Here is a 72,089-nt window from a genome sequence, read left to right as displayed (position 1 = left end):
AAAAAGACATACCAGCGTAGCATCTCCTTAGTAATTTCACGGACTACGGAAGTGACTAATGAAACCAAACATGAGGTTTCAAGGTTGCATGACCTCTGTGCAGTGGCAAACGTATTAAGCGCCTCGAAGTTTACTCTGACGCTTACAGTGCACTGCAAACCTGTGACTTTTGAGGTCGACTCCGGTGCAGCATGCACCATGGTTCGCAGACACATTCAAACCATATGGCATCCACACCCACCCTCTCTGAGGCAGAACGACATACATCGGCGCATCTGGTCAGGTCAGGAACTGCAGGTTGTCGGAACGGCGATAGTAATGGTTCGCCACAAGAACACAGCTTGGAAGCTTCCACTTCTCGGTGTCGAGGGCACTGGATGTAGCTTGTTGGGACGCAATTGCTTTGACACTCTGGGCATCGAGCTTCACGGCATTCACCAGACAACGGAGGAAGGCTGTTTGACCGCGTTGCTACAGATGCATGAAGACATTTTTCGTGAAGACAGCACAGGACACGCGGGTGCCCCAGGAAATCTGGAACTGAAGGAGGGGGCAAGCCTGTGGTGACTACCGCTGTACATTGAATGAGGTTGCGAAAAAGGCTTCATACCTCCTGCCCACAACAGAGGAAGTGTTTAGCACTTTTAAAGGTGGCCGGTTTCAGCACGTTGGACTTGGCTCAAGCTTACACTCACCTTCATGTGACTCCAGCGACAGCTCAGATTCTCACAGTAAACACTGCAAAAGGGCTGTACAAGGTAAACAGGCTTCCATTTGGTGTTCCAGCCGCCCCAGCAATTTTCCTGCGGTTTATAGAGACCACTTAGAGCGGCTTGCCGGGAGTTTGTGTTTACCTGGACGATACCATCATGAGTGGAGCAACAGCAAATGAGCACAAGGACTGCCTAGCGTCAGTTTTCCAGCGGCAGGCTCAGGCAAACCTACGATTGTGTAAATCAAAGTGTCAGTTTGTTGTGGCGGAGGCTAAATTCCTGAGTCACAAGATTGATGCAGCAGGAATTCACACATCTGAGGAAAAAGTGGAAGCTATCGTGAAGGCACCAGCGCCCACAATTAAGGAGACACTGCGGTCATTTTAGGCATGTTGGCCTTCTATGACAGCTTTCTGGGGCGCCGGGCTACAGTGTCAGCAACCCTGCATAAACTTCTGGCAAAGTACAAGACTTGGAAGTGGGAACAGCATCAAAAAGTGTTTGATGAGCTCAAACAGTGCTTGTTGTCGAGGACTGTCCTGTCACACTATGATGAAAACAAGCCCCTCTTGATTTCATGTGATGCTTCACCTTATGGTGTAGGTGACGCGCTTGCTAAGCTGGACAGCGAGGCAGAGAGGCACCGATTGCGTTTGCATCCCGGACATTGGGTGCTGCCGAACGTAACTATGCACAACTTGACCGTGAAGGACTCGCTGTAGTTTTTGCAGCCACCCACTTCCACAAGTACATTGTGGGTCGAGAAGTCACGTTCGTGTCTGGCCACGAGCCGCCACTGGGGATTCTCGGACCACGGAAGCCGGTACCAGAAATGCGTTCGCCCCGACTGAAAAGGTGGTGCCTTAAACTGTCGGCATACAACTACGACCTCCACTATCGTGCCGGTAGTCGTCATCAGAATGCAGATGCGCTGAGTAGATTGCCTCTGCCAGACCTTATGGAAGAGCCTAACCCACCTGGAGACATGCTCATGTTCGAGGCGTTAACATGACCGCCGTTGACAGCTGAGGTCTTGGCCACGCTAACGCAAGAGGATCCAATTCTAGCAGAGGTCTTTTCAGCAGTACAGAATGGCACCGTGGAGCGTCTGCAAGGAGACAGTTTCACCCCATACCGCAGAAGAGCCACCGAACTTGCTATCCATCGAAGATGCATCAGCTGGGGCTCAAGGATTGTCATACCGGCAGGATCACGAGAACAGGCCATTTCATCGGTTCACGCAGGCCATTGTGGCATTGTAGCCATGAAAGCTTGCGCGTAGTTATCTTTGGTGGCCTGGCTTGGACGCCGAGATCGAAACAACTGTCTAGTCATGCGACCCGTGCCAGCGCACCGAGAGCGATCCAAAAAAAGACTCCAGTTCCAAATTGGACGCAGCCAATGACACCATGCCACACATTGCACGGGGACTTCGCACGTCCGGTAGAAGGACATACCTTTTTGGTTGTTGTCGGTGCTTTCACCAAGTGGGTGGAGGTGCGACCCTGCTACAAATGGGAAAGCAGAACGTTATGTTGGAGAAATGAAGAAGGCACTGGCCAGAGAACCGTCCGGTTCGCTCAATGTTCGCTTGTCACGTTTTCTGTTTCAGCAGCATACCACTGTACATCAGTCAACCGGGCTAACACCGGCTAAAGCCATGTTTGGGCGGGAGCTGCCCAACCAGTTGGACCTCATCATTGCATCGGAAGAACAGGAGGCTGCACAACCTAACCTACCCAAGAGTGGTCAACTCAAGCAAGGAGAAGCCGTATGGTTAAAACAATTCGGCAAGGGGCCAGACTGGAGAGAAGGAACTCTGGTTAAGAGGATGGGTCACAGATCTTGGCTTGTGAAATGTGCAGGAAGAATTGTGAGATGCCATCTAAACCCGCTCAGGAAGCGCACCGGCGAAGCTAAGTTGGACAGACAATCCTCAGCAACGCTCACGTGGGGCATGGACAGTCATCCAGCGGGAAGCACACCAGCTATGCCTTCTTCACGTCCACTCAAATCCGAATCGAGCATACCGAAACGACCAGCACGGATCAGACGGCAGCATAGTTGGTACAAGGCATCCTTTTAAGTGGGGAAGTGTTGTGTACGTGATTAGTTCGGGTTTCGGTCCTTGGATGCGGACGGGTGCAGCCGCGTAGTGGGAGTGTCCGGAACTATGTGAGAACGTTCCACACAGTGCCGATGGGTGGCGCCACATCCCTGGCAAGCCCTGCTGTGGGACAGTCACGTGGACAGTGTGTTCGCGCGAATTGGTGTTCTGTGGTCGTGATCTCTCCGGCAAGGCTACGTTCTTTATGTGTAGTATGTGCAGAATCAGTTAATTCCCAGTACATAACACTTAGCACGTGGTTTGGCATAAAAGAACGTGCCCGCACTACCAAAGCTGCATGTGCATGCTTTTCTAGTGGTTTAACAGAAGACCACGCGAGCGCGCTGCCAAGTGCAGCATAGGCATGCTTAGCACGTGGTTTCGCAGAAGTCCACGTGCGCGCACTGCCAAAAGCAGCATGCGCGTGCTGAGCACTTAAGCTCGGTGGAAAACCACGTGCGAAGCCAAAAGCAGTATCTGCGTGCCTAAAGCGTAATTTGGCGGAATACCACGTGCGCGCGCTGCCAAGAGCAGCATGTGCATGCTTAGCACTTGGTTTGGCAGAAAACAACACGCGCTTCATGTGGATGCTTACGAATGGTTGGGCAGAAAACCAAGAGAACGCGTTGCCAACAGAAGCATGGGCCTGCTTAGCACGTGGTTTGGCATAAGTCCACGTGCGCGCGCTGCTAAAAGTAGCATGCGCGTGCTTATCACTTGGGCTTGATAGAAAACCACGTGCGCAGCCAAAATCACCATGCGCGTGCTTATCACAAGGTTTTGGAAGAAAGGCCACGTGCTCGGGCTGCCAAAAGCTGCATAAGCATGCTTAGCACATGGTTTGGCAGAAAACAACGTGCGCGTGCTACCAAAAGCTGCATGTGCATACTTACCAAGTGGTTTGCCAGAAAACAACGCGCGCGCGCTGAAAAGAGCAGCATGAGCGTGCGTAGCAAGTGGTCTGGGAAAATCCATGTGCGCGCGCTGCCAAAAGCAGCGTGCGCATTCTTAGCACTTGGGCTTGGTAGAAAACCGCGCGCCTGGCCAAAAGAAGCATGCGCTTGCGTACAAGTGGTTTGGCAGATAGGCCACGTGCGAGGTCTGCCAAAAGCGCCATGCGTAAGCTTAGCAAGTCGTCTGGCAGAAGACAACGTGTGCACGCTACCAAAAGCTGCATGTGCATGCTAACCAAGTGGTTTGGCAGAAAACCACGTGCTCGCGCAGGTAAGAGCTGCATGTGCATGCTTAGCACGTGGTTTGGATGAAAACAACGTCCGCGCCCTGCCAAAAGCAGCGTGCGCGTGCTTTGCACTTGGCATTGGTAGAAAGGCCACGTGCGCGCACTGCCAAAAGCTGAATGAGCATGTGCACCTAGTGGTTAGACAGAAAACCATGTGCACGCACTGACAATAGCAGCATGCTGGGGCTTTGGACATTATTTGGCTGAAAACAACGTGCGTAAGCTCCCAAGAGGAGCATTTGCGTGCACAGCACTTGGGCTTGGTAGAAAATGCCACGCACAGACAAAAGCAGCATGCGCGTGCTTAGCACATGGTTTTGGGAAAAGGACCCCGTGCGCGCATGTGTATGCTTAGCGCGTGCTTTGGCAGAAAACAACGTGCGCGTGCTAACAAAATTTGCTTGTCTATGCTTACCAAGCGGTTTGGCAGAAAAGCACGCGCGCGCGCTGCCAAGAGCAGCATGCGCGTGCTTAGCACTTTGGCTTGGCAGAAAGCCACGTGCGGAGCCAAAAGCAGCATGTGCATGCTTAAAACGTGGTTTGCCGGAATACCACTTGCGCGGGATGCAAAGAGGAGCATGTGCATGCTTAGCGCATGGTTTGGCAGAAAACAACGAGCGCGCACTACAAAAGCTGCATGTTCATGCTTACCAAGTGCTTTGGCAGAGAACCACGCGCGCGCATTGCCAATAGCAGCACGGGCGTGCTTAGCACGTGCTTTACCAGAAGTCCACGTGCGCGCGCTGCCAAAAGCAGCACGCAGCGTGCTTAGCATTTGGGCTTGCTAGAAAAGCACGTGCGCAGCCAAAAGCGGCATGCGAGTGCTTAGAACATGGTTTTTGCCGGAAAGTCACGTGCAAGCGCTGCCAAAAGCTGCATGTGCATACTTTTTAAGTGGCTTGGCAGAAAACCACGAGCGCTCATTGCCAACAATACCATGTGCGTGCGTAGCACGTGGTTTGGCAGAAATTCATGTACGCGCTGCCAAAAGCAGCAAGCGCGTGTTTAGAAGTGGTTTGGCAGAAAACAACGTGTGCGCACTACCAAAAGCTGCATGTGCATGCTTACTAATTGTTAGCCAGAAAACCACGCGCGCGCTCAAAAGAGCAGCATGGGCGTGCTTAGCACTTGGTTTGGCAGAAAATCATGTGCGCGCGCTGCCAAAAGCAGCATACGCGTGCTAAGCACTTGGGCTTGGTAGAAAACCACGTACGCCGCCAAAAGCACCATGCACGTTCTAACACGTGGATTGGAAGAAAGGCCACGTGGGCGCGCTGCCAAACGCTGCATGTGCATGCTTACCAAGTGGTTTGGCAGAAAACCACGTGGGCGCGTTGAATATAGCAGCATGCGCGTGCTTAGCACTTACGTTGGAAGAAAACCACGTGCACGCGGTGCCAAGAGCAGCATGTGCATGCTTAGCCCGTGGTTTGGCATAAAACTACCTGCGCGCATTGCGAAGAGCTACATGTGCATGCTTAGCACATGGTTTGGCAGAAAACAACGTGCGCGTGCTAAGCTCCTTGTGCATGCTTACCAAGTGGCAGAAAACCACGCGCACGCGCTGCCCAGAGCATCATGCGCGTGCCTTAAGTTGATGTTTAAGTTTGTTCTTTTCGGACAATCATGTACAGATTTTCCGTGTACGCTGTCGACATGGCAAATAAATCCTTGGCAGAGCGCCAGCTACCTATACAAACACTCAGCGAGAATAATACAAAAAAAGAGAGCAGTCAAAAAACAGGAATTCATAGTTGAAGAGAGTCAACAAAGTTGTGGATACCACATATACCACATATATATACCACATATACCACATATAGTGGGCTTGGCAGCACTCCGACAATGTGGTTCACTGACGCCGGACGCCTTTTCGCATTACAGGTGCTCACAGGCTTCTGCTTCACTGTTGGCACCTGCTGTTCTCCTGGTGCCGCCACGGGGCCTGCGGGCACGCCCGGCTTACGGTGTGTTGGCTTGCGGGATACACTCACCTGGCGGAGCATCCTCTATCGTCTGCCCGGGAATGCCAATGCCGACCGACGCTCAGCGCCGCCTCACGTCTACAGTCAGCTGTATGCCTTCGTGCGTGGTGTAGGCTCGCCCTACCCTCAGCGCGCTGGTGTTACAGACGGTCCAACCTCGTCTACCCTCAAGTGCTCCGAAAACGATGCAAGCGCCGTTGACTACTGCGCCGCACCGCCCCTGAACGGAAATTCATCGCATCTATCGTCTTCATACAACTTTGCCTCAGCCGACGCATCGAAACAGACATCAACCTTCAGGCATAAAACACGTCACCCCCTCGCTCTCATCAGTGGGCTTGGCAGCACTCCGACAATGCGGTTCACTGACGCCGGACGCCTTTTCGCATTACAGGTAACAACCAATTACGCTATTTATGCGCGTCGTTCCCGCTATGCCGCTTTGCTAGTGCTGCCAAGCCCAGGCTGCTGCATTACCATTGTTCGCGACTGCACGTCTGTCATCTTACAACTTCTTGCTCTCTCTGGCGACATAGAATTAAATCCCGGCCCTAACACCGGTTCCACTTCAACTCAGGCATCCTGTGACATAATGGCTGCATTGGAGGAAATAAACTCAGGTCAGGCATCTCTTCTAAGTGAAATGAAATCAATTCGAAATAAACTATATCAGAACGACAAAATTTTTGACGACTTTAAAAGGCGACTAACAAAAATTGAAGGTGATGTTTCCGCCATAACTGCACTTAAAACCGAAGTTAATTGCATCAGGACAGTGGTCGATACAAACACTAAAGCCGTTTCCGACATTTCATCAAGACTAAACGATTCAGAAGATAGAGCTCGTCGTTCTAACCTTGTGTTTTTTGGGGTATCTGATACTGAGCGCGAAACGTGGCAAGAATCGGAGAAGAAAATTGTGGAACTTTGTGCTTCTAACCTTAATATCAAGTTGGATCCCTTCGATATTGAGCGCGCTCATAGAATTGGCAGATACAGCTCTAATAGAAACAGACCCATAATTATCAAATTAGCTCATTTCAAAGTAAAACAACACATTCTTTCAAATGCTAAACAACTTAGAGGGTCCAGCTACAGCATATCGGAAGACTACTCAGCTAACACTCGGCATGCACGTAAACAACTAATCGAGTTCGGCAAGTCGCAACAGAAACCGTTCAAACTCCGGTACGACAAACTAATCGTGGATAACAGAAGTTACAAGTATGATAACACTACAAACAGAGTTATATCAACTTCATAGCTACCATCACGCACTATCGCAAAACCATATAGCATCCCTGTATCATTCGTTTATACTAACATTAGAAGCTTATTGCCCAAACGCGAAGCACTCTGTAGCCTTATCGATTCTGCTGATTGTAAGCTTCTTGTACTAACAGAAACGTGGCTGAATTCTACCGTCGATAACACAGAGCTTACTTCTTTCCTTCCTGATTTTGACATATTTAGGCGGGATCGTGTAGGCAAACGCGGAGGAGGTGTTCTGATAGCTGCCCATCGCAGCCTTTGTTGCTCCATTATCAATATCACTTCACCTCTAGAAATCTTATTCGTATTGTGCAGTTCTTCATACCTACAAACTATTATCGGTGTATGCTATCGACCCCCCGATGCAGATGCTTCCTTCACTATTCACTTCCACGAGGCACTGCAAACTGTTACGAAGTCATTTAATCATGCGCAACTACTCCTCTTAGGTGACTTTAACTTTCCTGATATAACATGGTCCGAACCAGCCATAACACTGTCTAAAAATAACCTTGAATGTAATTTTCTTAACACATGCCTCACCTTTGGTTTGACGCAGCTAGTGTCTACCCCAACGCGGAAAAACCAACAGTGCTCTAACATACTCGACCTTATCTTAACATCCCATCCCGACAGTGTTTCTTCTATAACACATCTACCAGAACTAAGTGATCACTCGGTACTACATGCAGAATTATCCTGGCAGCTACCTCATTGCAAAAAATCAAAAAAGAAAATAACACTCTACGATAAAGGTGATTACATCAGCATCAACAATGCACTAGCCGAGTTTTACAACTGGTTCATTATATATTTCCCGAAGCGCACAGTAGACGCCAACTGGACGCTTTTTAAAAATAAAATGATCGAACTCACTACGACTTACATACCAACCATCATTTCAACAGAGCGACCTTCGTCCCCATGGTTCAACAACACATTAAAACGACTAAACAATAAAAAGAAAAGATTGTTTCGTAAAGCCAAGCGTTCCAATACCGCTCCGGCATGGGAAAAATATTACGTCACTGAAAAGGAGTTTGATTCCTTAGCCGCAACAGCTAAACGAACCTTCTACTCAACTACACTCCCTAACATGCTGCAAAACAATCCCAAACAATTCTGGAAATACATTAACCCAAATAACCGTAAACCATTACTATTATATGATAACGATAATAACCGTGTTCCAGACCATAAAGTATCTGAAGTACTAAACTCTGTCTCCTCTTCCGTGGTCACTTCTGAACCTAACACTGACCTCCCAGACTGTCCTTACCTCAACAACCCAACGATGCCTGCATAACAATCGAAGCACATGGTATCACCAAGCTAATTGAGTCCCTCAAATTAACATCTTCAGCCGGCATCGACGGCATCAATTCCAAAATGCTTAAGAACACCGCGCACATCTCTAGTGTATTTTTGTGTCATATCTTTCAGCAATCATTATCATCTGGAGCGGTGCCGCAAGACTGGAAAATAGGTAAGATAATTCCAGTACGAAAAAAAGGATCATCATCATCGTGCCACAATTACCGTCCAATTTCCCTCATCAGTGTTTGTTCTAAACTAATGGAGCATATAATTTATTCTCATATTGTAAACTTCCTAACATCCGCTAATTTCTTTAATCCAAACCAACACGGTTTTCAGAAAGGCATGTCCTGCGAGACTCAACTAGCCCTATTCGTTAATGACATCAGCTCGCATCTTGATCAAAACATACCCATAGACGCCCTCTTCCTAGATTTCCAAAAAGCCTTCGACAAGTTTCCTCATGAACTGCTCTTTTTAAAACTATCATGTCTTAATCTTAACCCTCGTGTTCTCCAATGGATACGCAACTTTCTCACTAACCGTCAACAGTTCGTTTACGCTAACCAATGCTCGTCTACCTTATCACCCGTTATCTCTGGCGTGCCACAAGGCACAGTCCTGGGACCACTACTCTTCTTAATATACATTAACGACTTACCTATAGGCTGTTCTTCCAAAATTCGTTTATTTGCCGATGACTGTGTAATCTATCGTCCTATTACTAACGACGCTGATTCTCGCGCCCTCCAGTCCGACCTTAACGTCATTGAAACTTGGTGTAACAATTGGCTAATGTCCCTCAACGTCAAAAAAACATCACTACTTACTTTCCATCGTCGCCAATCATTTATGTCAGCTAATTACACTATCGCCGGTTCGGAAATATGTGCTGTGACTTCATATAAATACCTAGGCGTTAACTTGTCCAATAACCTCAGTTGGTCCTCACACATTTGCAACATTAGCAATGATGCCAATCGTGTACTAAGCTACCTGCGCCGTAATCTACGTCTTGTCCCGCACTCAGTAAAACTACTCGCATACTTAACAATCGTTCGACCCAAACTAGAATACGCATGCTCAGTATGGGACCCACACCAATCTAACCTGGCAACAGCACTAGAATCCATACAGAATCGTGCAGCAAGGTTCATTCATTCTGACTACTCTTACCACACTAGCGTTACTAAACTTAAATCATCTCTGAAACTTCCAACCCTCGAGCAGCGCCGCAAAACAGCAAGACTGTGCCTCTTTTACAAATTTTATCACTCACTACTTCATCAGACCGACATCACGCCTGCGCATCGCACTTCATCCCGTCATGGCCATTCAAAGGCTGTTTATCCCCCTCCAGCTCGCACCTCCTCTCATCTTAACTCTTTCTTCATTCAAACAGCGAAAGACTGGAATTATCTACCTTCTGAAGCGGTGCACCACTCCAGTCATTCATCGTTCAAGGCATTTATTGAAAATATTATGTAAATATGCCCACCCCTCATGTAAAACCCCAAATGGGGTATTTGAGGTACCAATAAATAAATAAATATAACTGCAAGAACACGCAATGCGTCAAATATGATGACTTCAAGAGTAAATATACAAATACGAGACGATGTAATGAAAAACATTGAATACATGTCAAAAACAAATCCGTAAAACGAAGGTAATAATTTCCCTACATAGTCCGTCCCTAATGAAATGATAATAGGTACGTATGCATAGTTTTTCTCAGGGCGTGGACAGAAGTGCTTCTTCGCATAATGGACAATGCATTGGGGTGTTTGTGTAAGAAATCTGGCATTAGATATTAGAACTTGTGGGCGCCGTAGTTTGTGCGTAGCTTTTCCTTTTTATAAAACGTAAGTTGCATGCCGTGCCAGTGTTCTATCCGAAGGTATTTATTTACAAACCAGATGGCATAGATATTGTTTGGTTCTATATTAGAGTAGCTATTTTCCTATTGAATATATTACCAATAGTGAGGATTTGTTGCTTTTTAAATATTGGAGCTGTGTGACAATGGTATGGAACACCTTCGATAATTCGCAATACTCTCTTTTGGAGGGCAATTATACTTTCCATGTAAGTTTTTGTCGTTTTACGCCACACCAGTAGAAATTATTAATGTGCGAGTGTATCAAATTGTAGTACAGGTGTTTCTTTAACCATACTGAAATGAAGCTTCTCAATCTGCATATAATACCAATCCCTCACGACACATTTTAACGGCCAATATTTGTATGCATATACCAATCTAGGTATTCGTTAGAAAGTATACCAGCAAATTTGCATGATGTAACTCGGTCAACTACTTGATTACGAAAATGAAGAAAGTTCTCGTGAGGAGCTTGCTTATTACGAGGTCTAAACATAACAAACTTTCCTTTTTATGTTTAATTCTAAACTGTTAATTTTAAGCCATTCTGGCAGTTCCTGCAGCGAATTGTTACCCTGATCATGTATTGATTTGAACGCAAAAGAAAGCGCTGGTGTCTTAAGCATATAATGTTAAATGTGGCGGGTGTGGCACATTTACGATATCATTTAGATAAATTAGATAAAGAAGCAGCCCAATAATTGACCCCTGAGGAACGCCGCATGTTATATGCCCCTTCCCAGATTTGAAGTCATTCATGGCACTGTATTGAACGCGATCTTTAAGGTAGCTTTCAACCAGATCGAAAGCTACTGCTCTAATACCATGTTTACACAGTTTGTCTAATAAGATGTGATGAGATGAGATAAGATAAGATAAGATGTGATGAGATGAGATAAGATGAGACTAAAGTGAAGAGTTTTTGCTCGAAGTTGGCAATTATTTTATATTTTTTGTGTCCAATACGGGCGGTTCAGTAGATTTTTGCTTTTTAAAGCCATACTGCTGCTTAGTAATTATGTTCTTTTGTTGAAAAAACTAAGAAAACCGAGAATAAATGGCCTCTTCAAGAACTTTTGAGAATATCGGCAAGATCGAGATCGGACGGTAATTGCCAAGGTCGCCTTTGTCACCTTCTTTGAAAATTGCTGTCGCCCTTTAGATTTTTAGTTTATCAGTAAACGTTCCGGTACAAAGAATTAAGTTGATTATGTGAGAGATTGACCGAACAATGATATGAGAAATGGCTTTTATAGGCTGACGCTTCATTTCGTCAATGCCACATGCTCTACCATTTTTTATTTTCCGCAGGTGATCATGAACCTCTAATTCAGTAGCGGGAGCGGGGAATATCGACGACACAGCACAACGCTTAATGTATGACCTGCAATCAGTGTTGCTTGTGTCGGGGTTCTCAGACATTCCGGTTTTTAAAAAATGTTCATTAAATTTGTCGACAAATGCTGTACCTGAGTAATGCGTACCCTGTATCATGAGTTCTGAAATATCATTGGTCGTTTCTGTTGACGTGAGGCTTTTGACACATCTCCAAATTTTTCTAGAAATATTGCAAACATTCTTGAACTTGTTTTCATGGTAGATGGCTCGAGGTCGCATTAAATTGGAATTTAAGTGGTTCCTGAGCTGTTTATGTTGCTGTAGATAAGGAATATCTTTTGTATTTATGAACAAGGCAAACAGCTAATCACGTTCTCTTATGCGCTTCATGAGGGAGGCATGTCGATCCACGGATTTCTGGACTTCTTATGCTTCTTAAATTCAACAAGAGGAAATACTTAATCATAAAATCCTTTGACATTTTCTATACAGGTGTCATAAACCACGACAGGGTTAGTCTCTTGTAGTACAGTGCTGCAGTTCGCTTCCTCAACAAGCTGCCAAAAAATACAATTTTGTCTCCTGTTATTTGTCTACACAAGATAGGATAATGGTCCTTGAAGCGGTTATGATGGGAAGAGTGCGGCGTGAAAAACACAAAAATGGGCAAATGACCACTTATTCCTGATGTTAATACACCAACATCTGATTGAGAAACAGGGTAATTTGTAAAGCACAGGTAAAGCAAAGTTTCAGATTTATTCGCCACCCTAGTAGGTAAATCAATGGCACTTTGGCAACCAAAAGAATAAAATGTGTCAATAAGACGTTGCTTATTTCTGTCCTCTGAGAGTAAGTTGATGTTAGCGTCGCCGGTAACAACGACGGGAAGGCCAATACATAGCAGGTAATACAATATCTGTTCAAGGTATGCAAGGAACTCATTAAGATTACCAGAAGGGGGTCTGTAAAGTACAGGTAACATTGGATTGGTGCATTTTATCAGTAAGCTTTCATACTGACGATCTACAATCGAGTATTTTGATATTTAAAGTGACAATTATTTTGCGCATATATTGCAACGCCCCCTCCTCTCTTGCCACTTCGTGACACAGAAGCACGCGTCTAGTGAGGAAAATATACAATAGCAGATTTATTAAAGATCCACGTTTCAGTGAAACACAAAAATTCAGACTGTTGATTCAGGTTATCCAGCAGTGTATCAATCTACTCAGTTTTATTCGTTAAACTGCGCACATTGCGATGAAGCAAGGAAAGCTGCCTTGCATATTGCGAAAGCTTTAGGTGTCGGAAAGAATTTGCATCATAATAGTCACATGTTTGATGACATGTCGCCATGGATTAGTTCGTCATAACAGCGATAGACAAAGAAAAGACCGTCAAATACGTTATCGTCTCGTTTCCAGATCTTGCACTGTTATTATTTTTATAACCCGATCTTTAGAGCTACGCTGCACGAACATTTTGCCGTCTTTGATCCACGCGAACTGAAAATTCATTTCACGTGCCTTTGATTTCATTTCCCAAAACAGTTTTTTGTTGTGGACAGTCAGACTTTCGTTGAAGTAAACCTTTGATTATAGCTTCCTCAGGTCTCTCTCCCTATTCAGCTAAGTATCTCGAGTTAGGCGGTATGAAAAGCGCACCAATACGGTGGGGAGGGGGGGAGGTTTATTAGAATCTTCATTAGCAGGAAGTCGGTGAACGGCTTGGGTACCTGCTGGCGACAGCTGTGGCAGCTCGAGGTGTTTAGCCAGTTCGTTTCGCTTCTCTAAAAGGTTTTCGTTCTTTTGCTTATGAATTCCATGTACTTCCATGTTTAATCTTTGCCTATACTGATCGAATTCATTACCGTAGTGTCTAAGTTTGCTTATCTTTTGTTCTTTGGCTTCCACCTCAAGTTTTTCAAACCGCTTCCTGAGGCCCGATATGTCATGTGGTCGCTGCTTCATCTGGCTTAGTACTTTATCATATTTTTCTGACATTTCATTCACTGATTTTTAATGTCGTTCACAACGTCGAAAACTCGCTCAAGAGCGTTAACTTTGGCTTCGATCTTCAGTAGCTCGGAAAGCTTGCAATTCATGTCCGTTATATCTTTTGCAAAATATCCTTTAGGCTCTGAGCCTTCTATTGCAGCGTTTTGGTTGATGCGACCTTTTTCGGTTGTACATGTTGCACCTTTCTATAGGCTTTTTGCTTGCTCACTTTTCATTTGCAATTGATTTCTGTTACTCCAGAGCACGCGCCGGCATGGTAGTTGTAATTGCAGTCGCAGCAAATCATATAAGGTGTATCCCTAGAGATACACTCGTGACAAGTAATACATGCATCAGCCATTAGTGGGGCTAAGCAGCAGTGGCCACCGTACAATATGCTGTATTTAAAACAAGGACAATACAGCACAAACCTGCAAAGGTGGAATACGCTTTTTCTTTTAGATGGTCGCCGACGAAACCAAGCGGTGCCACTGCTGCTGAGCGTGTGCCAGCACGGGGTTTGGCAGAAAACCACGTGCGCGCGGAGCCAAGAGCTCCATGCGCATGCTTAGCACGTGGTTTGGCAGAAAACAACGTGCCCGCACTACCAAAGCTGCATGTGCATGCTTTTCAAGTGGTTTGGCAGAAAACCACGCGCGCGCCGAAAAGAGCAGCACGGGCGGGCTTAGCACGTGGTTTGGGCGAAGTGCACGTGGGCGCGCTGCCAAAAGCAGCATGCCCGTGCTTAGCACTTGAGCTTGGTAGAAAACCACTTGCGCGGCCAAAAGCACTATGCGCGTACATATCAGCAGGTTTTGGCAGAACGGCCACGTGTGTGAGTTGACAAAAGCTGCATGCGCATGCTTAGCACCTAGTTTGGCAGAAAACAACGTGCGCGCGCTACAAAAAGCTGCATGTTTGTCGAGCAGCAAGTTTTGTTCGATGCTATGTGGAAAAGTTATTTTTCTACTAAATTCAAAGTCTTGAACGTGAAATCTCGCAGCTTACGTCAGACACAAGAATATGTGGTACCTCGTGTGTACACAAACTACGGCAAGAGAACTCGTGCTTTCTACGTGCCGGCTAATTTCAATAAATTGAATGAGAATGATATCGCGGGAACATTTAAAAAAATAAAATCACATTTCAGGTCATGGGTGACACCTAATGCCCTTATTCTTCGAAGTTTTCTTCGGGATCTGAAGCATGCGAACCTGATTGCGAAGTCATCTCTAATGTCAATGTGTATTTTTTTTCCTGTTTATGCAATAATATCTTTTGTTCAAATATTATCAGTTGTTCACTTTTGCAATACCATTCTTTCCTATATTCTTTTTAATAATTTATTTATTTGTACACATATCAGTACTACCAGCTGACTGCCCAGCCTCGCACACAAGCAATGTTGCTTATGCGGGCTGGATCTGTAACCATGACATGACTGGACGTAATAAAGATTATTATGCTTACCAAGTGGCTGAAAATCACGCGCACGCGCTGCCCAGAGCAGCATGCGCGTGCTTGGGACGTGGTTTGGCAGAAAACCACGTGCGCGCGCTGCTAAAAGCAGCATGTGCGTGCTTAGCGCTTGGTTTTCGCAGAAAAGACACGAGCGCGCGCGGCCGAAAGCTGCAAGTGCACGCTTAGCACGTGGTTTGGCATAAAACAACATGCCCGCACTACCAAAGCTGCATGCGCACGCTTTTCAAGTGGTTTGGCAGAAAACAACGTGCGCGCGCGCTGCGAACAGCTGCATGGGCGTACTTATCACGTGGTTTGGCAGAAGTCCACGTGCGCGCGCTGCCAAAAGCAGCATGCGCGTTCTTACCACTTGGACTTCGTAGAAAAGCACGTTCGCAGCCAAAAGCAGCAAGCACGTGCTTATAATATAATATTGACACAATGTTGTGGGGCTCCCGCGCCGCGGGACGGCGCGCGCGACGGCCGGCGCCATGGAAGACGACGAAGCGCGTACGCTTCACGCTCTTCTTCTGGCCCGCCATTAAAGAGAAGCGTATATTTTGTAAGACTCGTCTTCAATCTACGTCACATTTTTCTGGTGGAGGTGCTGGGTACATGCTACCACGCCCAGATCGAACGCCGTGTAGAAGCCCAGTACGAAGTCCGGTCGAGCTGACTCCTGTTCACGTACGGACAAGCCGTCGACTTCAGGGACTTCCACCTGAGCACGAGCCTCTACCCAATCGAGTGGCAAAGATGAGTACATCAGTTTCATCTTCTTCCTCAACGGCACCGACCGAGGTCGTCCTTAACCAGCCGGGAATCCCCACATCCTTCCATGGGGACACTTTCGAGGTTTGGCAGCAGTGCTCGCAGGATTCACGTCAATAATAAGCATTCTCTGTACGCAGCTCATCACATTGCTGGGATCTTTATTGCCGCGCGCTGCCACGGATACCACCGACTGGAGCACTGAACGGACAGCCTAAGCGATACAGATCGTGTGGACACGCGGCGCAGACCTACCCAATCGACAAGTGGCTTTGTGCTGTGGAATGGGAGCGCTTGCGCAGAGGACGGCATTCTAGGCCACGGACAATGTATAAGCCAGGATCTTTCTGCTCTGACCACAGTTTGGCAGCAGTGCTCGCAGGAGTCCCGTCAATAACAAGCATACACTGTACGCAGGTGAGGATTCATTGCTTCATCTTAATTATACCGTTGCTAGACTTGCTGCCAAACACCATCAACCCCTTTCGTGTCTCGTTATTCTTGTTTTGTTGAAAGATGACTAAGGAGCTGGAAGTCTTTCAGCGAGAAATACGGAAGGAACTTAGTGACTTTAAGAAAAGTGCGGACTATTGTAGTTCAGTCTGTGATGACATTAAGCAGCTTACGGAAGAGATAAAGTCGTTGCGAAAAGAACTGGCAGAAGCACAGAAAGCTAACGATATTCTCTCGATGGAAACAATGAAATTACGCATGAAAGTTGAAGACTTGAAGGCGTATACCAGAGCAAACAACCTTGAAATCAACGGTGTGCCTAATCAATGTGATCCTTCTGAAGTAGCCCAGAAAATTTGCGAAGCACTTGGGGAACCCATCACTTCCACAGATATTGATATTTGTCACAGCATAGGAACTAAGCACCCAGAGGTGAAGAATATCATTGTACGCTTTGTTCGCCGAGAAAAGCGAAATGCTATATTCACTAAAGCCAAGAGAGCGCGTCTTTCTGCTAACCAAATTGGCTTCTAGTCCACCGATCCTATATTTGTTAATGAAAGCCTAACTCAGCTTGGGAAACACCTTCTGGGTGCTGCTATAGCTAAGAAGCGTGATGTTGGATGGATGTACGTATGGACAAATAATGGCAAAGTTCTTGCCAGGAAACAGAATCATCGTAGGTGCTGCGAATCGCTGAGCGCAATGATTTGGACCAAATGTGTCACTAAGTATCCAAGTGACACTTTTCAATGGCTCAATCTGCTACGAAATGGCTCTATTTGACAGTTGTCATTACTATGACGCGGACAGTTTTAACAGAGCGGCGGAATATATTGGAAAGCATTTCAGTGCTTTTCACCTAAATGTGCGCAGTATTAAAAACAAAACTTCTGATTTCAGCACGTTCCTTGAATCCTTAGCTAGAAAATTTGATGTTATACTGCTTTTCGAAACATGGCTCACTCCGAATGACACTCCTTCACAACTAGACTATTACACATACAATGGTGTTACCAGGACTAACAATCGTGGGGGAGGATTAGCCTTGTATGTGAAAGCTTGTCTTACGCATGATGTCATCGATGGGCTGATGTTCGTGACCACTAGCCTCGAATGTATTACAATACGATTACCAAATATTGCAGTTACTGCAGTGTATCGGCCACCCGCGAGCAGAAGGTCTGAATTTCTTGATATCTTTGAAAGCCTTATATGTAAGTTAAACTTATTGCACGTGCCTTTATTTCTGATGGGTGCCATAAATGTGAACATGATAAGCGATGACGCAGCCACCGTGCAGTTTGAAACTATTCTGTCCACATATAATTATTCGAACACCATTACGCTGCCCAGCCGAATCACTGATCATAGCGGCACAATGCTGGATGTTTGCATCACAAACGCGCCAAAAAATAAGATTGCTTCGGGCCTATTTTCACTCGACCTTAGTGACCACTTACCAGTCTTCGCTCTTTTCTCTACTACACCTTACAAACCTAACTACACCGACAAAACAACGTATCGATTCATAAATGAGCTCACACTTGAGAAATTACGCTCGGAACTAGCGATTGCGAACTGGTCTTTCGTATACGCAGAACATGATTTTGATCGCGCATATAGCGTTTTCTTCCGCTATCTCAAAACATATTACAACAGCAATTTTCCCTTCGTATCGCACACATTAAACAAAAAGAAAATTCGAAAGCCATGGATTAGCACGAACCTTCACAAAAGAATGGTACTTACTTACAAACAAACTTATGGTACTAAATGTACCATAAGTTTGTTCAAAAACGTGACCTAGCCGCTCTAAAATAATTCAAAACGCATCGCAACAAACTAAATGCCGACATACGAAAAGCTAATAAGATATGCTATGAATACCTATTCGCAAAGATTTGTAATGATCCTTGCAAACTATAGAATGCAGTTAATAATCCGGCACAAATTTTGGAAAACAAAACGCGCTTCAACGTCAAAGCCCTCTCCCAAGACATGAGTGATGATGCAGCTATTATGGTTTTGAATGAATATTTTGCCCGCTCCCGCGACTATTGGCCACCTTCTGAACAGAGTACGCGGGAAAGAATCTGCCGTAGAGTAAGAGGGCCTAACACAATTAGTTTAGCCCCAGTGACACCGTTTGAGGTATTAAGCTCGATAAATATACTACGTAACAATGTCGCAACAGGTCCTGATGAATGAGTGCGGCGCCTATGAAGTATGTTGCGGATCTCATCTCAGAGCCCCTGGCTCATATCATTATTGTGTGTTCGTTTCTGGACTTTTCCCTTCCGATCTGATGCTTGCGCGTGCATGCCCTGTGCATAAAGGCGGTGCTCTAAATGACATTTCGAATTACAGGCCAATCTCTGTTTTGCCTGTTCTGCCGAAGGTGTTTGAATCTGCCATAAATTGCAGTCTAAGGAACTTTCTTAGTAAGTATAACATAACAAACAATGCTCAGTACGGATTCCACTGAATTATCCCTGTTAAACGTAAAAGAAGAGATACTAAACAATTTCGAAAAAAAGACTGTGTACAGTTGGATTGTTTCTTGATCTGGAAAAGGCTTTTGATAGTATAAAAGATGATATCCTAGAAGTAAAATTATTCGACTACGGAATACGCGGTGTTGCTGTTCAACTTATTAAAAACTACTTATTTGCCAGAAAACAATATCTTAAATTCGGAAGCTTAACGTCAGCAGAGACTGAACTTAAGCAAGGCGTTCCACAAGGTTCAATCTTAGGAACCTTATTACTCATAGTTTATATTATTGATATATGTAATATCCCTGACAAAGAAAAACTAGTTATGTATGCTGATGATACGAATTTCTTTTTTAGTGCTGATTCACCACCACCTGAATGAAAAGTCTCCAAGTTACTGTAATGAACTATTTAAGGCACTTGGGATTGTGGCTAAATGAAAACGAACTTGCATTAAACGCACGTAAAACAAAATACGTTATTTTTAGGCCTACGAACAAACCATCTATTAATCTGAGATTCTCATTTCAAGGCGCAACGTTAGAGTGCGTTCGCTAGCAAAAATTTCTGGGTGTTAGGTTCGAGGAAAACATGTCGTGGAATACCCATGTGTCAAGACTTGCTTCTGAATTAGGCAAAACTGTAGGCTGTCTGTACAAGTTATCAAACCTAGTTCCATTATGGCTAAAGAAAGCTACATATTACGGCCACTTCTACTCTCGCTTGTCTTACTGCGCGCTGGTATGAGCAAAAACGTCTGTTCAGAACCTAAAGAGACTCGAGGTGTTGCAGAAAAAGGTTCTCAGAATATTTGAAAATTTTTATGGGCACCCTCGCGAACTACGTACTCATCAGCTGTTCATAAAGCACGATATTACTAGAGCAAGTGATCTTTAAACATATAAACTACTACATTATACAAAAAAAGAAGCATTATGAGCATTCGTTTGATAGCTCCCCCCGATACTCTCTCCGAAATCAATCCATACCAGTTCCTTTTTCCCGCCCAAGCTACGGAGAATGGCTTCTTCAATACCAGATACCAGCAATACTGAACAAATTCATAACGTGTACCAAATTCATACTACCAGAATATAAATTCAAGAAACATGTGCGAAATAGGCTTTTAAACATGTAAGAACCACTCTAACAACATCTTTCTGTTGCTATCTTGATATATATTTCATTTTGATGTATAAAATCATTTTTTGCCTTTGCACAAGTGTTTACAAAGATTTTGTGACATCTGTATTATATGCAATTATGTTGTGCACAAAAAATGTTGCGTTGCGTGTATAATATTTCATGCCTACAATTTTGTATAGCGTTCCAGATTATTATTTTTGCAATCTGCCTGCTGCTATTTAATGGGCCCTTGGGCGCTCTCAAGATGTCTGCGACATCTTTTCGCCCATGAACCTCCGACTCTGTGTTGGAAATAAACTTGACTTGACTTGACTTGACTTGAGGTTGAGAATACCTTAGTAACTTGCGATTCGCTGATGATATTGCCTTGCTTAGTAACTCAGGGGAACAATTGCAATGCATGCTCACTGACCTGGAGAGGCAAAGCAGAAGGGTGGGTCTAAAAATTAATCTGCAGAAAACTAAAGTAATGTTTAACAGTCTCGGAAGGGAACAGCAGTTACACGATAGGTAGCGAGGCACTGGAAGTGGTAAGGGAGCACGTCTACTTAGGACAGGTAGTGACCGCCGATCCGGATCATGAGACTGAAATAATCAGAAGAATAAGAATGGGCTGGGGTGCGTTTGGCAGGCATTCTCAGATTATGAACAGCAGGTTGCCATTATCCCTTAAGAGAAAAGTGTATAATAACTGTGTCTTACCAGTACTCACCTACGGGGCAGAAACCTTGAGGCTTACGAAAAGGGTTCTACTCAAATCGAGGGCGACGCCACGAGCTATGGAAAGAATGATGCCTGTAACGTTAAGGGATAAGAAAAGAGCAGATTGGGTGAGGGAACAAAGGCCAGTTAATGACATCTTAGTTGAAATCAAGAAAAAGAAATGGGGGCATGGACATGACATGTAATGAGGAGGGAAGGTAACCGATGGTCATTAAGGGTTACGGACAGGATTCCAAGGGCGGCAGAAAGTTAGGTGAACGGATGAGATTAAGAAGCTTGCAGGGACGACTGGCCACAATTAGTACATGAGAGGGGTTGTTGGAGAAATATGGGAGAGGCCTTTGCCCTGCAGTGGGCGTAACCAGTCTGATGATGATGATGATGTACATCAGCGACGTCGTTATTCTTCATGATTGTTCAGAGGACCTTATTCTCGGCATGGGTTTCCTTCAGACGAACGGTGCCATCAGCGACATGCAAAAGTCCAGAGTTAGCTTGGCTACTACGGAAGCCATAGCGAACAGTAATGATAACGACAGTGACATCGCGCTTCGCGTAGCTGACGATCACGTCACGTTGCCACCCAAGAGCAGCGTGCTTACCCTTGTCCGACGCGACATGGAACACGAAGCCGAAGGAATTGCTGAGCCAACATACGCCTGCTTCTTCAGCGCCACATTTGCATAGCCAGAGGGCTTCTTCAGGTGCGAAACAAATGTTCAGCCGTTTTGCTAACAAACTTTAGCAACGAGTATCGGCATGTACCGCGAGGAATGACAATCGCATTTCTTCGCGAAATCATTGATGTCACTGACATTGCCACATTGAAAATCGCATCGTATCAGAAATCTGAGTTAACCAGCCTAAAAAAACGGATTCACGTTAACGCTGCTCTGCCAGACCATCAGAAAGACGATATACTGAGTCTCGTGAATGAATTTGTGGACTGTTTTTTAATGTCGTCCAAAGTACGGCGCACGTGCATCACAAAGCACCACATTATTACGGACGAGTCTGCACGTTCTTTTCGTCAGCATCCTTACAGAGTGTCTCCAGTGAAAAGGGAAACGATCAAGCATCAGGTGAAAGAGATGGTCCAAGACGATGTGATCCAGCCGTCCACAAGCCCGTGGGCCTCCCCTGTAGTGTTAGTCAAAAAGAAAGAGAACACACTACGGTTCTGTGCAGATTGCCGGAAATTGAACAGTGTCACCAAGCGGGATGTTTATCCACTGCCCGCCACCGACGACGCATTAGATCGTCTACAACATGCCATGTTTTTTTCTTCGTTGGACCTGAAATCAGGGTATTGGCAAATCGAAATTGATGAACAGGATCGTGAAAAAACAGCGTTTGTGACATCTGAAGGGGCTTTATGAGTTCAAAGTTCTCCGTTCCGTCTTTGTTCCGCACCTGCCAATTTTCAGTGGATGATGGATACCGTGCTTGCTGAACTCAAATGGCAAACCTGCCTCGTATACTTGGACGACATCGTCGTGTTCTCGAGCACGTTTGACGAACATCTCGCACAACTCGAGAGTGTCCTCGCTGCGATCCGTACTGGCGGCCTCACCATCAAGCCTGAAAAGTGCTACTTCGGGTTCCAAGAGCTCCAATTTCTGGGCCATGAGTTGGTCCTAAAGGCGTCCGACCAGACCCCGACAAGTTAGCTGCCGTCGCCGAGTTTTTGCCAACCACAGACAAGAAGGCTGTCCAACGCTTCCTTGGTTTGTGCGCATATTATTGGTGCTTTATCGGGGGTTTGTCGAGAATTGCGGAACCTCTGACACGGCTTACACGCGACGATGTGCATTTCATTTGGGTGGACGAGGAGCAGCAGTCGTTCAATTAATTGCGCCAGCGTTTGCAAGCGGCCCCGATACTTGCTCATTTCGACGAACACGCTGACACTGATATCCATACTGACGCCTGTAATACGGGTCTCGGTGCAGTTCTTGTGCAGTGGCAAGCTGGTGCGGAACAGCGCATTGCTTATGCAAGCCGCAGTCTCACCAAAGCTGAGAAGAACTACTCAACCACTGAAAAAGAATGCTTAGCGGTTGTGTGGGCCATTGGTAAATTCCGACCCTACTTGTACGGTAGACCCTTTAAGGCTGTGAGCGATCACCACGCCCTGTGCTGTCTTGCCAACCTCAAAGATCCTTCAGGCAGACTAGCCCGTTGGAGCCTGCGCTTACAAGAGTACGACATAAGAGTTGTCTACCGATCTGGGTCTACCGATCTGTCTACCGACGCTGACTGTTTGTCACGTGCACCATTCCCTACGACATCATCGGACCGTGACCGTGACTTGCCATTTGTCGGCGTTATTGACGCCATTAAGATGATTGAGCACCAGCGCGCTGACCCTGAGATGCTTCCGCTGATTTAGCACTTTCAAGGAGTTGAAGGTGTTTTAACCCGCTCGCTCGTGCGCGGCTTATCATCGTGCCGCTTGCACAACAGCGTCCTTTACAGGAAAAACTACGGAAGCGGTCCCAATACGTACCTCCTTGTCGTGCCGTCGGCACTGCGCCAAGACATTTTGCAAGCCTGCCATGATGAGCCATGCGCGGGACACCTGGGATTTAGTAAACCATTAGCAAGAATACGACAGAACTATTACTGACCCCGGCTTTATTCTTCTGTGAAACGGTACGTGAAGACCTGCAGCGATTGTCAGTGTCGCAAGAAACCACCAGTTAAACCGGCTGGCTTTCTCCACCCTGTGGACCCTCCTCAAGCACCATTCCAACAAATAGGAATGGATCTACTTGGGCCATTCCCAGTGACCTCTTCGCACAACAAATGGATAGTCGTCACTACCGACTACTTAACTCGGTACGACGAAACCGAAGCTATTCCGCAAGCAAACTCGTATGAAATGGCCAAGTTCTTTGTACGCCGCATCGTCCTACGGCATGGTGCACCGTCTGTTGTCAACATCGACCGCGGTACAGCATTTACAGTCGAACTTATGCAGGACGTTCTTCAGCTGACGCATTGCTCTCACTACAAGAGCACTGCGTATCACCCTCAGACCAATGGATTAACAGAACGGCTGAACAGAACGCTGGCTGATATGCTCTCCATGTATATCGACGTAGAGCACAAGACTTGGGACGAGATTTTACCCTATGTGACCTTCGCGTATAACACTGCTGTACAGGAGACTACGCAGTATACGCCTTTCGAGCTTGTATACGGCTGTCACGTCACGTCCACACTTGACGCCATGTTACCTCAAGCTGATAATAGCCCTACCAGAAACACGCAGAAGAGTTCGTACAAAGAGCTGAAGAAGCACGCCAGCTTGCTCGGCATCGTATCCGGAGCAAACAGCATGCCGACACCCTTCGGTACAATCAGGGTTGGCGCGACGTCCATTACAATACCGGCGCCTTCGTGTGGGTCTGGAGGCCCATTCGTCGCCGTCGACTCTCGGAAAAGTTGCTCCGCCGGTATTTTGGTCCCTACAAGGTTACACGCCGCCTCAGTGACGTTACCTACGAAGTCGTTCCCTGCAGTTCTGACCCCGGTTCGCCCCGTCGTCGTCCTAGTGCTGAAGTTGTTGATGTAGGCCGCATGAAACCCTACTATGCGCGTACGTGAACGCCGAGCTGCACCTGAGGAGCTCTATTTGTTGTTGTCGCTGAAAGAGCTTTTTCACGCGACAGAGATGGTCGCTTTTTGCATGGGGGGGCAATTGACACAATGCTGTGGGGCTCCGGTACCGCGCGACGGGGCGCGCAACGGCCGGCGCCATGAAAGACGACGAAGCGCGTACGCTTCACGCTCTGCTTCTGGCCCGCCATTGAAGAGAAGCGTATATTTTGTAAGAGTCGTCTTCAATCCACGTTACAATATAATATAATAACACGTTACAATATAATATAATAACTTCTTTATTCCCATCAGCGATGGAGGAGACTGCGGGTAAAATTCGCTTTAGCGGAAGCGACTTGACTAGAGGACGCAGCCTCCTTTACAAGGCAAACAGCGATTGAGCAGGATATATGTGTTTATATACATAGGAATTCACTACATGGGAAATATGCACAAAAAGTAAACGCAAAAGCACAAATTTTTCTGAAAAATGCTCAAAAATATAAGAAAGATTGATTGAGAAACTGTTCACGAAATGCTCGTACATCAGTTATGGGAATATCAAGGTTAGATTTTAGAAACAAATTTAAAGGTGTTGGTAGTGTATGTGATATCTTTAGTCTAGAATAATTGCCTCGCGGAGTGACTACCTTCCACTGTTCCGTAAATATTGTGATGTAAAAATGTCTGTTCCTGGTGAGATTAGATAACTCATGAACTCTCTTTTGCCTTCGGTTTGGAAGCCTGACTTAACATGTAATTATAAAGGTTAAACACGGGTATTAAACTTGCTTTCAGAAATAATTCTGATGTATGGGCATTGTAAGGCAAGGTAAAGGTATTCGCAAAAATTCTCTCTGAAGTAAATATATTTTTTTTCTAGATTCGTACGGGATGTGGTACCCCACACGAGCAGACAGTAATAAAGTGTAGAAAAAAATAGGGTGTTATAAACAAGAACCTGCCTTCTGTGAGGTAAAAGAGGTCTCAGCCGCACCATCATGCTAACTACATGAGATAACTAAAATCGATTCTATGTGCATGTCCCAAGGAAATAAATCGAAGTATTTTAAAACTATCTACAATTTCTATGTTTGCATCGTCATAAACAAGGTTGATAGAACTGATTATTTGCTTAGATTTGGGCCTAAAGATTATTGCTTTTGTTTTGTTTATATTGATTGGTAGACAGTTTTGTTTCGACCATACAAGAAGAATTCTCACAGCAGTGTTAGCTTTATACTCAAGGCTACCAGAGTCAGGTGCTGAAAAAATATACTGGCATCGTCTGCGTACATTACGTATTTCGCATATTTATTGATATTTAGTAAGTCATTTATATATACAATAAACAGGAACGGGCCAAGAATACTACACTGAGGAACGCCATTCATGATGTGTTTCAAATTTGAGCGGCTATTGTTTATTTCAACATATTGATAGCAATTATCAAGATAAGATATTTTAAGGGTTCCACAGTGCCCTTGAATACCGTAGGTTTCAAGCTTATCAAGTAGAACCGAGTCAAGGATGTAATCAAATGCTTTAGTGAAATCAATATAAATACCAATTACTATGTTCCTAATTACAAATTACGATAAAATAAATTCCTTTTGATGGAGTAGTGCTAATTCTGTAGACCATTGTTTTCGAAATCCAAACTGAGCTGGAGTAATTATGCTGTGCTTGTCAAAAAACTTGAAACCTGCATTAGTATTAGTTTTTCTAGACCCTTCGAAAAAATAGGTAATATGTAAATGGGTCTGTAATTTTTAGTATCAATAACGCCACCTTTCTTGAACAATAGCGACACTCTGGCCATTTGAATTTGTTTAGGAAATATATAAGGCTTGACAAAGACAAATGAAAATATAGATAATGTACAGGGAAATGATATCAAGCACATATTTGATAGGGTGAACCTGCATGCCTTCTGCATCGTCGTCTGATATTAGTGCATAAATGCACTAATATTCTGCATGAAAATAGGACTTCCTATACAATTTTAGTTCCTTATTCAGCTTGTTTCTTTATGACTTGTATTATGTTAATGTACTTGGATCCTTATTCTTTACGAACTTCTGACAGAGCGCATTTTTATAATGAATTCGTTTTAGCAAATAGGGGGTTATCCACGCCTTTCGTAATTTTTTACCGAGCCTGAGCTTTTTTTCAGGTAAATGGTTCTTATAGATTCGAGAGACTTTGTCAATAAGCTTGCCAAACGCGCGTTTTTAATGTTATCTATTTCTGAAGTTTCTTTATGGTCGCACCGTAGAAGTTCGTCTCTGAACACATCTAGACGTGTTTGAGTAATACTTTGACAAAGTACGTACTCATGCTTGCTGTTGTTTCTAAAGTGGTGTTTTCTTTAAAAAATACTGGAAGGTGATCACTAACATCGTGTGACATCACCCAGGCAGTAACATTTTCAATATTAGCAGTTTCATTGTGCAAGTCCAACAGTGTTTCACTTTCGGATGTAATCCTTGTTGGCATACGGTTTAAATTTTCACGTCCATTTGAAGCTAAAATATTTAACATAGTCTTTTGTGGTGCAGAAGTTGTCAGCATGTGGATATTGAAATCACGAGCGGACAGCGAGTAATTGCTTTTCTCTGCAGTAAAAGACAGGAGATGCTCATAAATAGAAAAGGACTAAAGAACATTTCCATTTGGAGGCCCGTAGCAAACAGAAAAGATCTACTCATTCGCACGAACTTTTACCATTTCAACATCTTCGCCACAACCAGAAGTCGGGAAGACTTCTGGGTTGCGAAGACTTACAGACTCTTTCAAAAACAGCAAAACACCGCCGCCGCGACGGTTTGTTCGGTAAACACAAAACGATTGATAACATCTAAACTTGGGCAGGTCACGACCATCTCTGCACCAAGTTTCACTGAGCATCACAGCATCAAACAGAATATAAAAACCATTCATAAAGGCATCCATATCTGTTTCTTTGTTATGGAGTGAACGAACGTTAAGGTGAAGACACTTCAATGAACCAGCATGTTGATTTGAGACAAGTTATCTAACTCGTGCGGAAAGAAGGCATTATCAGTAGCCATCTTAAAGCGCGAGAGATCAACTTCAGTACGCTCACAAGAGAGCAGGCTCAGGAAGGAAAGTCTGATCTGTGACGCACTACGATCACAGAGTCGTACTGGGTCTTTCGCAGCAAAATCTTTCTATTCCTCTGCCATGCGAAGTAGTACCCATTCACTTTCGCCCACTCTTTAGCGTCTCGAAGCAGGTGCCGGTTGTAACTGGTTGTTTTCTTGAAAGAACACCTCGAATTTCTTTTCCCTCAGCTTTGAGCGGCTGTCCAGCCACTGGTCTCGAACGGATTACCTGAGATACCTGACAATTATACTAGGAATGCGGCCGGCTTTGCATGGAAGGTGGTGAATGGCAGTGACATTGGTTTCACAAACTACAGGGACTTCAATCAATGTGGCAAGAGAATTCACTTTCTCAAGCAAATTTTCTTTGTCAGCAGCACTAACACCGTGAATTTCTAGGTTTGACTTCCGGTTTCTCCATTCCAGGTCATTTAGATCCTTCTAACTTCTTTGTCGCATCGTCAGTAGCATGAGAGCTCTGTTCAAGGTTATTCAAGCGTTTTCCAGATTTTTTTCGTGTGCTTTTCTTGTGCGGCGAATCGTGCCAACAGCTCGTCACACCTATCAGACATTAGTTGCACCGACCGCTCAATGCATGGCACAGTCTCCTAAAACGGCAACAACTCATACAACTTTTGGCTTATGTTCGCTAAAAGCGACCTTTTATCAGTTAGTTCATCAGCTGACGACTTCCCACTTGAGCCTTCACTATCCTTTTCTGCAAATCTGCATGCTGAGCATGTCCACTTTTGTTTACCCCATTTAGATTTTTCTTATATTGTTTATTTGATAAGCCAGCACTTGTCCCAATGTAGAAGAGCTTCTTACATTCACAACATGACACAGACATTTCAGCTTAGCTAACAGCTTCATTGTATGAGCAACAGGTGCCTAGATTTGCCATTTGAACAGGATACGGAAGTAGACACGGGGAAGCCGACTTGAGTGGCAGCAGTGGTAGAGTAGACAACATGAAATGAACTAAAGACCAAATCTTACAAGGCGTGGACTAAACTGCGTAGAACAGAGGAATGTAAGCCAATGTTCCAGGTTCGCTACCGCTGCTGCCAAAGTGTCGTTGTCTTCCACGTCGGCGGCTTTTATAGCGAGAAATCGGGACGGCAGTGGCACCCGGTGGTAAAAATCGTTGACGTTATCAGCTGCATATATCAGCAAGGATGAGGAACCCGCAAGTGTAGTTGACACGGGAACGATGCAGCGCCAAAGACGAGAAGGGTAGGTAGCTCCACAAAGAATACATCCGGAGATGCAAGGGCCGTCAAAGAATCCTGCGTAGAGCAAGGGAATGTAAGCCATTGTGCCAGGTTCGCTGCCGCTACTGCCAAAGTGTCGTTGCCTTCCACGTCGCGGGCTGTTATAGCGAGGAATAGGGACGGCAGTGGCACACGGTGGTAGAAATCGTCTATCAGCTGCCGATAGCAGCCAGGCTCAGGAATCCGCAAGCGTAGTTAAAACGTGTGCGCGCTAACAAAAGCTGCATGTGCATGCTTACCACGTGGTTTGGCAGAAAACCACGTGCGCGCCCTGAATATAGCAGCATGTGCGTACATATCACTTAGCTTGGCAGAAAACCACGTGCACGCGCTGCCAAGAGCATCATGTGCGTGCCTAGGCCGTGATTTGGCAGAAAATGACTTGCGCGCATTGCCAAGAGCTGCTTGTGCCGGCTTAGCATATGGTTTGCAGAAAAGAACGTGCGGAGGCTATGCTGCTTGTGCATGCTTACCAAGTGGCAGAAAACCACGTGCGCGCGCAGTTAAGAGCTGCCTGTGCAAGCTCAGCCCGTGGTTCGGCAGAAAACAATCTGCGCGCGCTTCCAAAAGCAGCATGCGCGTGCTTTGCACTTGCTTTGGGCAGAAAGGCCACGTGCGCGCGCGGCCTGAAGCTGCATGTGCGTGCTTAACACGTGGTTTAGCGAAAAATAACGTGCCCGCTTTACCAAAGCTGCATGTGCATGCTTTTTAAGTGGTTTGGCAGAAATCCAAGCGCGCGCTCTGCCAAATGCAGCATGCACGTGCTTAGCACTTCGGCATGGTAGAAAACCACGTGCACTGCCAAAAGCATCATGCGCGTGCTTAGCCCTTGGGATTGGTAGAAAACCACGTGCACAGCCAAAAGTAGCATGCGTGTGCTTAGAACATGGTTTGGGCAAAAAAGCCACGTGCGCGCGCCTCCAGAAGCTGCATTTGCATGCTTAGCACGTGGTTTGACAGAAAACAACCTGCCCGCACTACCAAAAGCTGCATGTGCATACTTACCAATTGTTTGGCAGAAAACCATGTGCGCTCGCTGAAAAGAGTAGCATGGGCGTGCTTACCACGTGGGTTGGCAGAAATTCATGTGAGCGCGCTGCGAAAGGTGCATGCGCGTCTAAAGGTGCATACGAGCCCACTTGGGCTGGGTAGGAAACCACGTGCGCAGCCAAAAGCATCATGCGCGTGCTTACAAGTGGTTTGGCAGAAAGGCCACGTACGCGCGCTGCCAAAAGCTGCATGTACATGATTAGCACGTGGTTTGGCAGAAAACAGCCTGCGCGCGTTAGCAAAAGCTGCATGTGCGTGATTACCAATTGGTTTGGCAGAAAACCGCGTGCTCGCGCTGCCAAAAGCACCAGGCGCGTGCTTAGACCATGGGAATGGTTGAACTGCACGTGCGCAGCCAAATCATTATGCGCGTGCTTAGCAATTGGGCTTGGTAGAAAACCACGTGCACAGGCAAAAGCAAAATGCGCCTGCTTAGCACATGGTTTTGTCCGAAAAGCCGCGTGCGCGCGCTGCCAAAAGCTGCATGTGCATGCTTAGCATGTGGTTCGCCAGAAAACAACCTGCGCGGGCTACGAAATGCTGTATGTGCATGCTTACCGATGGGTTTGACAGAAAACCACGCGTACGCGCTGAGAAGACCAGCATGGACGTGCTTAGCAGCTGGTTTCGCAGAAGTCCATGTGCGCGCGCTGCCAAAAGCAGCATGCGCGTGCTTAGCACTTGCGCTTGGTAGAAAACCACGTGCGCAGCCAAAAGCAGCATGCACGTGCTTACAAGTGGTTTGGCAGAAAGGTCACGTGCGCGCGCTGCCAAAAGCTGCACGTGCGTGCTTAACACCTGATTTGGCAGAAAACAGCGTGCACGCGCTACGAAAAGCTGCATGTGCATGCTTACCAAGTGGTTTGGCAGAAATCCGCGTGCGCGCGCAGAATATAGCAGCAGGCGTGTGCTTAGCACTTAGTTTGGCAGAAAACCACGCGCACGCGCTGCCAAGAGCAGTATGTGCGTGCTTAGCCCGTCGTTTGGCCGAAAACTACTTGCGTGCATTGCCAAGAGCTGCATGTGCATGTTTAGCACTTTGTTTGGCAGAAAACAACGTGCGCGTGCTAAGCTGCTTGTGCATGCTTACCAAGTGGCAGAAAACCACGCGCACCTGAGCCCAGAGTATCATGTGCGTGCTCTATGTTGAAGTTGAAGTTTGATTCGGAGAATCATCTACATATTTTCCGTGGACGCTGGCGAAAGCAAATAAATGCCTGAGAAAGCGCCAGCAACCCATAAGCACAAAAACTCAGCGAGAATATTACAAAAAAGGGAGCAGTCAAAAAACAGCAATTCATAGTTGAAGAAAGTTAACAAAGTTGAGGAAACCACGTATAACTGCAAGGATACGCAATATGTGTAAAATATGATGACCTCAAGAGTAAATATACAAATACTAGACGATTAATTAAACAACATTGAAAACATGACAAAAACAAATCCATAAAACAAAGATGATCATTCGCCTACATAGTCTGTCCCTACTGAAATGATAATAGGTAGGTATACACAGTTTTTTTCAGGGCATGGACAGAAGGGCTTCTTTTGATAATGGACAATGAATTAGGGTGTTTGTGTAAGAAATCTGGAATTAGATAATCAAGCTTGTGGGTGCGGTAGTTTGTGCGCAGCTTTTCCTTTTCATAAAACGTATGTAGCAAGTCGTGGCAGTGTTCTGCCCGAAGGTATTTATTTACGAAACCAGTTGGATCAGATATTTCTTTGATTATTTATTAGAGTTGATATTTTCCTATTCAATATATTACCAATTTTCAGGATTTGTTGCTTTTTAAATATTGGAGCTGTGTGACAATGGTATGGTACACCTTCGATAATACGCAATACTGTTTTTTGGAGCACAAGTATATTTTCCATGTTAGTTTTTGTTGTGTTACGCCTCACAAGTAGACAGTAATGAATCTGTGAGTGTACCAAAGTGTAGTACAGCAGTTTCTTTAACCACATTGGAATCAAGCTTAACTCAAGCAAAATCTAAGAAAACCTAGAATAAATGGCCTGTTCAAGGAACTTTTGATAATATCGGTTAGGTCGAGATCGGACGGTAATTGCCAAGGACGCCTTTGTCACCTCCTTTGAAAATTGCTGTCGCCATTGCGATTTTTAGTTTATCAGTAAATGTTCCGGTACAAAGAATTAAGTTTATTATGTGAGAGACTGACCGAACAATGATATGAGAAATGGCTTTTATAGGCTGACGCTTCATTTCGTCAATGCCACAAGCTCTATCGTTTTTTTTATTTTCCGCAGGTGATCATGAACCTCTAATTCAGTAGCGGGAGCGGGGAATATCGACGACACAGCACAACGCTTAATGTATGACCAGCAATCAGTGTTGCATGTGTCGGGGTTCTCAGATATCCTGGATTTGAAAAAATGTTCATTAAATTTGTCGAGAAATGCTGTACCTGAGTAATGCGTACCCTGTATCATGAGTTCTGAAATATCATTGGTCGTTTCTGTCGATGTGAGGCTTTTGACGCATCTCGAAATTTTTCTAGAAATATTGCAAACATTCTTAAACTTGTTTTAGAATAGAAAAGAATAGAAAAGAATAAAATGTGTCAATAATACGTTGCTTATTTCTGTCCTCTGAGAGTAAGCTGATGTTAGCGTCGCCGGTAACAACGACGGGGAGGCCAATACATAGCAGGTAATACAAAATTTGTTCAAGGTATGCAAGGAACTCATTAACATTACCAGAAGGGGGTCTGTAAAGTACAAGTAACATTGGATTGGTGCATTTTATCAGTAAGCTTTCATACTGACGATCTACAATCGAGTATTTTGATATTTAAAGTGAAAATTATTTTGCGCATATATTGCAACGCCCCCTCCTCTCTTGCCACGTCGTCACACAGAAGCACACGTCTAGTGAGGAAAATATACATTAGCAGATTTATTAAAGATCCACGCTTCAGTGAAACACAAAATTTCACACTGTTGATTCACGTTATCCAGCAGTGTATCAATCTACTCAGTTTTATTCGTTAAACAGCACACTTTGCAATGAAGCAAGGAAGGCCGCCTTGCATATTGCGAAACTTTTAGGTGTCGGAAAGAATTTGCATCATAATAGTCACATGTTTGATGACATCTCGCCATGGATTAGTTCGTCATAACAGCGATAGACAAAGAAAAGACCGTCAAATACGCTATCGTCTCGTTTCCAGATCTTCCACTGTTATTATTTTTATAACCCGGTATTTAGAGCTACGCTGCATGAACATTTTGCCGTCTTTGATCCACGCGAACTGAAAATTCATTTCACGTGCCTTTGATTTCATTTCCCAAAACTGTTTTTTGTTGTCGACAGTCAGATTTTCGTTGAAGTAAACCTTTGATTCTAGTTTCCTCAGGTGTCTTTCCCTATTTAGCCAAGTATCTCGAGTTAGGCGGTATGAAAAGCGCACCAATAAGGGGGGGGGGTTATTAGAATCTTCTTTAGCAGGAAGTCGGTGAACGGCTTGGGTACCTGCTGGCGACAGCTGTGGCAGCTCCAGGTGTTTAGCCAGTTTGTTTCGCTTCTCTGAAAGCTTTTCCTTCATTTGCTTATGAATTCTACGTACTTCCAAGTTTAATTTTCGCCTATACTGATCGAGTTCATTAACGTCTTGTCTAAGCTTGCTTATCTCTTGTTCCTTGGCTTCCACCTCAAGTTTTTCAACCAGCTTCCTCAGGCCCCATATGTGATATGCTTGTTGCTCCATCTGGGTTAGTACTTTATCATACTTTTCTGACATTTCACTCATTGATTTTTCAATGTCGTTCACAACGTCGAAAATTCCCTCAAGAGCGTTAACTTTGGCTTTTACCTTCAGTAGCTCCCAAAGCTTCCAATTTTTGTCCCTTATATCTTTTGCAAGATATCCCTTAGGCTCTGAACCTTCTATTGCAGCGTTGTGGTTGATGCGACCTTTCGCGGTTTTACATGTTGCACCTTTCCATGAGCTTTTTGCTTGCTCACTTTTCTTTTTGTAATTGATTTCTGTTACTCCAGAGCACGCGCCGTCATGGTAGTTGTAATTGCAGTCATCATGATCATCATCATCATCAGCCTGGTTACGCCCACTGCAGGGCAAAGGCCTCTCCCATACTTCTCCAACAACCCCGGTCATGTACTAGTTGTGGCCATGCCGTCCCTGCAAACTTCTTAATCTCATCCGCCCACCCAACTTTCTGCCGCCCCATGCTACGCTTCCTTTCCCTTGGGATCCAGTCCGTAACCCTTAATGACCATCGGTTATCTTCCCTCCTGATTACATGTCCTGCCCATGCCCATTTCTTTTTCTTGATTTCAACTAAGATGTCATTAACTCGCGTTTGTTCCCTCACCCAATCTGCTCTTTTCTTATCCCTTAACGTTACACCTATCATTCTTCTTTCCATAGCTCGTTGTGTCGTCCTCAATTTGAGTAGAACCCTTTTCGTAAGCCTCCAGGTTTCTGCCCCGTAGGTGAGTACTGGTAAGACACAGCTATTATATACTTTTCTCTTGAGGGATAACGGCAACCTTCTGTTCATGATTTGGGAATGCCTGCCAAACGCACTCCAGCCCATTCTTATTCTTCTGATTATTTCCGTCTCATGATCCGGATCCGCCGTCACTACCTGCCCTAAGTAGGTGTATTCCCTTACGACTTCCAGTGCCTCGCTGCCTATTGTAAATTGCTGTTCTCTCCCGAGACTGTTAAACATTACTTTAGTTTTCTGCATATTAATTTTTAGACCCACTCTTCTGCTTTGCCTGTCCAGGTCAGTGAGCATGCATTGCAATTGGTCCCCTGAGTTACTAAGCAAGGCAATATCATCAGCGAATCGCAAGTTACTAAGGTATTCTCCATTAACTCCTGTAAACACGCTGTGAATAGCATTGGATATATCGTATCTCCCTGCCTGACGCCTTTCTTTATTGAGATTTTGTTCCTTGCTTTATGGAGGACTACGGTGGCTGTGGAGCCGCTATAGATATCTTCCAGTATTTTTATGTATGGCTCATCTACACCCTGATTCCGTAATGCCTCCATGACTGCTGAGGTTTCGACTGAATCAAACGCTTTCTCGTAATCAATGAAAGCTATATATAAGGGTTGGTTATATTCTGCACATTTCTCTATCACTTGATTGATAGTGTGAATATGGTCTATTGTTGAGTAGCCTTTACGGAATCCTGCCTGGTCCTTTGGTTGACAGAAGTCTAAGGTGTTCCTGATTCTATTTGCAATTACCTTAGTAAATACTTTGTAGGCAACGGACAGTAAGCTGATCGGTCTATAATTTTTCAAGTCTTTGGCGTCCCCTTTCTCATGGATTAGGATTATGTTAGCGTTCTTCCAAGATTCCGGTACGCTCGAGGTCATGAGGCATTGCGTATACAGGGTGGCCAGTTTCTCTTGAACAATTTGTCCACCATCCTTCAACAAATCTGCTGTCACGTGATCCTCCCCAGCTGCCTTCCCCCTTTGCATATCTCCTAAGGCTTTCTTTACTTCTTCCGGCGTTACCTTCGGGATTTCGAATTCCTCTAGACTATTTTCTCTTCCATTATCGTCGTGGGTGCCACTGGTACTGTATAAATCTCTATAGAACTCCTCAGCCACTTGAACTATCTCATCCATATTAGTAATGATATTGCCGGCTTTGTCTCTTAACGCATACATCTGATTCTTGCCAATTCCTAGTTTCTTCTTCACTGTTTTTAGGCTTCCTCCGCTCCTGAGAGCATGTTCAATTCTATCCATATTTTACTTCCTTATGTCAGCTGTCTTACGGTTGTTGATTAACTTCGAAAGTTCTGCCAGTTCTATTCTAGCTGTAGGGTTATATGCTTTCATACATTGGCGTTTCTTGATCAGATCTCTCGTCTCCTGCGATAGTTTGCTGGTATCCTGCCTAACTGAGTTACCACCGACTTCCGTTGCACACTCCTTAATGATGCCCACCAGATTGTCGTTCATTTCTTCAACACTAAGGTCCTCTTCCTGAGTTAAAGCTGAATACCTGTTCTGTAGCTTGATCTGGAATTCCTCTATTTTCCCTCTTACCGCTAACTCATTGATCGGCTTCTTATGTACCAGTTTCTTCCGTTCCCTCCTGAGGTCTAGGCTAATTCGAGTTCTTACCATCCTGTGGTCACTGCAGCGCACCTTGCCGAGCACGTCCACATCTTGTATGATGCCAGGGTTAGCGCAGAGTATGAAGTCTATTTCATTTCTAGTCTCGCCGTTCGGGCTCCTCCACGTCCACTTTCGGCTATCCCGCTTGCGGAAGAAGGTATTCATTATCCTCATATTATTCTGTTCCGCAAACTCTACTAATAACTCTCCTCTGCTATTCCTAGTGCCTATGCCATATTCCCCCACTGCCTTGTCTCCAGCCTGCTTCTTGCCTACCTTGGCATTAAAGTCGCCGATTTGTATAGTGTATTTAGTTTTCACTCTCCCCACCGCCGATTCCACGTCTTCATAGAAGCTTTCGACTTCGTGGTCATCATGACTGGATGTAGGGGCGTAGACCTGTACAATCTTCATTTTGTACCTCTTATTAAGTTTCACAACAAGACCTGCCACCCTCTCGTTAATGCTATAGAATTCCTGTATGTTACCAGCTATATTCTTGCAGAATTGCAGTCGCAGCAAGTCAAATAGGGTTTGTCCCTAGGGATGCACTCGTGGCAAGTAATACATGCATCACCCATTATTAGGCCTCAGCAGCAGTGGCAACCGTACAATATGCTGTATTTAAAACAGGGACAACACAGCACAAACCTGCAAAGATGGATGGCGGTTTTTCTTTTAGATGCTCACCGACGAAACACAGCGGTGCTACAGCTGCTGAGCGTGTGCGAAGCAGTTCCCGGGGGCAGCTCTTTTGTAGGCGTCCTGTGATGACGTATGGCTTGGTATCCCTGCCCTGCTGGTGGTAGAATCTTGGCGTATGCTGAGTACAACCAACCTGCTATGGTGGAAGACGGTTTTTCTTTCAGATGCTCGCCGAAGAAACTTAGTGGTGCCACTTCTGCTGAGCGTGTGCCAGCACGTGGTTTGGCAGAAAACCACGTGCGCGCGTAGCCAAGAGCTCCATGTGCATGCTTAGCGCGGTTTTTGGCCGAAAACAACGTGCGTGCGCCACCAAAAGCAGCATGCGCGTGCTAAGCACTTGGTTTTGCCAGAAAGGCCACGTGCGCGCGCCGCTAAAAGCTGCATGTGCATGCTTAGCACGTGGTTTGGCAGAAAACAACGTGCCCGCACTACCAAAGCTGCATGTGCATGTATATAAAGTGGATTCGCACAAAACCGCGCGGGCGCTACCAAGAGGAGCATGGGCGTGTTTAGCAAGTGGTTTGGCGGAAGTCCACGTGCGCGCGCTGCTAAAAGCAGTATGCCCGTGCTTAGCACTTGAGCTTGGTAGAGAACCACGTGCACAGCCAAAAGCGCCATGTGCGTGAATATCACATAGCTTTGTCAGAAAGGCCACGTGCGAGCGCTTCCAAAAGCTGCTTGCGCATGCTTAGCACCTGGTTTGGCAGCAAACAACCTGCGCGCGAAACAAGAAAGGTGCATGTGCATGCTTACCAAGGGGTTTGGCAAAAAAGCACGCGGGCGCTGAAAAGAGCAGCATGTGCTTAGCCCGTGGTTTGGCAGAAACCGACTTGCGCGCATTGCCAACAGGTGCATCTGCATGCTTAACACATAGTTTAACACAAAACAATGTGAGCGCGCTATCAAAACCTACATGTGCATGTGCACCAAGTGGTTTGACAGAAAACCACGTGCGCCCGCTGTCAATTGCAGCATGCTCGTGCTTGGCACTTAGTTTGGCAGAAAACTACGTGCGCGCGCTGACAAAAGCAGCATTTGCGTGCTCAGCACATCGGCTTTGTAGAAAACCACGTGCACAGCCAAAAGCAGCATGCGCATGCTTAGCACATCGTTTTGGCAAAAAGATCACGTGCGCGCGCTGCCAAAATCTTCATGTGTTTGCTTAGCACGTGGTTTGGCACAAAACAAAGTGCGCGCGTTATGAAAAGCTGCATGTGCATGTTTACCAAGTGGTTTGGCAGAACACAAAACGCGCGCGCTGAGAAGAGCAGCATGGGCGTTCTCACCACGTGGCTTGGCAGAAAACTACGTACGCGCATTGCGAAGAGCTGCATGTGCATGCTTAGCACATGGTTTGGCAGAAAACAGCGTGCGCGCGCTAAGATGTTTATGCATGCTTACCAAGTGGCAGAAAACCACGCGCACGTGCTGCCCAGAGCCGCATGCGCGTGCTTAGCACGTGGTTTGGCAGAACACCACGTGAGCGCGCAGGCAAGAGTTGCAAGTGCATGCTTACCACGTGGTTTGGCAGAAAATAACGTGAGCGCGCTGCCAAGAGCAGCATGCGCGTGCTTAGCCCTTGGTTTCGACAGAAAACACATGTGCGTGCACTGGCAAAAGCTCCATGTGCATGCTTAGCACATGATTTGGCAGAAACCCACGTGCGCGCGCTGTGTTGCTTGTGCGTGCTTACCAAGTGGCAGAAAACGACGCGCACGCGTTGCGAAGAGCAGCATGTGCATGTTTTCAACGTGGTTTTGCAGAAATCGGCATGCCCGCGCTGCCAAGAGCAGAATGTGCGTGCCTATAGCATGGTTTATCACAAAACATCGCGCACACTCTGGCAAGAGCAGCATGTGCGTCCTTATAAAGTGGTTTGGCAGAAAACGATGTGCGCACGGAGGCAAATGTAACATCTCGGTGCTTATAGCGTGGTTTGGCAGAAAATCACGTGCCTGCGCTCGCGAGAGTAGCATGAGCGTGCTTGTAGCGTGTTTTGGTAGAAACCCACGTCCCCTCGCAGCGAAAAGCAGCATATGCGTGCTTAGAGCGTGGTTTGGCAGAAAAGCACGTGCTCAAGCTGCCAAGAGCAGCATGTGCGCTCTTTCCACGTGGTTTGTCAGAAATCCACGTGCCCGCGCTGTCAAGAGCAGCATGTGCGTGCTTATAGCGTGGTTTGCGAGAAACCCACGTGCGTGCGCCGGAAAAATCTGCATGTGCATGCTTAACATTTGTGTTGGCAGAAAACCATGCGCGCGCTGCCAAAAGCAGCATACGCGTGCTTATAGCGTGGGTTGGCAGAAAACCACGTGTGCGCGCTGGCAAGAGCAGCATGTGCTTGCTTATAGCTTGGTTTGGCACAGGTCCACGTCTGCTCCCTGCCAAACACAGTATATGCGTGTTCATAGCCTGATTTGGCAGAGAATCACGCGCGCGCGGCCGAGAGTAGCATGTAGGTGCTTATAGGATGGTTTGGCAGAAAACCACGAGCTCGTGCTGCCAAGAGCAGCATATGCGTGCTAATAGCGTGGTTTGGCAGAAAACCGCTCGCGCAAGCTGCAAAGGGCAGCATGTGCGTGCTGATAACGCGGTTTGGTAGAAAACAATGTGCGCACGTAGCCAACAGCAGCATCTGGGTGCTTAGGCGTGGTTTGGCAGAAATCCACGTTCCCGCGCTGCCAAGAGCTGCACGCACGTGCGAAGCACGTGATTTGGCAGGAAGCAACGTGCGCGCCCGGCCAAGAGCAGCATTTAGTGCTTATAGCATGGTTTGGCAGAATTGAACGTCCGCTCACTGCCAAAATCAGAATATACGTGCGCATAGTTGTTTGGCAGAAAATCACGTGCCCGCGCTGCCAAGAGCAGCATGTGTGTGCTTGTAGCGTGGTTTGGCAAAAACCCACGTGCGCGCGCCGACGAAAGCTGCATGGGCATGCTTAGCACGTGTTTTTGCAGAAAACCACGCGCGCGCGCGCTGCCAAGGGCAGGATTCGCGTGTTTAGCGCATCGTTTAGCGGAAAACCACGTGCGCACACTGTCAAGAACAGCATGTGCGTGTTAATAGCTCCATTAAGCAGAAATCCTCGTCCTTCTACTGATTTAAGCATCATGTGCTTGTTCATAGCCTGGTTTGTCAACAAAGACAGAGCAGTATGTGCGTGCTTATAGCGTGGTTTGGCACAAAACCAGAAGCCCACACTGCCAAGATCAGCATGTGCGAGTTTATAGTGTGGTTTGGCAGAAACGCACGTCTGGTCGCTGCCAAAAGCAACATATGCTTATTCATAGCGTGGTTTGGTGGAAAACCATGTGCGTGCGATGCCAAGAGCAGCATGTGCGCGCTTAGCAAGTGGTTTGGTAAAAAGCAACGTGCGCGCGCTGCCAAAAGCAGCATGCGCGTGCTTAGCACTTGGTTTTGGCAGAAAGGACACGTGCGCGCGCTGCCTAAAGCTGCATTCGCATGTTTAGCACGTGGTTTGGCAGAAAACAACGTTCCCGCACTACCAAAAGCTGCATGTGCATGCTTTTCAAGTGTTTTGGCAGAAAACCACGTCCGCGTGCTGCCAAGAGCAGCAAGGGCGTGCATAGCACGTGGATTGGCAGAAGTCCACGTGCGAACGCTGCCCAAAGCAGCGTCCGCGTGCTTAGCATTTGGGATGGGTAAAAAACCACGTGCGCAGCCAAAAGTCGCATGTGCGTGCTTAAAGCGTGGTTTGGCGCAATACCATTGCGCGCGGTGCCAGGACAAGCATGTGCTAGCTAAGCACGTCGTTGGGCAGAAAACAAGGTGCGCGCACTCCCAAAGATACCTGTGCATGCTCACAAGTCGTTTGGCAGAAAACCACATGCGTGCGTTCCCAAGATTAGCATTGACGTGCTTAGCACGTGGTTTGGCAGAAGTCCACGTGCGCGCGTTGCCTAAAGCTCCATGTGCATGCTTAGCACTTGGTTGGACAGAAAACGATGTAAGCGCTCTACCGAAAGCAGCATGCACATGCTTAGTACATGGTTTTGGCACAAAAAAGCCACATGAGCGCGCTACGAAAAGCTGCATGTGCATGCTTAGCATTTTGGTTGGCAGAAAATAACGTGCGCGCGGTACCAAAAGCTGCATGTGCATCCTTACCAAGTGGTTTGGCAGAAAACCTCGTGCGCGCGCTGACAATAGAAGCATACGCGTGCTTAGCACGTAGTTTGGCAGAAAACAAACTGCGCGCTAACAAAAGCTGCATGTGCATGCTTACCCAGTGGTTTGGCGATAAACCACGCGCGTGCGCTGAGAAGAGCGGCATGGACTTGCTTAACATGTGGTTTGGAAGGAATCCACGTGCGCGCGCTGCCAAAAGCAACATTTGCGTGCTCAGCACTTCGGCTTGCTAGAAAACCACGTGCACAGCCAAATTGAGCATACGCTGGCTTCGCACTTGGTTTTGGCAGGAATTCCACATGCGTGCGCTGCCAAAAGCTGCATGTGCATGCTTAGCACGTGGTTAGACAGAAAACAGCGTGCGCGCTGTCAGAAGCTACATGTGCATGTGCACCAAGTGCTATGACAGAAAACCACGTGCGCTAGCTGTCAAAAACAGCATGCTCGTGCTTAGCATGTAGTTTGGCATAAAACAACGTGCGCGCGCTACTAAAAGCAGCATTTGCGTGCTTAGCACTTGGGCTTCGTAGAAAACCACGTGCACAGCCAAAAGCAGCATGCGCGTGCTTAGCACATGGTTTTGGCAGAAAGATCGCGTGCGCGCGCTTCCAAAATCTGCATGTGTTTGCTTAGCACGTGGTTTGGCAGAAAACAAAGTGCGCGTGTTATGAAAAGCCGCATGTGCATGTTTACCAAGTGGTTTGGCAGGAAACAGCGTGCGCGCGCTGACAATAGAAGCAGGCGCGTGCTTAGCACGTAGTTTGGCAGAAAGCAATGTGCGCGCGCTACCAAAAGCTGCATGTGCATGCTTACCAAGTGGTCTCGCGATAAATCACGCGCGTGCGCTGAGAAGAGCAGCATGGGCGTACTTAGCACGTCATTTGGAAGGAATCCACGTGCGCACGCTGCCCATAGCAACATTTGCGTGCTTAGCACTAGGGCTTGGTAGAAAACCACATGCACTGCCAAAGGCAGCATGCGCGCGCTTCGTACTTGGTTTTAGCAGAAAGGCGATATGCGTGCGCTGCCAGAATCTTTATGTGTTTTCTTAGCACGTGGTTTGGCAGAAAACAAAGTGCGCGCGCTAAGAAAACCCGCATGCGCATGCTTACCAAGTGATTTGGCAGAAAACCACGCGCGTCCGCTATCGAGAGCGGCATGGGCGTGCTTAGCACGTGGCTTGGCAGAAAGCTACGTCCGCGCATTACCAAGAGCAGCATGCGCCTGCTTAGCACTTGGTTTTGGCAGAAAGGGCACGTGCGTGAACTGCCAAGAGATCCATGTGCGTGCTTAGCGCGTGGTTTGGCAGAAAGCAACGTGCGCTCGCTTCTAAAAGCAGCATTAGCGTGCTTAGCACTTGGGCTTCGTAGAAAACGACGTGCACAGCCAAAAGCAGCATGCGCGTGCTTAGCACATGGTTTTGGCAGAAAGATCGCGAGCGCGCGCTGCCAAAATCTGCATGTGTTTGCTTAGCACGTGGTTTGGCGGAAAACCACGCGAACGCGCAGGGAAGAGCAGCTAGGGCGTGCTTAGCACGTGGCTTGACAGAAAGCTAGGTACGCGCTTTGCCAAGAGCTGCATCTGCATGCTTAGTACATGGTTTGGCAGAAAAACCCATGCGCACGCTAATAAAAGCTGCTTGTGCATGTTTGCCAAGTTTTTTGGCAGAAAACCACGCACGCGCGTTGCCAATAACAGCATACGCATGCTTAGCACTTACTTTCGCAGAAACCGCTGCCAAGAGGAGCATGTGCATGCTTAGCCCGTGCTTTGGCAGAAAAGTAAGTGTGCGCATTGCCAAGAGGTGCGTATGCATGCTTAGCACATCGTTGGTAGAAAACAACGTGCGCACGCTAAGAGCCGAGTGTAGCATCTCGGTGCTTATAGCGTGGTTTGGCAGAAAATCGCGTGCCCGCGCTGCCAAGAGCAGCTTCTGAATGCTTGTAGCGTGGTTTGCTTGTAGCGCCGGAATCCACGTGCGCTCGCTTCCAAGAGCAGCATTTCGTGCTTATAGCGTGGTTTGGCAGAAATACACGTCCGCTCGCTGCGAGAAGCAGCATATACGTGCTTATAGCGTGGTTTGGCAGAAATCCACGTGCCCGCGCTGCCAAGAGCAGCATCCGCGTGATTATGGCATGGTTTGGAAGAAACGCACGTACGCGCGTTGCGAAAAGCTGCAAGTGCATGCTTAGCATGTGTGTTGGCAGAAAACCATGCGCGCGCGCTGCCAAGAGCAGCATGTGCGTGCATATAGCGTGGTTTGGCAGAAAACCAAGTGTCCGCGCTGCCAAGGTCAGCATGTGCATGATTATAGCATGGTTTGGCAGAAATCCACGTGCCCGTGCTGCCAAGAGCAGCATGTGCGTGATTATGGCATGGTTTGGAAGAAATCCACGTGCGCGCGTTGCGATAAGCTGCATGTGCATGCTTAGCACGTGTGTTGGTAGAAAACCATGCGCGCGCGCTGCCAAGAGAAGCGTGTGCGTGCATATAGCGTGGTTTGGCAAAAAACCAAGTGTCCGCGCTGCCAAGGTCAGCATGTGCATGATTATAGCATGTGTTGGCAGAAATCCACGTCCGCCCACTGCCGAAAGCAGCATGTGCGTGCTTTGAAAGTGGTTTGGCAGAAAGCAAAGTGCGCGCGCTTCCAAAATCTGCATGTGTTTGCTTAGCACGTGGTTTGGCGGAAAACCACGCCCGCGCGTTGCCAATAACAGCATACGCATGCTTAGCACTTACTTTCGCAGAAAACCGCGTACACGCGCTGCCAAGAGGAGCATGTGCATGCTTAGCCCGTGCTTTGGCAGAAAAGTAAGTGTGCGCATTGCCAAGAGGTGCATACGCATGCTTATCACATCGTTGGCAGAAAACAACGTGCGCACGCTAGGAGCCAAGTGTAGCATCTCGGTGCTTATAGCGTGGTTTGGCAGAAAATCGCGTGCCCGCGCTGCCAAGAGCAGCTTCTGAGTGCTTGTATCGTGGTTTGCTTGTAGCGCCGGAATCCACGTGCGCTCGCTTCCAAGAGCAGGATTTGGTGCTTATGGCGTGGTTTGGCAGAAATACACGTCCGGTCGCTGCGAAAAGCAGCATATACGTGCTTATAGTGTGGTTTCGCAGAAATCCACGTACCCGCACTGCCAAGAGCAGCATCTGCGTGATTATGGCATGGTTTGGCAGAAACCCAAGTGCGCGCGTTGCGAAAAGCTGCAAGTGCATGCTTAGCACGTGTGTTGGCAGAAAACCATGCGCGCGCGCTGTCAAGAGCAGCATGTGCGTGCATATAGCGTGGTTTGGCAGAAAACCAAGTGTCCGCGCTGCCAAGGTCAGCATGTGCATGATTATAGCATGGTTTGTCAGAAATCCACGTACGCTCACTGCCGAAAGCAGCATGTGCGTGCTTTGCAAGTGGTTTGGCAGAAAGCAAAGTGCTCGCACTTCCAAAAGCAGGATGCGCGTGCTTATCTCTTGGTTTTAATTGGCAGAAAGGACACGTGCGCGCGCTGCCAAAAGCTGCATTTGCATGCTTAGCACGTGGTTTGGCAGAAAGCAATGTTGCCGCATTACCAAAAGCTGCAAGTGCATGCTTTTCAAGTGTTATGGCAGAAACCCACGCGCGCGCGCTGCCAAGAGCAGCATGGGTGTGCATTGTACGAGGTTTGGCAGAATCCCACGTGCGAACGGTGCCAAAAGCAGCATGCGCCTGCTTAGCATTTGGGCTTAGTAAAAACCACGGGCGCAGCCAAAAGTAGCATGTGCGTGCTTAAAGCGTGGTTTGGCGGAATACCATGTGCGCGTGGTGCCAAGAGCAGCATGTGCATGTTTACCACGTGGTTTTGGCAGAAAGGCGACGTGCGCGCGCTGCCTAAAGCTGCATGTGCCTGCTCATCACTTTATTTGGCAGAAAACCACACCCTGAAAACAAAAAGAGTTCCGGGCACTCTCTTTGAGGGAGTAGTCGCTTGTCCCATATGTCACTCTCTTTTCGAGAGTAAATCGACCCTCTTCTTTTGGTCAACTTCTTCAGACAGAATTTTGTTACTCCACCGCAAGGGATTGCTAGTACTCTACCGCAGAGTGATAATACTCTTCCCACAGGGAGTGCGAGTACTCTTCCGCAGAGTGCTAATACTCTCCCCGCAGGGGTAATAGTACTCCGCCAGTCCGAGTACTTCTACTCCCCCAAACAGAGCGCTTCTACTCCTTCAGAACAGAGTGCTAGTACTCTACCCAATACCCTCTTAGCCAAGTCCTGGCCACGTATGCAGGAAGGACATCAGATCAAATTCGGGCCGCTGATATACCGTTCCCTAGGCGGCTCCTCAGAGACAGCGACCCAATTCCAAGTGGCCTTCAGAATAGGCGTGAGCAAAGCTATGCAGGATTTTAAGTCATTTTTCCTGGCTATTTGCTCCCTACCATGAGGTGTGACTGCTCTGAATTGACTTATGCGTATGCGTCCCGAATGCCATGCGCAGCAAAAAATCCAATTAACACTTAATCTGCAATTATCTTCGCAAATTTTACAAACAGGAGTCACATGATCTAATTAGAGCACAATCGTCAAGGGAGTCACGTACTTATGAAGAATTACAATGCTCTATATATCATGCCGATTCAAACCCGCGTACATCGCATCCACACAATTCAAAGCACACACCCTAACCATTACACCACAGCGCCACAACGCCCAGGTCGTGTTCTTGTAGAGGTTGTATATATATATATATATATATATATATATATATATATATATATATATATATATATATACCAGATGTATTTGAGGAATCGGCTGCGGTGGGTGGAGTTTCTCTGCAGTGTGCTGTGCTGTTGAGTACTGGAATACGTTTGCGTTTGCAGCATTTCTATTCCTTGCTACGACTAACGAAGTAAGACAACGTGGATGACAACGTGAGAACTATTCACGGCTTGTCGTCACCGCAGGAAAGTGACAAATGTGCCGTTCAGCTCAAGATCGAGTGCTTCTCCAGCCCATGCATTATATGTTCTCCAAAAATACGCGGATACAAGGTATCGCGCCAACCATCCACGTATGTGAATTTTATTCGCGCGTATACTGGTGAGCATTTCTGTTTATTTTTTCCGCCAGTTCCATTCGTATATGGTCAACTGCGACACCAGTACCAGGCATTTCAACGTGCCTCACGCTGCCATGTAGGGGTTCTTTTCAAGTGCATTAGTTTAGAGTTTGGTTCAGTCCGCTGTGAGCTGTTGTCCTGCATTAGCAGCGGATTGTTAGCATTTTGAAGCGCATGCAATCCAGCATTTGGAGACTGTTTATGCCAATAGCCGCGTCACAATCATTGTTACGCATGTTTAAATTACTAATGTGTCCACTTGTTACGCGTGCACTGCTCGTATCCTGTGGCAGCTCTCGTTCTAGAAGCTTCGAAAACCATCTACACTCATGCGTGTGTTCAATACATACGCACAGGATGGACTTGCCGGCTAGTTGGTTGAGCGTTTTAGAAGAAGAACCAGCGCAACACAACGACGACGCAAAAACATGGACCACACCACGAAGCGCTAGTGTGGTTCATACTTTTATTCGTCCTTGTGTTTGCGCTGTTTCTTCTTCCACGATACACGCACACCACAGGTACGCGAAAGTTTAGGAACATAGGGGGCTAACTTTGTTTCCCCCGTTTCCTCTCATTGTCAATGGCACAGTGCGTTGCCCGGAATTGTGCACGCTTACCCCCATATTCAGAAATGCGTCATAACTTGAAGCCCATGCTTGACTTGATCTAAATGACGGAAGTCGTGAACGCACCAAAAGAAAGTCAGTGAGCGTCTTGGGGGACGTTAGCACCAGGCGTCGATTATATCAAGTCAAGCATAAGCTTTGTATTAAGATACACTTCTGAATTAGTCATCTGCTTCTCACAGAAAATGTTGAAGAAACGCCTACCAAAACCAGCCCCATTTGTAAACTTAACTAGGCAATACGAAGCTCCATAGAAAAAAAAAGAGTGGTATTAAAAGCTTTCAGTATTTTTCTTTACTCCAAAATGGTTGAGCTCTCGTGGCTTCAATGCACACAGATAGTGCAGCGTTAGCTAAAAAGCATGAATTTCCGAACCCCTTGCCAAAATAAGCTTATAAAATTATTTAGGTGCGAGAATCCAGGGTGTGTAGCGATCCTTGAAAACCCTTTATTTCTAAAATGCCACTTTCAAGGCATTGAAAACCCTTGAATTTTGAGAATTACTGGAAAGTCCTTAAATTTGTACACTTGGCTAGACTTAGCAAACAATACCAAGCGTTTTTTTTTTCCTCCTGTGACACTCTCTCGCATGTCACAGAGAATTGTCTGTGGAGATAATACAAGGAAAGCGACACCTTAAATTTGAAATTACAAAGGCGCTGCAGATGCCAGTTTTAGGCCCATGGGACCGGCGACAAATGTACTTGGAGGAGCAGAAGCAGGAAACTCAACAGTTGAGGCATTCGAAGAGAACCCGTGAAGTGTAAATCCAGAGCTACAGACACAATAAAAGGAAATTAGAAATGACTATTGCTTATTTGATGGTGAAAAGCTGAGGCAAGAGATGACATCACATACACTGTCACACCGAACAGTATTAAAAAACTGCAAATGTTGCTATTCCAAGCAGTTAATTGTGCCATTGCAGAAAAGCTTTGAGCGCTTTCTTGAAATGCTTCCTTGTATGCGTTTAGTGATGGGCGGTGAAAGGCAAATTAGCAGTCTTTCAAATGTTTGGAATCAGTGAAATGCGATTTCTTTTGTTTTCTTTTGTTTGCTTTAAAGTTAACGGTGTTGTTGAACAAGTTAAGGCCTGTCCAAACTAGTAAACACATCGCACGAGGTCCTTGAAGTTACTTTCGGGGCCTCGAAAGTCCTCGAAAACCATCGAATTTTTTTCTTCAATATTGCTACGAACCCAATAGAACAACAGTCATGGACTAAAAACCTTGGCTAAAGAGGGGCTTATACGCAGAGCACAGGAAGGCTAGAAATGAAGTAGTAGGCATAGACGGCCCTGAAACGTGTGCAACATCTGCTCGTCTGCCTTATGTTTCTGCACTGACTGTCGCATTTTAATAGAAGTGCCCTTTATGTTCTACTCCAATGAACGCAACATTACCAACTCCAGTGTGAGGCAGTTCTTCAGCCAATGCAGAACTCTTTCTGTAAATCCTAGTCAGCTCTGCCATTTGCCCAGCATTGTATACAAGATTTGTTAAACTGGTTTAGGAGAATATGAGCAGTACACTCTTAAATTAGCTGTTTATTAGTATGCACAGGTTCAGATCCTCAGTTTGGCTGCATGACAAATTTACACACCTCAATTGATACAAGAAACAATTTTATTACAGTTTAACAAAATTGAAACAGTAATAATCATCACAACAATATAATGACATGCATTTCTTTTGGTACGTATACAGCCCATGTCTTGGCACTGTATAAATTCAACTATACAAGTACTGCGTCCTAACCACTATTTTTGAAAGGTGTAAAACCTTCACAGGAATTCTTCAACAAATATCACAGTGATTAGTGGCATACATGTTGCAACTCTCTTGTAAAAGCTTAATACAAACATGTGAGCACACAGAAAGCTTGCACTGCGCCTGCATGGAAATACCACTGCTGCAGTACTAATTCACGAGTGTAAAACCAACCAAGCAGTCCTTTATTCAATATCACGGTGCTTAGTGAACTGCATTTTGTAACTGGCTCGTATAAGCTTTATACAAACATAAGAACATACACAAAGGTAGCGGTGCACCAACGTAGAAGTGCGGCTATCTGAGCACTATTATCTGCAGGTGTAAGCTCAACAGAACAGTTCATTATAGTGACGCCCGTTTTGTAAGTGCCCTATACAAGCAGAATGCGAGCACATGAATGCGAAAAAAGATTAACAAAAAGCTTGCCCTAAGCATACACAAACGGATCAACACAACTGGGAAACAATTCTTTGAAGACACATGTGACTGGGAAAGCGCACTGCTGTGCCAGTTGAAACTGCCATCCGCAAAAGTATTGAGCAATGCTTAAACCACATGCAATAAAAAGATAACAGACTGCGTTTACTGTATCTATTTTAATTCAAATTTCTTGAATATAGGGCTCTCTTGCAGATAAGGCTTCTGATCAAACTGACCTGATTTTACACCTGCTGCATGCATACAATGCACTCAGATATAAGTAACTGGTAATAATAATTATAAAAGGCGTTTAGAAACTTGATAGTGTGATGAAGATGTATGACTAGAAAAGTTCTGTCCCCCTTGTACTTCTTAAAAAGGTGCATGTATAACACGTGTACTTTCTTTCTGAGTTTTTGCATTTATGAACGTCCGGGAACCTCAAACCCACACAAAAAAGATACTATGTGTTAATAGTGTTAGGAATAATTTTTAGTGAAAGCTTTTTTACAGACAAGTTGCTGTCTCGTTTCTGGAGGTTGAGCTGTACCATGCAAAATGACATGGAAAGTGGTCACATAGGAGCATGACATGTCAACGTTCCTTTCAGTTGACTCTCTTGCCCTAAAAGTCGCTGCTAACTGTGGCCAGTGATGCGACCGCAGTGTCTGCGTAATTTTCATCCCACTTTTGTCCTATGCCATCTGCACTAGCTCTAATTCTTCAGTTATAGTCTAATAACTGCCATCTTCAAAACTAAATTCTACACACTTTTGTAGGAAGCTGTCATTAATTAAATGAAGAATAGACCTCAAATTTTAAATGAAAATGTTTATCTACATTGTTCAATGCTTCAACACCATGAAAAAAATGACTGAGAATGGCACAAATGTTGCATTCATCACCATCATAACCTTTGCAAAATTTTCAGGAGCTTGTGGTTTGCCAAGCAGTGAGGAAATTTTTCTTCCTTGACCACGACACTCTGAACTGGTCCCAGAGTTTGTCCAAATGCAGAGGGATGTCAAGGTCTTTTATGTAATACACCATGAGACACAAAAGGAGAGCCTTTGCAAAGGATGAATCCTGGAGCTCAATAATCTCATCTGGTCTCCCACAACAAAGTGCATTTGTAGACAATCACCAGAAAGCACTTGAACCAGGAATTGCTGCATGTTTGTCAGAAAAGTATTCCTGAAATCGATATCAAATGAACATGGAGCATACTCTACACACATGAAACTTGTGACTTTATTATAGGCTGAGCCAAAACTTTATTTACTGTACATTTGTTTGAGAGAACAGCCATTAGAATTTCATTGAGATGTTCTGTATGTCGTGGTAAGCCATGCATTTTAGTGCAATACAGGTAAAGTGTGTTTCCAGAAATTTATTCAAATGCGATCGGAGATATATACATGTCTTTGCAAAACAACTTCAGGCATGGCTGGAGGCATGGCAGAATAAGTTGGCTTTGCAACTAGAGCAGTAAGTAACCACACGGACATCTTTCTAACCATAAGAGAAGCAAGTGAACATACTCCAATTAAAAGAGCCCATCATACAGGCAGCAAATCTATATTCATTTTAAGATTAGCAAGAAAATGATGTTGGTAATTTCTATGGTGTGATGATGTTTGGCTAATTTCACATGCAACACCTAAACTAAGTGATAATGGCTGTGAACTTTTACAATGTCAAGCGCAACATCACTGCTACACTTGCCTTCTCAGGCAAGGAGGAGCAGTATTGTTATTGTCAAGTGCTGACCTTTCTTGTTTTGTTGCTGTGTCTGTCGCACTTGCCAAAATAGCTTGCACATACTCATCCAGAAATAAACAGGAAACCAGTCGCACAAGGTATACCAAAGAGCTCATTAACGCTTTTTGGTAATCACTCACTGCGATCACTTTGACACTTGAGTTCCTGCTTCCTACGTAAAATTAGCCAGACTGCATCTCTCCATACAAATCAGCCGCATCACCTTCAACAAACTCTAAAACAGGCATGAATTTTCTTCTGAATGGCATTCAATGATGCACTCTTGCTTCATTGTGCCTGTGCTCTGAATAAAATGCCATAGTTTACTTTGATGTACTGTGTACTACCCCACCTAGGCCCATTTTCAGATACCTGTGGCTGTTACAAAAATGCTTTGCGAAAACAGCATAAGTACCTCATCTTCCTAATACTACAAGATCTCCCAACATATATCCTGAAGCATGCTTGCAAGTCAGGGTTGCCACCTGCCACATAAAACAGGCCGCAACTTACAGGTTTTTCGGCCAACACAAACCTTCTTTGTGTATTTGAGGCCACCAGTCTGGTAGAGTAAGACACAAAGAAGAGCTTTTTATGGGCTAAGCATTTGCGATTACTTTCAGTGCAGCACATTAATTCAAAGCAATAACCCAAAGCTTCTGTCAGCCTTAATGGATACATTCCCTGGTACTTTATGCCAACCAGCCTAGCAGTTGATTAGCTCAGCGTTGTGTTTTTGTATACATATTGTTGCGTACAGCCTGCTGAAGTATACAAGCTGAATGGGGATCCAGGCGTTTCTACTTCACGAAAACTAACCTTGGACGCACGATGCCCGAGACGAACCTCGTTCTCTTCCTCTTCAGTCTCCTTGCTGCGCCACACCATGTGGCACTACCCCCTCTTGAAAAAAATAATAAAAGATTGAAAACATACAGAGGCTTGACGTGAGAGCGCCGAGATGGCCTAGGACGAACACATTGGTTATAGTCACAATCAGTGTGGTGTGCGATATAGCTACAAGGCACTGAGGGACGAGCAACAACAAAAACTAACCTAAGCGGCTGAAAACGTCGAATTTTAGGGGCTATGGTGCGGTTTCAACCGCACAACATGCACAATCTCAGATTGCGGTTGGCGACGTCGGGGAGGCTGGCTTCCGTCAGGAAGGACTTCGTAATTCACGCCCCTAATTCACTTCAACACTTTGTAAGGTCCGAAGTAGCGACTCAAAATCTTCTCGGACAGTCCTTTTCGGCGCACGGGAGTCCAGACCAAAACTTGATCGCCAGGTTGGAACTCGACTTGCCGATGGCGGAGATTGTAACGTTGCGCATCGATGCTCTGTTGTTCCTTTTTGTGCACTCGGGCAAGCTGACGGGCTTGACGGCCATTCAACTTTGAATGGGCGGCCGTAGAGGTAAGGTCGAAATTTGGCCAGCGCCCATACGACGGCAAGACACTCTTTCTCCGTAGTGGCGTAGTTGGTCTCTGCACGCGATAGTGTGCGACTTGCGTAGCCAATCACTCTTTCAATACCCTACTGCCGTTGTACAAGCACCGCACCAAGACCGATGTTACTGGCGTCTGTATGAACTTCCGTGTCCGCCTCCTCGTCAAAGTGGGCCAGAACTGGTGCTGACACCAGACGCTGTCGAAGCTCGCTGAGAGCAGTCTCTTGCTCTGAGGCCCAGACAAACGATACATCGTCCCTCGTGAGTCGAGTCAGCGGCTCCTCCATCTTCGAAAAATTTTCCGTGAAACGCCGGTAGTATGCGCAAATGCCCAGGAAGCGTCGGACACCTTTTTTGTCGGTCGGTGTTGGAAACGTGGCTACAGCGGCAGTTTTCGCGGGATCGGGGCTAACGCCTTCCGCGCTGACCACATGTCCAAGAAACATAAACTCCTTGTAGCCGAAGTGACACTTTTGAGGCTTAAGGGTGAGGTTAGCCGATCGGATGGCTTCGAGAACCTGCCGCAGTCGTTTCAGGTGGTCGTCAAATGCCGCTGAAAAAACAACCACATCGTCGAGGTAGACGAGGCAGGTACGCCACTTCAGACCAGCGAGAACGGTGTCCATCACGCGCTGGAAATTTGCTGGTGCCGAACAGAGGCCGAAAGGAAGTACCCTGAATTCGCAAAGACCATCTGGAGTGACGAAAGCAGTTTTTTGCGGTCTCGTTCATCTACTTCAATTTGCCAGTAACCGCTCTTGAGATCGAGAGACGCAAAATACTTAGCTCGCCGCAACCTGTCTTATGAGCCACCGATACGTGGTAGTGGGTTCACGTCCTTCTTGGTGACATCGTTGAGGCGTCCATAATCAACACAGAAACGAAGCGTTCCGTCTTTTTTGATCATAACGACCAGGGACGACCGCGGACTGTGCGAAGGCTGAATGACACCATCATCTAGCATCTCCTTGACTTGGGCTTGAATTGACTCACGTTCTTTCGGAGAGGCACCATAAAGCTGTTTGATGGGGCGTGTGTCGGCGGATGTCGTTATTCAGTGCTTCGTGATTGGCGTTTGGCCCACCTTAGTAGACCGAGCGAAGCACGTGCGGAATTCGTTCAGAAGTTCCTGCAGTTCGCTCTTTTGGTCGTCCGTAAGCTCGGAGTCTAAATCGATGTCTCTGAGCGAACTGTCATCTGTGTCCGCTTCAGAAGCAAAGCATTCCCAAAGCTAATTCCCTTCTTTAAAGATACACTGAGCTTGCCCAATCTGCCTCTTTTTGTACCGATCGGGTTGGCAAGTTCTGTCGTCATAATAAAGATTGAGAACAACATTTTCTTTGTGTTTGTTAAAAATTCGATGTGAATGAAAGCTTGTTTCATCCCAGAAGTCCCTAAGTACAGAGTAAGTCTGCATTCTGCAGGGCTTCCTTACGCAATAAACAATGCTTGGGTGCCTTAGCGCATTTTGAAGGCAGTCTGCAAACTTCACAGCGTAAGCCTTTACATTCCCTGTGAGCTTTACGAGGTGGCAGCGCATAGGTACCCAAATTTCCATACTGTTGTTTTCTCAGGTGGGTCCCTTTTCATTTGCTCAATATCAGTTGGCACTTCAGCTGCATCAAACATCTTTTTTTAGTTCTTCAACGACATCAACAGAAATCTTTTGATACCTGTGTTGTCCTTCTAGTTGCCTACAATGACTAGTTATTCTGGCGACAACACTGAGAGTCTTTCTGCTATCTTCTAATGGGGGAGAGGTGTGTCCCACCATCAATTGCGAATTGTTGTCACTATGTGGGCTGGCCAAGAAGGCAACAACTGTAATATGTTTGCACATTTTAAAGTGAAGCTTGTACTGTGTTATAACACCAAATGTAATCTTGCACTTGCTACACAAGAACACTGGCTGACAGTCATGGTGAAAAGCTTTTGTACCTTGAGCAAATGAGTTGTATGCACTGCAAAAAGTCACAATGGTAGCACACATGTCCTACCAGGCCTGGTGTGGTCCCTTCTGACACTGCTGCTGATGCTGACGTGCTGCTGCTTGCCTCGCACGCTGTTGCAGCTGCAGTAGACATGGCAGTGTCTAACTATTGCTGCTGTGTCACCTGTCATGGTAACTTCAGGTGGTATCGGGCTAACTTCTGCAACAGAGATGTTGTTTGCCCCTTGAGGGCGCTCGTCATTAGGGCCAATAATTTCGTACTCATTGTCTCCTGCATCGAAGAACCAATAAGAACAGCCTGAATTATTAAACATAGCTCTAAAAAATACGGACATCAAAACCTAACCACAAGCACTGCACATCAGTTACCAGGCTTAATAAATAACACTTGCAGCTGGATTTACACAATTGTGGGTGCACATTACAGTAAAACCTCCTTAGAAGGGATACTCAAGAGGCACGGGAAACATGTCTCTTGAAACCAAAAATTTTAAAACACTCAGGAGCCCAACCAGACCACACTATTATGCATCATCACTACAGTGTGTTTAGACATACCTGAACGAACAATTGCTCAGGGTGGTTTAGAGGGCCCCTAAACCACCTCTCCATATTTTTTTAACATTTCAAGTAAACACGCGCATCGAAATCAGAATGCCGCAACGATCGACGATGCCAATTGCCACAGTGCGTAGCACTGCGGGAGCACCACAGTATGAAGAAAACGACCCCGTGCGCCTCTCCGGACCTATCCTACACCCCCCAGTTTGTCCTGACATCTTCAGGCTGTCTCGATGATGCCACCAGTTTCCGGTGCTGTCGATTGGTCGAACGAGAGCGTACGATTACCAGCAAGGCCTTCTTGTCAGGTTGCTCGCGATGCCATTGTGGGCAGCCAACGGGGGCAAAGAACAGAAACGCCGACAGTAGGGTTTTCCTATGAGGCTCTTCAACAGGAGTCACTATACGGTTCCATTGTATTGGCGAGGTCATTAGAACCACCCCTCGCAGGACGACGGGCCAGCTCGGCAGCAACAGAGCTCGTTGGTGATAGCCTGTCCCGTAACATTTGGAGGTGTTCTAGGCGAGGAAAAGATGATACTGTCCAGATGGCGTGTACCAGGGGCAAGAGTGAAATGAGCGGGGACTACTTTTCGATAACCAAACACACGTAACTCCACTATTACTACCCCGTTTCGAAAAATTCACGGGGCTACGTGTTCATTGCCTTATCTTGTGCAACTTCAACACCGCAACTAAATTTAAACCTCGGTGGTTTAGGGGCCCTTTAAAGAAGACACTCACAGCTTTTTAGTGACTGTAGATTGTGTTAGCTTCCTTCCCAACTTCTGGAAGTTAATCACTTCACTTCACAAGCCTCCTTATTGCTCGCCGTACCTTTGAGGTGCTCTTTGACACTCGTCAGCTTCAACTGCAGACACTTTCTGCCATGCACTATCCGCGTTGCCCTCCGTTTCTAGTTGATGATTAAGGGGACATGCACAATTGACTTGTGTGAGGATTGCGTGATCTTCAAGCCCTTCGGAGCACACAAGTTGCAGGAAGTGAATGTGTCTGGGTTGTGTCCCTTCGAAGTAGTGCATACTTAAAAAGTCATCCTTAGTAACAAGGGTGTCTCTTGTATACAGTTTTGTTAACGTGGCAAACATCGGAAAACCAACCAAACCATTTTCAAATGTCTCTTAGAACCAACTGTTTCTTGTAATGAGATTCTACTGTACTGAATATTTTTCATCTATGGATCGTCGGCATGTACATATAGTCACAAAGACATGTGTGGAGTGGCGAATCAGGAAACAGCTCGTCCTCTTACTTTTTGTCCCTAATATAAGCCCCTGATAATGATATGATAAAAAAGCAGGCAATGAGGCTAGCATGGCACATAATCCTTCAGCTCTAAACAGTTTTTTGGCCCCACATCATTCCTTCATATGACATAAGGAAACAACTTGATTGCAGTAATGGCTGCATGTGATCTGAATTGATTGAAACAAACAATACGTGAGGTTGTCCTGTATGCAATTTTACCACAGAGCTTTCTAGATGTCCTGCTGGTGATCCTGGCTGCACGATGCTCCCCATGCTTTTTGGCACAATTCCTTTCTTTTCCACTCCACCCTTTTTTCGGGCTTTCTCCCCTTTACCTTCCCCCTTGTGTAAAATAGCACACCTGAGATATCAAATCTATTGAATTAACGTGTGTATGAAATCTGCTAACATGTGTGCCGCTCTGTGGTCTTTGTTGTGTTTTTGCGCTGTACAAGTCCATTCAAAATGAAAGATGGAACGTCCCTGCGTTTAGTTTATTTCTATATATATATATATATATATATATATATATATATATATATATATACACATATGTGTGTGTGTGTGTATATATATATATAGGTCTCATGCTTTGGAATATTCAGCAGTGCCTGCATGTTCTTCTCCCCTGCTCCAGTGACGAAAAGGAGAGCCTTTGTACCTACCATAGTAAAACATTCAAAGGTTTTCGCTGTACCCATTACACCACTAGTCATATGTATCTGTCACAATACAGAGTAGCAGTGGTCCATAATACTAGCCCATCCCGACACAACTACAGATTAGCACATACCGACATGCTGTGAAACAGCTGTTGCAAAGCCACTGGTGCTGGCAATTTCCGCAGCACTGCAGTGGTACAGCTGAGTGCCACCTGTATAGCGAAAAATGCATATGTATGTTAGCAACTCAGTAGTTGCTGACGGTTTCATAAGCTGTACACTACACCATAAAGTAATCTAGATAACTTTGTTGGAACAAATGTACATAATTGGGACACCATTTAAACACTAAGACAATTGATTTCCCCCAATCTCTCACTCACTAAGGGATAATACAACTGAAACATCGGTGGAGAGCTCAGATTAACACAGCTCATAAAGGAGAAGCTTTCTTTGAGGAAAGCAGCTATAACAGCGGTTAGTTTTCTTGATCATTTTATGTGCTAGCGTTGCTTTAAATGTCATGCAGTGCTGTAAAATATGAAGTGCCGCATATCTAGCAGCAGAAGGCGTCGTCAGCCTCATGGTACAACTGATTTTTGCACTGTTTGTGTCCGTGAGCCAAGCCGTACAAAGAAAACCGAATTCACACATACATATACAGTGCCATGTTCACTTCTCCTTCTGAAAACGCAGCCACCAGCTCCAATGCTGTGGAAAGGAAAGGTTATATAAATTGCGAGACTGCATGGAACTACCACTTATGACTGGAAGTGCATGATCTGCTGATTGGCGAGGTAGTCACATGCTATTTCTAGTAGCTTTTCATTCATTACTAAAGGATGAATTAAAATTTACTCATAAGTAACGAATTTCACGCGTCCACAGTTTGGCTAAATAACTTGTGAGAAAAAGACATGTTTACCTGGAAAAGCAACCTTTTTCCTGCTGCAAAACTTTCCTTCAAATTGATGAAATAACTTTAGAGCGTCATAATATATTGAGTTTCGCGCAACTAGTTGCCGGCAGTGGCGAGTTAGTGTTTATACCTGACTCACTGGACGACAATATCACCTAACACAAATTCTTCACGAACGCGAGAACACGTCCCTCACAGAGAATGGGAACCATATATAAACTTTGTGGTCATAATATACGTTAGAACGACATCACCCTCTCCTTAAAAAAGCCGTGCTTGGCCCGTCGTTTGGCAGAAATCCACGTGCGCGCCCTGCCAGAAGCTGCATGTGCATGCTTAGCTTGTGGTTAGGCAGAAAACAACGTGAGCTTCTAAGGAAAGATGCATGTGCATGCTTAACAAGTGGTTTGGCACAAATCTATGCGCGTGTGTTGAAAAGAGCAGCATGGGCGTGCTTGGCACGTGGTTTGGTAGAAATCCACATGCGCGCTCGGCCAAAAGCAGCATGTGCCTGCATAACTTCTGGTTTGGCAGAAAACAACGCGCGCTTACGGAAAGATGCATGTGCCTGCTTAACAAGTGGTTTGGCACAAATCCATGCGCATTAGCTGAAAAGAGCAGCATAGGCCCGCTTAGCACGTGGTTTCGTTGAAATCCACGTGCGCGCTCTGCCAAAAGCAGCATGTGCATGCATAACTTGCGGTTTGGCAGAAAACAACGTGCGCGTCTACCAAAAGATGCATGGGCATGCTTAACAAGTGGTTTACCAGAAATCGATGTGCGTGTGCGGAAAAGAGCAGCATGGACGTGCTTGGCACGTCGTTTGGCAGAAATTCACGTGCGCGCTCTGCCAAAAGCAGCATTTGCATGCATAACTTGTGGTTTGGCAAAAAACAACGTGCGCGTCTACGGAAAGATGCATGTGCATGATTAACAAGTGGTTTACCACAAATTGATGCGCGTGTGCAGAAAAGAGCAGCATGGATGTGCTTGGCACGTCTTTTGGCAGAAATCCATGTGCGCGCTCTGCCAAAAGCAGCATGTGCATGCATACCTTGTGGTTTGGCAGAAAACAACGTGCGCATCTACCAAAAGATGCATGTGCATGCTTAACACGTGGTTTACCACAAATCGATGCGCGTGTACTGAAAAGAGCAGCATTGGCGTGCTTGGCACGTCGTTTGGCAGAAATCCACGTGCCCGCCCTGCCAAAAGCAGCATGTGCATGCTTAGCTTGTGGTTTGGCACAAAACAACGTCCGTGTCTACCAGAAGATGCATGTGCATGCTTAACAAGTGGTTTACCACAAATCGATGCGCGTGTGCTGAAAAGAGCAGCATGGGCGTGCTTAGCACGTGGTTTGGTAGAAATCCATATGCGCGCTCTGCCAAAAGCAGCATGTGCATGCATATCATGTGGTTTGGCAGAAAACAACGTGCGCGTCTACCAAAAGATGCATGTGCATGCTTAACAAGTGGTTTACCGCAAATCCATGCGCGTGTGCTGAAAATAGCAGCATGCGCCTGCTTAGCACGTGGTTTAGTAGAAATCCACGTGCGCGCTCTGCGAAAAGCAGCATGTGCATGCTTAGTTTGTAGTTTGGTAGAAAACAACGTGCGCGTGTACCAAAAGATGCATGTGCATGCTTAACAAGTGATGTACCACAAATCGATGCGGGTGTGCTGAAAAGAGCCGCATGGGCGTGCTTAGCACGTGGTTTGTTAGCAATCCACGTGCGCGCTCTGCCAAAAACAGCATGTGCATGCTTAGCTTGTTGTTTGGCAGAAAACAATGTGCGCATCTACGGAAAGATGCATGTGCATGCTTAACAATTGGTTTGGAACAAATCCACGCGCGTGTGCTGAAAAGAGCAGCAAGGGCGTGCTTAGCACGTGGTTTGGTTGAAATCCACGTGCGCGCTCTCCCAAAAGCAGCATGTGCATGTTTAAGTTGCGGTTTGACAGAAAACCACGTCGGCGTCTACCAAAACATGCATGTTCATGCTTAACATGTGGTTTACAACAAATCGATGCGCGTGTGCTGAAAAGAGCAGCATGGGCCTGCTTAGCACGGAGTTTGGTAGAAATCCATATGCGCGCTCTGCCATAAGGAGCATGTGCGTGCATATCTTGTGGTTTGGCAGAAAACAACGTGCGCGTCTACGGAAAGATGCATTTGCATGCTTAACAAGTGGTTCACCACAAATCGATGCGCGTGTGCTGAAAAGAGCTGCATGGATGTGCTTGGCACGTCGTTTGGCTGAAATCCACGTGCGTGCTCTGCCAAAAGCAGCATGTGCATGCACAACTTGTGCTTTTGGCAGAAAACAACGTGCCTGTCTACCAAAAGATGCATGTGCATGCTTAACAAGTGGTTTACCACAAATACATGCGCGTGCGCTCAAAAGAGCAGCATGGGCGTGCTTAGCACGTGGTTTGTTAGAACTCCAAATACGCGCTCTGCAAAAAGCAGCATGTGCATGCTTAGCTTGTGGTTTGGGACACAACAACGTGCGCTTCTACGGAAAGATGCATGTTCATGCTTAACAAGTGGTTTGGAACAAATCCACGCGCGTTTGCTGAAAAGAGCAGCATTGGTGTGCTTGGCACGTCGTTTGGCAGAAATCTACGTGCCCCCTCTGCCAAAAGCAGCATGTGCATGCTTAGCTTGTGGTTTGGCAGAAAACAACGTCCGCGTCTACCAAAAGATGCGTTTGCATGCTTAACAAGTGGTTTACCACAAATCGATGCTCGTGTGCTGAAAAGAGCAGCATGGGCGTGCTTGGCACGTCGTTTGGCAGAAATCCACGTGCGCTTTGCCAAAAGCAGCATGTGCATGCATAACTTGTGGTTTGGCAGAAAACAATGTGCTGGTCTACAGAAAGATGCATGTGCGTGCTTAACAAGTGGTTTGGCACAAATCGATGCGCGTGTGCTGAAAAGAGCAGCATGGGCCTGCTTAGAACGTGGTTTGGTAGAAATCCGTATGCGTGCTCTGCCATAAGCAGCATGTACATGCATATTTTGTGGTTTGGCAGAAAACAACGTCCGCGTCTACCAAAAGATGCATGTGCATTCTTAGCAAGTGGTTTACCACAAATCGATGCGCGTGTGCTGAAAAGAGCAGCATGGGCGTGCTTAGCACGTGGTTTGTTAGAAATCCAAATGCGCGATCTGCCAAAAGCAGCATGTGCACGCTTAGCTTGTGGTTTGGGAGAAAACAACGTGCGCTTCTACAGAAAGATGCATGTGAATGCTTAACAAGTGGTATGGAACAAATCCACGCGCGTCTGCTGAAAAGAGCAGCAAGGGCGTGCTTAGCAAGTGCTTTGGTAGAAATCCACGTGCGCGCTCTCCCAAAAGCAGCTTGTGCATGTTTAACTTGTAGTTTTGCAGAAAACAATATCCGCGTCTACCAAAAGATGCATGTGCATGCTTAACAAGTGGTTTACCACAAATACATGCGCGTGTGCTCAAAAGAGCAGCATGGGTCTGCTTAGCACGTGGTTTAGTAGAAATCCACGTGCACGCTCTGCCAAAAGCAACATGTACCACAAATCGATGCGCGTGTGCAAAAAGAGCAGCATGGGCGTGCTTGGCACGTTGTTTGGCAGAAATCCACGTGCGCGCTCTGCCAAAATCAGCATGTGCATGCATAACTTGTGGTTTGGCAGAAAACAACGTGCGGGTCTACCGAAACATGCATGTGCGTGCTTAACAAGTGGTTTTGCACAGATCGATCCGCGTGTGCTGTAAAGAGCAGCATGGGCCAGCTTAGCGCGTGCTTTGGTGGAAATCCATATGCGCGCTCTGCCAAAAGCAGCATGTGCATGCATATCTTGTGGTTTGGCAGAATACAACGTGCGCGTCTACGGAAAGGTGCATGTGCATGCTTAACAAGTCGTTTACCAGAAATCAATGCGCGTGTGCTGAAAACAGCTGCACGAATGTGCTTGGCACGTCGTTTGGCAAAAATCCACGCGCGCGCTGTGCCAAAAGCAGCATGTGCATGCATAGCTTGTGCTTTGGCAGAAAACAACGTGCGCGTCTACCAAAAGATGCACGTGCATGCTTAACAAGTGGTTTACCACAAATACATGCGCGTGTGCTCAAAAGAGCAGCATGGGTCTGCTTAGCACGTGGTTTAGTAGAAATCCACGTGCACGCTCTGCCAAATGCAACATGTACATGCTTAGCTTGTAGTTTGGCAGAAAACAACGTGCGCATCTACCAAAAGATGCATGTGCATGCGTAACAAGTGATTTACCACAAATCGATGCGCGTGTGCTGAAAAGAGCAGCATGGGCGTGCTTAGCACGTGGTTTGTTAGAAATGCTAATGCGCGCTCTGTCAAAAGCAGCATGTGCATGCTTAGCTTGTGGTTTGGGAGAAAACAACGTGCGCTTCTACGGAAAAATACATGTGCATGCTTAACAAGTGGTTTGGAACAAATCCATGCGCGTGTGCTGAAAAGAGCAGCAAGGGCGTGCTTAGCACGTGGTTTTGTAGAAATCCACGTGCGCGCTCTCCCAAAAGCAGCTTGTGGATGTTTAACTTGTGGTTTGGCAAAAAACCACGTCCGCGTCTACCAAAAGATGCATGTGCATGCTTAACATGTGGTTTACCACAAATCGATGCTCGTGTGCTGAAAAGAGCAACATGGGCGTGCTTGGCGCGTCGTTTGGCAGAAATCCACGTGCGCGCTCTGCAAAAAGCAGCATGTGCATGCACAACTTGTGGTTTGGCAGAAAACAACGTGCGCGTCTACCAAAAGATGCATGTGCATGCTTAACAAGTGGTTTACCACAAATCGATGTGCGTGTGCTGAAAAGAGCAGCATGGATGTGCTTGGCACGTCGTTTGGCAGAAATCCACATGCGCGCTCTGCCAAAAGCAGCATGTGCATGCATACCTTTTGCTTTGGCAGAAAACAACGTGCGCGTCTACCAAAAGATGCATGTGCATGCTTAACAAGTGCTTTACCACAAATCGATGAGCGTGTGTTGAAAAGAGCAGGGAGCGTGCTTAGCACGGGGTTTGGTAGAAATCCACGTACGCGCTCTGCCAAAAGCAGCATGTGCATGCATACCTTGTGGTTTGGCAGAAAAGAACGTGTGCGTCTACGGAAAGATGCATGTGCATGCTTAACAAGTGGTTTACCACAAATCGATGTGCGTGTACTGAAAAGCGCAGCATGGGCGCGCTTGGCATGTCGTTTGGCAGAAATCCACGCTCGCGCTCTGCCGAAAGCAGCATGTGCATGCATAACTTGTGGTTTGGCCGAAAACATCGTGCGCGTCAACCAAAAGATGTATGTGCATGCTTAACAAGTGGTTTACAACAAATAGATGCGCGTGTGCTGAAAAGAGCACCATGGGCGCGCTTAGCACGTGGTTTGTTAGAAATCCACGTGCGCGCTCTGCCAAAAACAGCATGTACATGTTTAACGTGTGGTTTGGCAGAAAACCATGTCTGCGTCTACCAAAACATGTATGTGCATGCTTAACAAGTGGTTTACCACAAATCGATGCGTGTTTGCTGAAAAGAGCAAAATGGGCGTGCTTGGCACGTCGTTTGGCAGAAATCCACGTACGCGCTCTGCCCAAAGCAGCATGTGCATGCTTAACTTGTGGTTTGGCAGGAAACAACGTCCGCGTCTACAAAAAGATCCATATGCATGCTTAACAAGTTGTTCACCACAAATCGATGCGCGTGGGCTGAAAAGAGCAGCATGGGCGCGCTTAGCACGTGGTTTGTTAGAAATCCAAATGCACGCTCTGCCAAAAGCAGCATGTGCATGCTTACCTTGTGGTTTGGGAGAAAACAACGTGCGCTTCTACGGAAAGATGCATGTGAATGCTTAACAATTGGTTTGGAACATATCCACGCGCGTGTGCTGAAAAGAGCAGCAAGGGCGTGCTTAGCACGTGGTTTAGTAGAAATCCACGTGCGCGCTGTGCCAAAAGATGCATGTGCATGCTTACTTTGTAGTTTGGCAGAAAACAACGTGCGCATCTACCAAAAGATGCATGTGCATGCTTAACAAGTGATTTACCACAAATCGATGGGCGTTTGCTGAAAAGAGCAGCACTGGCGTGCTTAGCACGTGGTTTGTTAGAAATCCAAATGCGCGCTTTGCCAAAAGCAGCATGCGCATGCTTAGCTTGTGGTTTGGGAGAAAACGTGCGCTTCTACGGAAAGATGCATGTGCATGTTTAACAAGTGGTTTGGAACAAATCCACGCGCGTGTGCTGAAAAGAGCAGGAAGGGCGTGCTTATCACGTGGTTAGGTAGAAATCCACGTGCGCGCTCTCCCAAAAGCAGCTTGTGCATGTTTAACTTGCGGTTTGGCAGAAAACCACGTCCGCGTCTACCAAAACATGCATGCGCATGCTTAACATGTAGTTTACCATAAATCGATGCGCGTGTGCTGAAAAGAGCAGCAAGGGCGTGCTTGGCACGTCGTTTGCCAGAAATCCACATGTGCGCTCTGCCAAAAGCAGCATGTGCATGCACAACTTGTGGTTTGGCAGAAAGCAACGGGCGCGTCTACCAAAAGATGCATGTGCATGCTTAAAAAGTGGTTTACCACAAATCGATGCGCGTGTGCTGAAAAGAGCTGCATGGATGTGCTTGGCACGTGGTTTGTTAGAAATTCACGTGCGCGCTCTGCCAAAAGAAGCATATGCATGCATAACTTGTGGTTTGGGAGAAAACAACGTGCGCTTCTACGGAAAGATGCATCTGCATGCTTAACAAGTGGTTTGGAGCAAATCCATGCGCGTGTGCTGAAAAGAGCAGCAAGGGCGTGCTTAGCACGTGGTTTTGTAGAAATCCACGTGCGCGCTCTCCCAAAAGCAGCTTGTGCATGTTTAACTTGTGGTTTGGTAAAAAACCACGTCCGCGTCTACCTAAAGATGCATGTGCATGCTTAACTTGTGGTTTACCACAAATCGGTGCGCGTGTGCTGAAAAGAGCAACATGGGCGTGCTTGGCACGTCATTTGGCAGAAATCCACGTGCGCGCTCTGCCAAAAGCAGCATGTGCATGCATACCTTTTGCTTTGGCAGAATACAACGTGCGCGTCTACCAAAAGATGTATGTGCATGCTTAACAAGTGGTTTACCACAAATCGATGAGCGTGTGTTGAAAAGAGCAAGGAGCGTGCTTAGCACGTGGTTTGGTAGAAATCCACGTACGCGCTCTGCCAAAAGCAGCATGTGCATGCATACCTTTTGCTTTGGCAGAAAACCACGTGCGCGTCTACCAAAAGATGCATGTGCATGCACAACTTGTGGTTTGGCACAAAACAACGTGCGACTCTACCAAAAGATGCATGCGCACGCTTAACAAGTGGTTTACCACAAATCGATGTGCGTGTGCTGAAAAGAGCAGCATGGATGTGCTTGGCACGTCATTTGGCAGAAATCCACGTGCGCGCTCTGCCAAAAGCAGCATGTGCATGCATACCTTTTGCTTTGGCAGAATACAACGTGCGCGTCTACCAAAAGATGCATGTGCATGCTTAACAAGTGGTTTACCACAAATCGATGAGCGTGTGTTGAAAAGAGCAAGGAGCGTGCTTAGCACGTGGTTTGGTAGAAATCCACGTACGCGCTCTGCCAAAAGCAGCATGTGCATGCATACCTTTTGCTTTGGCAGAAAACCACGTGCGCGTCTACCAAAAGATGCATGTGCATGCTTAACAAGTGGTTTACCACAAATCGATGTGCGTGTGCTGAAAAGAGCAGCATGGGCGTGCTTGGCACGTCGTTTGGCAGAAATCATTGTGCACACTCTGCCAAAAGCAGCATGTGCATGCATCCATTGTGGTTTGGCAGAAAACAAAGTGCGCGTCTACCGAAACATGCATGTGCATGCTTAACATGTGGCTTTGGCACAAATCGATGCGTGTGTGCTGAAAGAGCAGCATAGGCCTGCTCAGCACGTGGTTTGGTAGAAATCCATATGCGCGCTCAGCCAAAAGCAGCATGTGCATGCATAACTTTTGGTTTGGCAGAAAACAACGCGCTCGTCTACCAAAAGATGCATGTGCATGCTTAACAAGTGGCTTACCACAAATACATGCGCGTGTGCTCAAAAGAGCAGCATGTGCATGCTTAGCTTGTGGTTTGGGACACAACAACGAGCGCTTCTACGGAAAGATGCATGTTCATGCGTAACAAGTGGTTTGGAACAAATCCACGCGCGTTTGCTGAAAAGAGCAGCATTGGTGTGCTTGGCACGTCGTTTGGCAGAAATCTACGTGCCCCCTCTGCCGAAAGCAGCATGTGCATGCTTAGCTTGTGGTTTGGCAGAAAACAACGTCCGCGTCTACCAAAAGATGCATTTGCATGCTTAACAAGTGGTTTACCACAAATCGATGCGCGTGTGCTGAAAAGAGCAGCATGGGCGTGCTTGGCACGTCGTTTGGCAGAAATCCGCGTGCGCTTTGCCAAAAGCAGCATGTGCATGCATAACTTCTGGTTTGGCAGAAAACAATGTGCGGGTCTACAGAAAGGCGCATGTGCGTGCTTAACAAGTGGTTTGGCACAAATCGATGCGCGTGTGCTGAAAAGAGCAGCATGTCCTGCTTAGAACGTGGTTTGGTAGAAATCCGTATGCGCGCTCTGCCAAAAGCAGCATGTGCATGCATATCTTGTGGTTTGGCAGAAAACAACTTGCACGTCTAAGGAAAGATGCATGTGCATGCTTAACAAGTGGTTTACCACAAATCGATGCGCGTGTGCTGAAAAGAGCTGCACGGATGTGCTTGGCACGTCGTTTGGCAGAAATCCACGTGCCCGTTCTGCCAAAAGCACCACTTGCATGCTTAGCTTGTGGTTTGGCAGAAAACAACGTCCGCGTCTACCAAAAGATGCATGTGCATTCTTAGCAAGTGGTTTACCACAAATCGATGCGCGTGTGCTGAAAAGAGCAGCATGGGCGTGCTTAGCACGTGGTTTGTTAGAAATCCAAATGCGCGCTCTGCCAAAAGCAGCATGTGCATGCTTAGCTTGTGGTTTGGGAGAAAATAACGTGCGCTTCTACAGAAACATGCATGTGAATGCTTAACAAGTGGTTTGGAACAAATCCACGCGCCTGTGCTGAAAAGAGCAGCAAGGGCGTGCTTAGCAAGTGGTTTGGTAGAAATCCACGTGCGCGCTCTCCCAAAAGCAGATTGTGCATGTTTAACTTGTGGTTTGGCAGAAAACAACGTGCGCGTCTACGGAAAGATACATGTGCATGCTTAACAAGTGGTTTACCACAAATCGATGCGCGTTTGCTGAAAAGAGAAAAATGGGCGTGCTTGGCACGTTGTTTGGCAGAAATCCACGTACGCGCTCTGCCCAAAGCAGCATGTGCATGCTTAACTTGTAGGTTTGGCAGAAAACAACGTCCGCGTCTACCAAAAGATGCATATGCATGCTTAACAAGTTGTTCACCACAAATCGATGCGCGTGTGCTGAAAAGAGCAGCATGGGCGCGCTTAGCACGTGGTTTGTTAGAAATCCAAATGCACGCTCTGCCAAAAGCAGCATGTGCATGCTTACCTTGTGGTTTGGGAGAAAGCAACGTGCGCTTCTACGGAAAGATGCATGTGAATGCTTAACAATTCGTTTGGAACATATCCACGCGCGTGTGCTGAAAAGAGCAGCAAGGGCGTGCTTAGCAAGTGGTTTGGTAGAAATCCACGTGCGCGCTCTCCCAAAAGCAGCTTGTGCATTTTTAACTTGTGGTTTGGCAGAAAACAACGTGCGCGTCTACGGAAAAATGCATATGCATGCTTAACAAGTGGTTTACCACAAATCGATGCGCGTGTGCTGAAAAGAGCAGCATGGGTCTGCTTAGCACGTGGTTTAGTAGAAATCCACGTGCGCGCTCTGCCAAAAGCAGCATGTGCATGCTTAGTTTGTAGTTTGGCAGAAAACAACGTGCGCGTCTACCAAAAGATGCATGTGCATGCTTAAAAAGTGGTTTACCACAAATCGATGCGCGTGTGCTGAAAAGAGCTGCATGGATGTGCTTGGCACGTGGTTTGGTAGAAATCCACGTGCGCGCTCTGCCAAAAGAAGCATGTGCATGCATAACTTGTGGTTTGGGAGAAAACAACGTGCGCTTCTACGGAAAGATGCATCTGCATGCTTAACAAGTGGTTTGGAACAAATCCATGCGTGTGTGCTGAAAAGAGCAGCAAGGGCGTGCTTAGCACGTGGTTTTGTAGAAATCCACGTGCGCGCTCTCCCAAAAGCAGCTTGTGCATGTTTAACTTGTGGTTTGGCAAAAAACCACGTCCGCGTCTACCAAAAGATGCATGTGCATGCTTAACTTGTGGTTTACCACAAATCGGTGCGCGTGTGCTGAAAAGAGCAACATGGGCGTGCTTGGCACGTCGTTTGGCAGAAATCCACGTGTGCGCTCTGCCAAAAACAGCATGTGCATGCACAACTTGTGGTTTGGCACAAAACAACGTGCGACTCTACCAAAAGATGCATGCGCATGCTTAACAATTGGTTTACCACAAATCGATGTGCGTTTGCTGAAAAGAGCAGCATGGATGTGCTTGGCACGTCGTTTGACAGAAATCCACGTGCGCGCTCTGCCAAAAGCAGCATGTGCATGCATACCTTTTGCTTTGGCAGAAAACAACGTGCGCGTCTACCAAAAGATGCATGTGCATGCTTAACAAGTGGTTTACCACAAATCGATGAGAGTGTGTTGAAAAGAGCAGGGAGCGTGCTTAGCACGTGGTTTGGTAGAAATCCACGTACGCGCTCTGCCAAAAGCAGCATGTGCATGCATCCATTGTGGTTTGGCAGAAAACAAAGTGCGCGTCTACCGAAACATGCATGTGCGTGCTTAACATGTGGTTTTGGCACAAATCGATGCGTGTGTGCTGAAAAGAGCAGCATAGGCCTGCTCAGCACGTGGTTTGGTAGAAATCCATATGCGCGCTCAGCCAAAAGCAGCATGTGCATGCATAACTTGTGGTTTGGCAGAAAACAACGTGCTCGTCTACCAAAAGATGCATGTGCATGCTTAACAAGTGGTTTACCACAAATACATGCGCGTGTGCTCAAAAGAGCAGCATGGGCGTGCTTAGCACGTGGTTTGTTAGAACTCCAAATACGCGCTCTGCAAAAAGCAGCATGTGCATGCTTAGCTTGTGGTTTGGGACACAACAACGAGCGCTTCTACGGAAAGATGCATGTTCATGCTTAACAAGTGGTTTGGAACAAATCCATGCGCGTTTGCTGAAAAGAGCAGCATTGGTGTGCTTGGCACGTCGTTTGGCAGAAATCTACGTGCCCCCTCTGCCAAAAGCAGCATGTGCATGCTTAGCTTGTGGTTTGGCAGAAAACAACGTCCGCGTCTACCAAAAGATGCATTTGCATGCTTAACAAGTGGTTTACCACAAATCGATGCGCGTGTGCTGAAAAGAGCATGGGCGTGCTTGGCACGTCGTTTGGCAGAAATCCACGTGCGCTTTGCCAAAAGCAGCTTGTGCATGTTTAACTTGTGGTTTGGCAGAAAACAACGTGCGCGTCAACGGAAAAATGCATGTGCATGCTTAACAAGTGGTTTACCACAAATCGATGCGCGTGTGCTGAAAAGAGCAGCATGGGTCTGCTTAGCACGTGGTTTAGTAGAAATCCACGTGCGCGCTGTGCCAAAAGATGCATGTGCATGCTTACTTTGTAGTTTGGCAGAAAACAACGTGCGCATCTACCAAAAGATGCATGTGCATGCTTAACAAGTGATTTACCACAAATCGATGGGCGTTTGCTGAAAAGAGCAGCACTGGCGTGCTTAGCACGTGGTTTGTTAGAAATCCAAATGCGCGCTTTGCCAAAAGCAGCATGCGCATGCTTAGCTTTTGGTTTGGGAGAAAACAACGTGCGCTTCTACGGAAAGATGCATGTGCATGCTTAACAAGTGGTTTGGAACAAATCCACGCGCGTGTGCTGAAAAGAGCAGGAAGGGCGTGCTTATCACGTGGTTAGGTAGAAATCCACGTGCACGCTCTCCCAAAAGCAGCTCGTGCATGTTTAACTTGCGGTTTGGCAGAAAACCACGTCCGCGTCTACCAAAACATGCATGCGCATGCTTAACATGTAGTTTACTACAAATCGATGCGCGTGTGCTGAAAAGAGCAGCAAGGGCGTGCTTGGCACGTCGTTTGCCAGAAATCCACATGTGCGCTCTGCCAAAAGCAGCATGTGCATGCACAACTTGTGGTTTGGCAGAAAACAACGGGCGCGTCTACCAAAAGATGCATGTGCATGCTTAAAATGTGGTTTACCACAAATCGATGCGCGTGTGCTGAAAAGAGCTGCATGGATGTGCTTGGCACGTGGTTTGGTAGAAATCCACGTGCGCGCTCTGCCAAAAGAAGCATGTGCATGCATAACTTGTGGTTTGGGAGAAAACAACGTGCGCTTCTACGGAAAGATGCATCTGCATGCTTAACAAGTGGTTTGGAACAAATCCATGCGCGTGTGCTGAAAAGAGCAGCAAGGGCGTGCTTAGCACGTGGTTTTGTAGAAATCCACGTGCACGCTCTCCCAAAAGCAGCTTGTGCATGTTTAACTTGTGGTTTGGCAAAAAACCACGTCCGCGTCTACCTAAAGATGCATGTGCATGCTTAACTTGTGGTTTACCACAAATCGGTGCGCGTGTGCTGAAAAGAGCAACATGGGCGTGCTTGGCACGTCGTTTGGCAGAAATCCACGTGCGCGCTCTGCCAAAAACAGCATGTGCATGCACAACTTGTGGTTTGGCACAAAACAACGTGCGACTCTACCAAAAGATGCATGCGCATGCTTAACAAGTGGTTTACCACAAATCGATGTGCGTTTGCTGAAAAGAGCAGCATGGATGTGCTTGGCACGTCATTTGGCAGAAATCCACGTGCGCGCTCTGCCAAAAGCAGCATGTGCATGCATACCTTTTGCTTTGGCAGAATACAACGTGCGCGTCTACCAAAAGATGCATGTGCATGCTTAACAAGTGGTTTACCACAAATCGATGAGCGTGTGTTGAAAAGAGCAGGGAGCGTGCTTAGCACGTGGTTTGGTAGAAATCCACGCACGCGCTCTGCCAAAAGCAGCATGTGCATGCATACCTTTTGCTTTGGCAGAAAACCACGTGCGCGTCTACCAAAAGATGCATGTGCATGCTTAACAAGTGCTTTACCACAAATCGATGTGCGTGTGCTGAAAAGAGCAGCATGGGCGTGCTTGGCACGTCGTTTGGCAGAAATCTTTGTGCACACTCTGCCAAAAGCAGCATGTGCATGCATCCATTGTGGTTTGGCAGAAAACAAAGTGCGCGTCTACCGAAACATGCATGTGCATGCTTAACATGTGGTTTTGGCACAAATCGATGCGTGTGTGCTGAAAGAGCAGCATAGGCCTGCTCAGCACGTGGTTTGGTAGAAATCCATATGCGCGCTCAGCCAAAAGCAGCATGTGCATGCATAACTTGTGGTTTGGCAGAAAACAACGTGCTCGTCTACCAAAAGATGCATGTGCATGCTTAACAAGTGGCTTACCACAAATACATCCGCGTGTGCTCAAAAGAGCAGCATGTGCATGCTTAGCTTGTGGTTTGGGACACAACAACGAGCGCTTCTACGGAAAGATGTATGTTCATGCTTAACAAGTGGTTTGGAACAAATCCACGCGCGTTTATTGAAAAGAGCAGCATTGGTGTGCTTGGCACGTCGTTTGGCAGAAATCTACGTGCCCCCTCTGCCAAAAGCAGCATGTGCATGCTTAGCTTGTGGTTTGGCAGAAAACAACGTCCGCGTCTACCAAAAGATGCATTTGCATGCTTAACAAGTGGTTTACCACAAATCGATGCGCGTGTGCTGAAAAGAGCAGCATGGGCGTGCTTGGCACGTCGTTTGGCAGAAATCCGCGTGCGCTTTGCCAAAAGCAGCATGTGCATGCATAACTTGTGGTTTGGCAGAAAACAATGTGCGGGTCTACAGAAAGGCGCATGTGCGTGCTTAACAAGTGGTTTGGCACAAATCGATGCGCGTGTGCTGAAAAGAGCAGCATGGGCCTGCTCAGAACGTGGTTTGGTAGAAATCCGTATGCGCGCTCTGCCAAAAGCAGCATGTGCATGCATATCTTGTGGTTTGGCAGAAAACAACTTGCACGTCAAAGGAAAGATGCATGTGCATGCTTAACAAGTGGTTTACCACAAATCGATGCGCGTGTGCTGAAAAGAGCTGCACGGATGTGCTTGGCACGTCGTTTGGCAGAAATCCACGTGCCCGTTCTGCCAAAACCACCACTTGCATGCTTAGCTTGTGGTTTGGCAGAAAACAACGTCCGCGTCTACCAAAAGATGCATGTGCATTCTTAGCAAGTGGTTTACCACAAATCGATGCGCGTGTGCTGAAAAGAGCAGCATGGGCGTGCTTAGCACGTGGTTTGTTAGAAATCCAAATGCGCGCTCTGCCAAAAGCAGCATGTGCATGCTTAGCTTGTGGTTTGGGAGAAAATAACGTGCGCTTCTACAGAAAGATGCATGTGAATGCTTAACAAGTGGTTTGGAACAAATCCACGCGCCTGTGCTGAAAAGAGCAGCAAGGGCGTGCTTAGCAAGTGGTTTGGTAGAAATCCACGT

This window comes from Dermacentor variabilis, chromosome 2, assembly GCF_050947875.1.
Source record: "Dermacentor variabilis isolate Ectoservices chromosome 2, ASM5094787v1, whole genome shotgun sequence".
Taxonomy (NCBI): Eukaryota; Metazoa; Arthropoda; class Arachnida; order Ixodida; family Ixodidae; genus Dermacentor; species Dermacentor variabilis.
Note: the sequence above shows the minus strand (reverse complement) of the source record.